Source organism: Myotis myotis, unplaced genomic scaffold (genome assembly GCF_014108235.1).
Source record: "Myotis myotis isolate mMyoMyo1 unplaced genomic scaffold, mMyoMyo1.p scaffold_m19_p_18, whole genome shotgun sequence".
NCBI lineage: Eukaryota > Metazoa > Chordata > Mammalia > Chiroptera > Vespertilionidae > Myotis > Myotis myotis.
This window is the reverse complement of record NW_023416322.1, coordinates 40,612,717-40,684,318: the sequence shown is the minus strand read 5'-3', so window position 1 is coordinate 40,684,318 and position 71,602 is coordinate 40,612,717.

Below are 71,602 nucleotides of genomic sequence, written 5' to 3'. Positions count from 1 at the left end.
GTGACCTGGGGCGACTCCCGTCCCAGTCCGCCCAGGGCTGCCAGCTTAGCACCGAAGAACTCAGGGCTGGGCTCGCTGGGGGCCTGTCGCCCAGCTGAGGCCCTTGCACGCATCTGTAAGCCAGGACATCGATTCTTGTTTGTAGCGTGAGTTTGCTGTGACGGTCAAACAGATGAGGTTGTAAGAGCTGTCAGTTGTCATCTTACCCAATAATAGACAAACATGTAAATTGACCATCCCTCTGCTATGCTCACCAGCTAATCAGAAGAGTATGCAAATTAACCCAACAAAGATGGCGGTTAATTTGCATATGCAGGGGTGAAGTGGCAGAGCCAAGACTGAAGGCTCTGGCTGGAGCGAAGGCCTGGGTCCCGGGTGCCGGAGGAAAACTGGTGCCAGCAGCTGGGGAAGGGAAGGCCTATTGCACGAATCTCTTCATGTAACGGGCCTCTAGTCTAAACATAAAGCACTGTTTGTTTGTTTGTTTGTTTGTTTCTAACACAGAGACCTGTGTGAGACACACCCCACTCAGTGGCTCCCACCATCTCCCGAGAAAGTCCACACTCCATGTGGGACCTGGGCTTCTTGTGACCTGGCACCGGTGCCTGGCCAGCCTCCTCCTCCCTCTCTCTCTCTCTCTCTCTCTCTCTCTCTCTCTCTCTCCCTCCCACCCTTGCTTCCAGGTGCCAGTTTTACTGAATTATAAGTAGTTCCTCAAACAGGCCATGTGCTCACTGCCCAGTTTGCTCCACCCGCCCTGCTGTCCCCTTTCCTTTGCACCTGGACACACACGCACACACACACCCTCTCTCTGCCTGGCCAGTCGCTCCCAGAGCTCCAAGGAACTGTAAAAAGGTGTGGGAGTTCAGGCCGGTCTGGGAAGATTTTGTTTCCACTGCAGGATCGGCCCAGGTGGAGAGGCGCAGGGAGGCCCACGCCGGAGTGTGCAGGGCGGTTAGGACACACCCCAGCAGGCTGGGTGGTAGGACCCGCCAGGAGACAGCCCAGACGGCTGGTGGTGATCGCCCGAGAGTGGGCGAGGGGAACAAGGGAGCGGATTGCACGTCCGGTTTCCAGCAAATCTGTGCAGGTGCTCGCTGCCCTAACCACACATAGAGCCACTGCTTTTTGCCAAGAGGTCGTGCCCCATGGTGAGGCATGGACAGTACCTGCAGGGACACGGCCTGGGGGTAGGGGGCGCTGGCAGGGGCCACCCCTGCAGGGACTCTCCCTGGGACACTGGCAGCAGCCACCCTGCCTGCTGGGAGGAGGGCTTCTCCCTTTTGACTGTCGCGTGCTCGTCATTACGCAAGGCTTCAAAGCAAGGGCGCTGGGCAAGCTGGCGGAGGAGGCCGTTCAAGTTCCCCTGCCTCCACTGCACTGGCCTGGGCAGGGCAGCGAGGGTGGCACAGGCTGAGGAAACCCTTATCAGGCCGCGGGGTGAGGGGGAGGGTTTGCTTCTGCTTTTCCAGGCCGCCTGGGGCACAGGCTCCCCGGCCTCTGAGGGCCTCTGCTAAGCAAACCCCTCCGTGGAAAAGACATTCCCGTCCTCTACTCATGGGCAATAGGGCGCGTGCCCTTCCCCATCCGAGAGCCTGGGCCTACTCACATCTGCAAACTGCCTCCTTCCAGGGGACACTGTTATCCAAGAACTAGCTTCCCTGCAGGTGCCCGGCCTGGTGCGAGTTCTAGAAAGACGCCAATGGGGTTTGCTGGGGTGATGTCTGTGCTCTCTGTCAAGTGAGCTCACTCGTCCCTGCCGCTGGGGGGCCCTTATCCTTGGCTGTCAGCTGCGAACTGAGCTCGGAGGGTCTCTAGCCCGAGGCCTCGCGGCTGGTGGGGGAGCAGCCGGGCTGGCAGGCGGGCTCCCCTGGGCGGGAGGGACATGCGTGGGCCCCTGTGGAGGTAGCCTCCAGCCAGAAGGGAGCTGCTGGAGCCAAGCCCGGGAAGCCAGGCCGCACACACTCATGTGGGTGGTGCCCGCAGTGAGAGCCTGTGAGAAAGCGGGGTTGGCGTTTGCTTGCCAGAGTTCCGTGCCGGCCATGGAACGGTGGGCGAGTGAACGTTGTACGGGGACGCTCGAGCAGTCGGTATGTCAAAGCGTGGCAATGGTTTGTTTAAAATTTATTTTTATTGATTTCAGAGAGGAAGGGAGAGGAGAGAGCTAGAAACATCAATGATGAGAGTCACTGGCTGGCTGCCTCCTGCACGCCCCCTGGTGGGGGCCGAGCCCACGACCCTGGCCTGTGCCCTGACCGGGAATGAAACCCTGACCTCCTGGTTTGCAGGTCGGCGCTCAACCCCTGAGCCAGGGCAGCCGGGAAGCCTTTATTATGCTCGGTGCAGAAACAACCTCAGGTTTTATTCTCCGTAGTTTTTGGTTTTTGGCCTCCCCCACGCCCTCCAATGCAGTTGGTTTCCTGTGCACCAATCCTATGAGTGCTTCTTGAATCCCAACGCTGAGACCCGCCTCCGCACCTGAGCGCCTGGCAAGGGCGCGAGGGCACGCGGGGTCGACTCCAAGGTGCGCAGGTGCGGATGCAGGGTTCCCGGGACGTGACCGAGACCGTGCGGCCCCAGGGCGGTGAGTACCTGCGGCCCCACCACCCGGCTTCCCAGGTGCGCTCGGTCCGGCGCACTCGGCGCCCACAGCCTGGGCCTCACTGTTCGAGGGAACCTGCGCAGGGCCGCGGGCTCGTTAGGGCGCGGCTGTGCGGTTCCCGGCCCGACGCTGCAGTCTCCCCTGCACACCGCGGGGACACGGAAGGATAGCTCACGGCCTGGGTGGCAGGCAAGCACCGACTGAGGAGTGTGTGTGCTGGGAGGGAGAGGAGGGCCTGCACGTCAGCCCGGGCAGTGGCCGGAGGAGGTGACATTTCACCGGAGCCTCCCGGAATGGAAGGATTGCGGGCGCGCGGGCGCACACACACACAGACACACACACACACAGACACAGACACACACACAGACACACACATGCACACTCATACACACACGTGCGCACACGCACACACGGCAGGGCCTGGATGAGAATGCCCCCCGCCCCCCCCCCCCCCCCCCCGCCAGGAATGACATGGGAAAGACAGATGCAGGTGGGAAAGCCCAAGACAGGTGGACCCGTTAGAGGGCCCCTGTGGAGTCCCTGTGTGTTCCAGAAAGACTTTCCAGCAAGGACCCCGATCTCAAAGGCCTTCAGGGGCCGTGCAGACGCGTGGACGCGCCTAGAGTAAGACATTAAGGAGTGGCGGGAGTTTCCAGAATTGGAGAGGGCCTGCTCCACCCAAGGGCGCTTTGGATGGAACCCAAACCACAAAACCGCCGTGTCATGTCCTCGGCAAGCAGGTGGCTACGGGCCAGTCTGCCAGGGGCCGCAGGCTCGAGCTGCTGCTGGACACATGCGCGCGCATTCTTGGCCGTGACCGTCGAGGTCGTGGCTTATGGAGGGAGGACGGACTCCTCGGAATTGGTAGTAACTCTCTGGCCTCGGGCTGTGTGGCAGGCGGGCCAGCCGGGTGCTGTTCAGTCCTTGCTGCTCTTTCTAGGAGCTCTAGGCCCGCTGCTTCAGTGTCGCCAGGACGCGGCTGCCACCTAGTGGTCACCTGGCCACAACGGACACATTACAGGGTGGCTTTCTGTACATGGCGCTTCCATCTCCCAGATGTTTGCGCTGTGACTCATGCTGCCAAGTCCCCCAGGAGGCGCCATGAACCCCTGTATGGTGTGTTGTTCATAGTGTAAAGTTTGCAGCCGGTGAGGGCTGTTGTCACAGGAGCTGAGCCGCCTTGCTCCGGGGTGCCACGGCCTTGTGGGCTGGGCCGCCATCCTTTGTACCTCCTCTGTGCGACTACAGCGTTAGCATCCACCCCTCGGAGAGGCAGTGGGGAGGGGCCTCAAGGATACGTTCCGACATGGTGCCTTCCCTGTGCTCAGTGGCCTGGGAAATTCAACAGGTGGTCGAGAGACCAGGCTGTGTCCCAGCGAGAACAAGTATGACCCACAGGTGTAAGGATCACAGAGGATACGCCGGTTAATTGTCCCTTAGCACCTTCACCCACACGTATTTCTTCAATGCTCGTGTGAGGCTCTGTCCTGGGCCTGGGCAGCTCCGTGTGTCCGGGTTTTCATGCGTCTCAGTGAGACCCTCTACCCCTCTTCCTCCTAGATCCCACATGTCTCCCCCGAAAATGTTCCTCTTCCTGGTTTCCCCACCCAGGTAAGCCCCCCTGAAGTGGCTTAGTCTCCCCCTTCAGCTCTAGCTCTAACTGCTCCCACCGATGACCAGTCCTCTTTCGGGTTTAACCAGAAGCAGGCGCCCGCATCATTCCTCAGGACTCAGCACTAAGCTCTGATAAAGCAAGCACCTGCCCTCTCCGCACCGCCTTGCAGGGAAGATGCTGGTCACGAGGAGCCGGGGTAGACCATGCCTGCAGAGGCTGCGGCGGGCCACCCTCCACCTCACTGCCTGCTGCCGACCGGCCGTGTGTCTGTCCGCACAGGGTGCGGCTTCTTTCAGGGCAGGGACAGTCTCACTCGTCTCTGTGCCAGTATTCCCACTGTGCCTTGTACACCACGGGCGCCTAATAATGGCACCAGTGTGCAACTTGTAACACACAGAGGGGGTGTCTCAGGCCGGGCCTCCCGCAGGTTAAAGCTGTGGTTGGGAAGTCAGATTCAGCCCTTTGTAGCTGCTTCCCAGAGAGAAAACACTCCGTATCTCCCTGAGGAGGCGAGGACTGAGCTCAGGAAACGGAGACGGAGGACGAGATAAACAGCCCTGGGTCCGGATGGGCGGGCCCACGGCGAGGCCTCCGGCGGGACACTCGGCTCCTCTGAGGAACATCCTTTTCCTTCTCCATCGCTATCCCCTTCAAGCACGTTTCACCTCTGTGTCCTGTCTCGCACCTTCCCCGGGACCCTGACTGCTTCTCGAGGGACCCACCCCCGGGTCTCCCCAGACCGGCCCGGAGCACCCCTAGAAGCAGCAGGAGGGACTCACACTGTCCGGGTGGCACTCCGGGCTCGATTCCTACCCAGTCTCCCTCTAAAAGGACAGTGATGTCAGTGACGCACAAGCCTATAACTGGGAGGTAAATTCAAGAAGAGAAGTCAGTACCGGCCGGTGTGGCTCAGTGGTTGAGCGTTGACCTATGAACGAGGAGGTCAGGGTTCGATTCCTGGTCAGGGCACATGCCCAGGTTGAGGGCTGGATCCCCAGTATAGAGGGCGTGAAGGAGGCAGCCGATCAGATTCTCTCTCATCATTGATGTTTCTCTCCCTCTCCCTTCCTCTCTGAAATCAATAAAAATATATTTAAAAAAGAAGAGAAGCCGGGCCCTTGCACACATCCGGACCCTGCCCCTCCCTCGCAGGGGCGGGAATTGCTCCTGCCCTTCAGAGAGCTGCCATTCCTGGTTAGACCGCTGCAACTGTCCATTCCCGAGCTTTGCACGAGTGAGAATATAAAGGGGGCTCATTGAGAGTCATGTCTGGGTGTTTTTTGGACACCGTTGGGAAAATGAGAAGAATGACCAGGCTAGATGGCTGGGGTTGGGAGTGAGTCTGAGCGAGCTGTGAGGGGCCTTCTGTCCTGAATTTCTTCCTATGCCTCGAAGCAGGGGTCATGCATTCATTCAACAAGCAGTTATCAAGCTTCCACTATTTTCCATGAACAGAACAACAGAAATCCCTGCCTTCAGGAGCTCACTTGTGGGTGGGGAGGCCCCTCCACCTTCCTTTCCCCTTGTGAACAAGAGACAGCTAGTCAGGCCCAAGGAAGAGAACAGCAAATGCCTCATGAGTGTTAGCTATGGGCCAGGCACCGCTCTCAGCTCAGCATGGCCTCATTTCATTCCCGCAGCACTACCTTGAGGAGGTGTTGTTATTATGAGACTTGAGGCCTGGTGCACAAAATTCGTGCGGGGTGGGGTCCCTCACTCCAGCCTGCACCCTCTCGCAATCTGGGACCCCTCAGAGAATGTACAACTGCCGGTTTAGGTCCGATCCCACATTGGGCCTAAACTGGCAATCAGACATCCCTCTCACAATCCAGGACCACTGGCTCCTAATTGCTGGCCTGCCTGCCTGCCTGATTGCCCCTAACCATTCGCCTGCCTGATCACCCCTAACCACTCGCCTGCCTGCCTGATCACCCCTAACCACTCACCTGCCTGCTTGATCACCCCTAACCACTTAGCTGCCTGCCTGATCACCCCTAACCATTTGCCTGCCTGATCACCCCTAACCACTTGCCTGCCTGCCTGATCGCCCCTAACCACTCACCTGCCTGCTTGATCACCCCTAACCACTCACCTGCCTGCCTGATTGCCCCTAACCATTTGCCTGCCTGATCACCCCTAACCACTCGCCTGCCTGCCTCATCGTCCCTAACTGCTCACCTGCCTGCCTGATCGCCCCTAACTGCCTCTGCCTTGGCCCTTGCTGCCCCCGCTTCATCCGGAAGGACGTCTGGAATGACGTCCAGAAGGTCTTTCGGCTCTCCAGTCTAATTAGCATATTACACTTTTATTATATAGGATTAGGAACAGAGAGAGTAAGGAACTTGTTCAAAGCCACACAGCTGGTAAGACACCATTGTGAACACAGGGAGTCTCTTCACTTTGCCAGGTGCTGAATTTCACACCATCTCCTCGTGGTCACCGGGGGTGGGGTGGCGGGGGCTGGCTGACAGTACGACTGCCATGGGGTCCTCTGGAGGTCAGACGGTGTCTCCACGAGAAGCTGCCACTGGAGCGCCCCTGGGGGTCGGTGCTCCCAGCGCAGGAGGCGGCAGATCCCCAGCCTCTCTCTCTGAGAGGAGCCCTGAGGATGGAAGGTGACTCGAGGCCGGTGCCCAGCACCCAGCTCTTGGGAACAAGGCAAAGCTCCTTCTAGAAGCACTCCATCGGCCTCTGCTCTGACGTCTGCTAAGGGACAGTGACTCAGGCGCAGTGGGTTTCCCGGAAGTGAGTGTGCAGCTGGGGTTGATGGCACGACATCCTCCCTGGCTCTGATTCCCAGGAAATCCCCGACTCGGTCATCGTTGCTCAGAAAGGGATGCGCCTTTTCTCCGGCTTTCACGTGGGTTCCCAGGACTTCAGAGCGTGGGTCGGATGCGTTTCTCACTCTGGGAGACGCCCCACTGCGTGCTGGTCTCCTGGGAATGGTCCCGGATGTGGCTTCACTCCTACCTACGTGCGGCCCAGACCAACTCACACACAGTGTGCCCGTCACCCCCGTGGAATTCCTGAGACGGCCTCGCTGTCCGCTCAGCGAGTCAGGAATCTCAGCGAAGATTTCCCCTGCGGGAGGCTTTGGGCAGCCGCCCTCTCGTTCCCAGGCCCTTCACAAGAGCCTGGAGGCAAGAACACGCTCACATCCAGCTGCCTGCGAGAGGGAGAGCTAAGAGCTGCTGGCTGCAGGCAGGACACGTCCTGGGTCAGCCCCATGGACCCGATGACCAAGTGATGCCTGGGGTGGCAGGTGGGGGTTTAGGACGACTCTGAGGCTGGCCTTTTGGAGATGCAGTGAAGGGGAGGGTGGCCAGGACATGTGGCAGGCAGGCTGGCACCTGGAATTGGGCTGCGGAGAGAAGGTGCATCACAACGACCTGGCAGCAGCGCATGGCGGGCTACGGAACTCTGTCCCCTACAGCCTGACAGGTGCTGGGGTTGCTTTTCCAGTGAGCAGCCAGAGGGGAGGTGCTGGTCCCGCCCGCAAGGAGTGGGTGGGTGGGCCTGTGAACACGCAATGGCCATGGAGGGCTGAGGTCCCGGGTGCTGTGGGCACACACTGCGCGCCTACCCACCCCGGGGGAGAGGGGCTGTCCAAGGACAGTCCAAGGACATGCAAGCTGGGCTCTCCTGGGTGGAGGTCCTCAGACAAGGGTGCTGGGGGGGAGAGGTGCTCCTCAGCCGGCGAGGAGGGGGCGTCCCGGGCCACAGGCCCCCAGGTGCCAAGGCTCCATGGGGGGAGGAGAAACTGCCATTGTTTGGAGTCTGTGAGGCATCAGGTGAGGAGAAAGGGGAAGTCAGGGCAGTGATGGGGGCCGGCTGCAGAGCCGTCGTCAGGAGCCCCGGATTGGCTGAAGGGCAGCAACCTAGACTGGGCGCCCCGGGCTGCAGGGGGCCGTCACCACGCCCGCCCACGGCGCTCCTGGGCCCCTAACCTCAGAAGCCAGGGGTGCTGGTGGGAGCAGGCAGCAGGCGCGGGTGGGCGAGAGTGTGGTGGGTTTTCCCACTCAGCTGTATTCTGGCTGTGTGCCCCCTCCCCCCATGTCACAGGTCAAGGTCACAGCAGGGTGGCTGGGGTCCCCGCGCTGTCATGGGAAGTGCACTGCCCGGCGTGGGGATGGGGACTCAGGTCTCATTCAGTTGACTCAGCGCCCCTCCTGCGTGAGGAAAAGCCCCCTGGTTCCTAAGGCGCCTGTGTGTGTGTGTGTGTTGGGGGTGGGGGTGGGGGCAGCGGCTCTGGGACCGCACCCTCCCGGCATCCCCTGGGAACTCGCCAGACATGCACATCATCGGCTCTGCTCCAACCCTCCTAGTCAGAAACTCGGGGTGGGACCCAGAAGTCTTGTTCCAGCTGGTGGTGACCTATCGGGTCTGATGAGCGCAGATGGGGGACACGGATAGGAACAGGCTGCACCCGACCTGGGAGAAAGCCCTTCCCTCAGCCCTCCTCCTGCAGCTGCGCGGCTGCACCAGCAGAGGGCGCCGGGCGGGTGCGGGAGTCAGTCAGACCCGGGACCAGGGGCTTCCAAGGGCCAGCACGGAGTGGCAGCTCAGAGGGGCCGCTGGGTCGCAGCTGCAGAGGGCGGCGACCGGCCCCCCAGATTCCCGGCGTCTTGGGCTGAAGATCTTCTTTGCAGTATTTCTTCCTTTGCTACGCGAGAGCCTCTGACTTCCCTTTGTTCTGCCTTTTTTTTTTGTTTGTTTTCACACGCCAGGGTCAGGTCTGCGTGCTGCACCGCCTTCTTGTTCCGCCTCGGTCTGCAGCCCAGTGCAGGGTGCAGGGTGCAGGGGCGGGGGAGGGGGGGAAGGGGCGGCAGTGCCCTCCGCCCCCTCCCACTTCCTCCCTGGGGTCCCCCTTGCACATCCTTCCATCACAGCCCCAATCACATCAGCAAACCTGAGCCTGGGGTGTTGGGCACAGGGCAACTTGGGGCTTTGCCCGCAGTGTGTCTGCCCTCCAGGAGGGTCCTAGAGCGCAGGTACCAGGGGCCTTGCGACAGCGAGCGCCAGGGAGGGTCGGGAACCTTCCTGCACCCCGGTGGGCAGACGCATCGCAGCAGGAATGGGAGGATGGCGCCTTCCAGGACAGCATGATCACGGCAAGGAGGCTTTCTTAGCGCGCTCGTCCAGAGCGAGTTTATGTCCGCAACAAAATGGAGAGGAAGGCAGGAGGTTTCTCCGGGGGCACCTGTGCCCCCACAGGCACAGCCCCCCCCACTGTCAGCATCCCCCACCAGGCTGCCACTTATTTATCCAGGGTGATCCTACGTCATTATCACCCGGAACCCACAGCTCACCGGAGAGTTCACTCGATGGTGCACCTGCTGTGAGCTTGGACAAGTGGATAATACATGACACGAATCCACCACGATAGCATCACCCAGAGTCGCTTCCAGGCCCCAACAACCCTATGCCCCGCCTGCTCACGCCCCCCTCCCGGCCCTGGCGGCCTCGCACCTTTTCATTGTTCCAGGACTCTTGCCTTTTGCAGAATGACACACAGCTGGAGTCCTGCAGCCCGTGGCCTTTCCAGGTTGGCTTCCTTCGCTTCGTAACATGCACTTGAGGTTCTGTTACGGGGACCCCAATGTTTTTCCGAGTCCGCTTGTCTGCGCCCACTGACCCAAAGAAATGCACGAGCCCGAGTCTGCATAGAGAAAGGAAATAGTTTAATACTGAAGCGGCCGATGTGGAGGCCGGAGCTAGTACTGAAAACCCTGCTCCGTGATGGTGTCTAGGTTACAGGTCGTGTGGGGCAAAGTCACAAGACACCGTGTTGGGGTGAGGGGACAGCTCTGAGGTCTGCTCCCCGCCCTCTGCCTGGTCTCACAGGAAAGCAGCCAGGGGTCGTTCCCCTTAGAGCTCAGGAGCTGAGACGGACCTTATTTAGGTCAAGGAGTTCCCGTTAGCCGGCCAGCGGTCAGCCTGTGACCGTCAGGTCTGGGCTACAGTCTTCTGCTGCCTCGGGGTTGCTCATTATCCAGGAGGCAGGCGAGGCCTCTGAGCCAGTGGGGATAGGTAGGTGGTGGATAGATAGGGATGATTCTGCAGTGATGGTGGACCTTCTGAGCTCGGCGTGTCAGCATTTTGAAAAACCCTAACTTAACTCTGGTGCCGTGTCACATATAGAAATTTTTTGATCTTTGCAACCATAGTAAAACAAAGACTTATATTTTTGATATTTATTTTATATACTTAAATGCCATTTAACAAAGAAAAATCAACCAAAAAAATGAGTTCGCGTGTCACCTCTGACACGCGTGTCATAGGTTCGGCATCACTGGTCTAGAGCTAGGATTTAAAATGAAATTTAACCAGAGTCATGGGGACCCTGGGCTTCAGTTCCCCCGTGTCCTTGTTTCATGAGTTTTCAAATGTTCAAGGTGTCTCCTGCTTTTGGGGGATCAGGGAAGGGGCAGGGGCTGGGGCCTGTGCTGGGAGACAAATGCCTGTAGATGTAGAGACGTGTTTTATAACTTTAACCACATCCCTGGGCACCACTGCTCAGTGGACGCCGAGCTACGCGTGTATCTATTCCAAACAGCACATTCAAGTGGAAAATTCCCCACTGCTCCCAGGAGGGAGGAGGGGAGGGGAGGAAAAGGAAGGGCGGGATCACTTCCAGCGCCTTTTCCGCACACTCAGTGCGAGGCACCCAGAGGGGGTTTGCTCCGGGGGTGGGGGGGTGGGGGGGGGAGCAGGCCCTCAGCTGAGAGGGGCAGTGGACAGCTCCAAGGCGCCTGGGTCCCTGACTGCACACCTGCCCCGCTGCCCGGCTCCCACCTCGGGCCTCTGCCAGGGCGCTGCTTGGCTTTCCGTTTCATGTGGCGACCCCTGGTCCAGCTCTTCTGCTGGGTCATCGGTTCTGGTCCCGCAGGAGCAGGTGGAACGCTTCTGGGTGAACATGGGCCACGTCCCGGGGACTCTGTCTGCTCTGGGAGCCTGGATGTTGCCAGCCTGTGGCTGTCCCCCATCCTTGCTGGTGGGGACCCTCCGGCCTCCTGCCCCCGCTCAGGCTGCCTCGTGACCTTTCCCCAGCTCTCCGGAGCCTTCTGGCCATTGCTGGGACCTGACCCCTGGCCCGGTGACAGGTGACAGACCCACCGCCCAGCTGTTTCGCCACCAAGCCCTGCGCTCCGCCCTGCCCTGCTCCTCTGTCTCCGCCTCCTCAGATCCCCGTCAGTACGCACAGCAGCATCCGGGAGGAGAGAGGCTTCTAGAAGCTCTGCTCCCAGGAGCCCCCAGGCCTGTGTTGTCACATGAGGAGCTAAATACCCATCCAGTGGCGTGCCCCTGTCAGGTGGATGCCTCTGGGCTGGGCAGGCCTGGGCGGGGCCTCCTGGAGGCTGGGCCACTGATGCACGCTGATTCACCAGGGAGGCCGTCTCCACGAGGCTGTGGAGTGGAAGCACGCCGCCTGGCCTTGCTCACGGTCGGTCGTCGCGATCCCTGGCAGCGCGGTCTCACCCTTGGGCCTTGCCTTTCCTGGTGCCAACCGTAATGCCAGCGTAACGGGAGTCCCCAAGATGATTGCATTTTTGTCGGATGCCACTGGAGCCCCTCAGGCTGGGGCAGGGTTGCAGTGGCCTGCTCGGCCCTCCCGCGGGTGGGCTTGGGTTGAGTGGCGTCTTTCTCAGTGTCCCCACACCCAGGCTGTACTTCAGTGGCCCTTCTGTCTGAGGCAGAGGAGCGACAGCACACTCGAGGGGGCCGGTGGCTTGTCTGCTAGCCATTCAGGGGCTCCACCGAGAAGCAAGAATCAGGAAGCCTCCTATCCGCTCCCAGCAGGGGGCACACAGCGCTATTGTTTCTATGACAACCGATGGCTTTTCCTTTTCTTTTTTTAATGTTATCTCTGAAAAGCTGGCGGTGTGGATGGCAGCATGTGGGGCAAATGGGCAAGGCAGTGACCAGCCTGGCGGGTTGCCCACGCCAGGGGCCACCCCACCTGATGTCTTTCCCGGGCTGGCCCTTTGTCCCCGAGTCTGCTCAGCGTTTGCCATGCGGGTCACGTCCACGCAGCCGGAATCTCTGCTCGGCCGGACGGAGAGGGACCGGCCACTTGCATGCATCTCGTTGAAACTGCCGTGTTTCCAAAGGCTTTCTGCCTCCTTATTTTATGATTTTCTTCTAACACTGCTGTTCAGCTTCGTGCACTTAATGAGGCCGTTCAGAAGGAGAAACCAGCAAACAACCAACAAGAGTCCTGCCCTTTACATTTATGTGTATTGGTTTCAGAGCGGAAGGGGGAGAGAGAGAGAGAGAGAGAGAGAGAGACCAATGATGAGAGAGAATCATGGACGGGCTGCCTCCTGCACGCCCCCTACTGGGGATGGAGTCCACCACCCGGGCCTGTGCCCTTGACTGGAATCGAACCCGGAGCAGCAGACTGGAAAGACGGCCTTCGGGGGTCCGTGCGTCCAAAGCAGGTTCTCTGTGCCTTCTCCAGGCCACGATTTTCTTTTGAAAAAAGGTCAAGATGTAAGACCTACGTGTTGTATGTTTTGCAGTGTGCACGCCCGAGTTGGCTAGTCCTTGGTGCAGGAGTGACTTGTCGATACTAAGGACGCCTTCCACTCGCCCTCACCCTCTCCTCGCCAACGCTCCTCTCTGCGTCTCTCTCCCTCCCTCCCTCCCACTCCCTGTAAAAGTCGATGGGCAAAATGTCCTCGGGTGAGGATTCACAACAGCAGCACACAGACACGGCCTGTAGTTGGAGAGTCATGAGGAACGGCCGCGTGGGCCTGTCTCATGGAGTCAAGCCGGGAAGTCGGCGTTGGGAGGCATGTTGAGTTCGTAGTGAGGGCCCGGCAGCAGGTGCGAGGTCTCAGTTGGCTTGCTCTTGCCTCGCGTGGCTCCTCTGTGAAGGCGGAGGGAGCCGTCGCAGGTGGAGAACGCGGTTTGACAGCTCGGTAAGTGGGGCGACGCAGCCCTTGCTGCCCGGCCGCCGGCCGCCGCGGTGCCGTTAATCATGCCACACACCCCCTCGCGCGTGTCCAGTGCAAAACACGCCGGAGCCGTGGGCGGGGAAGGGTGGGAATCACCGAGGGAGACGCGTGCTAGGTGTCCTTGCGCTCCTCTGGGACCTGCAGGCAGTGGGCAGGGAAACGGCTCCCGGTGGCACTGCCCGGCCGGAAGGGAACCCGGCGTGGGCTCTCGGCATCCCCGGAGCCGGCAGGAGTAAGCTGTCCCTCAAACCACGCCCACGTGGCTCCTTCCTGAGTGGGGAGAGCACCCCTGGGGACTGAGTCTCAGAAGAGGGGGGGCAGGCACTGACAGGGTTCGGAGGGCCGCCCGAGAGCGGGGATGTGATCGGAAGGGGCAGATTCGGGTTCTCATACGCTCAGGTCGGTGGGCCAACGTCTTCCGGTCTTTATGCTTTTATCTTCCTTGGCAAGAACTTTCTGGGGCGAGTGGTGGAGGCGTTTGGCTGTGAGAGCCCAAGTTCCCAGTCCTGGTTACTCAGCTGTGGGAGTGCGGGCCCCTGGGTCTCTGAGCCGGTTAGCTCGGCCCCCACCCCGGGAGGGACGCAGGTGTGTTCCCCGTCAGTGGCACACACCTGGGTGGTTCCATCCCCAGCCCCAGTCAGGCCTGTGTGGGCGACCGCCAGCCCATGTGTCCCTCTCACATCGATGTTCCTCTCTCTCTCTCTCTCCCCCCCCCCCTCCATTTCCCTCTCCCTCCCCTGTTTCTTTCCCCCTCACTCCCTCCCTTCCATTCTCTCTGAAAAGCAGTGGAAATAATATCCTCAGGTGAGGATTAACAAAACAAAAAATAAAAAAAATGCGGTATTTGTACTCAGACCTCAGTTCCCAGGTTAGAATAAGCAGCCGCGCTGACGGCCCGGGAACCAATTAGACATGCAGCCTTGCGGACAGCAGCTGCGGTGTGGGGAAGGGGCCGAGGAGGTAGAAAATTGTGTTGTTTCAAACATAGAAGACCTTAATCCTTTGTGTTGGCTGAGCCTCTGGCTGCTGAGGTAGGAAACCTGCTTTGAATGCTAACTACCCTGGTGTCCAGGCCTGCCAGGTGCCCGGCCCGCGAGAGCGAGATTTGCAATTTGCTTGCTGTGCCATTGATCCGCGCCACGCGGGGCGAGCCATTCTGTTTCCAAGACAACAGGGTTGGTCTTTCCAGTGGTCTAGCCCTCGCTTTGACCGCCCTCGGGCGAAGCTAGACTCGGGGAGTGTGATCTGACCACCGGGGGCGGCTCCGCGCGGTCCCTGTCTCCCCACGTCGGGGAGGTGCTCAGGACCCTAACCCCAGGGAAGGCGAGCCTTCCTGCTGCGCATCTTCCTGGGGAAGGCGTCTTCATCCCCGTGTCTCCTCTCTTCCACGTCAGCATCTGAGCAACAGGCTGCCACCTGCCACCGAGGACTCGGGGAGGAGAGCCCCCCCCCCCCCCCAGCTGCTCTTCGTCTTCATTTCCCACGCCCACAGTTTCCTTTAAAACAAACAATCTCTCAAGGAGAGACCCAATTCCATCCCCTTCTACTCTTGATCGGCCGTGCGACACGGTTCCGGAGAGTTCATCAGTTGCTTTCTTTCTTCTTTAAAAAAATTTTTTTATTGATTTCAGAGAGGAAGGGTGAGGGAGAGGAAGATAGAAACACCAGTGATGAGAATCATGGATCAGCTGCCTCCTGCACGCCCCCTACTGGGGATCGAGCCTGCAACCCGGGCCTGTGCCTTTGACCAGAATCAAACCCGGACCCTTCAGTCCGCAGGCTGATGCTCTACCCACTGAGCCAAACTGGCCAGGGCTCTTTCTTCTTTTTAAAAAATATATTTTTATTGATTTTTTAGAGAGAGGAAGGGAGAGGGAAAGAGAGAATCACCAAGTCACCCCCAGGCACAACTTCTAGCTTCTGAAATGAAAATCTCTAAGGAAAACCCGGGAGTTCCACGAAGCCTGGTCTAAGATTTCCACTGTCTAGGTGGGAAGGAGAGACCCTTTGGGGGCGGAGGGGGGAGGGTGAGGAAGAAGTAATAGGCGGAGAGTGGAGGGCGGGGGTGGGCTTGGAGGCGAGGGGTGGTGGGGGAGTGCGCAGGGAGGGCGGGGGGGGGGGCATCCCTCTCCACTGGGTCCCTCCTGTGCCCTTGGGAAGGTCTTCTGTCTCCTGAGAATTCAGATCCCCTCTCTTCTGATCCCAAAGGACGCTGCTTGCTTTAAGGGAGGTGGTGAGACGGAGCCCAGCAGCCAGCCGGTGTCACCAGTGCCCAGATTTGTATCCATCAGGCCGTCCCACTGGGCTGCTGTTTGTCCGCTGGCTAGATCTGGGGGTGTCCCCGAGGCAAGTAATGAATAAGAAGGTCTTAATGCACCGAGGACCCCTGCTGTCCTGTAGACTGTGGTTACAGTCCCCCCATCATTTCTTGTGCATTAACCCCCTTCCCTCGGCAAGGCTGTCTTGAAGAAAGTGCTGAGTTGGCAGCTGGAAGTATCCTCTTGGCAAGTCCTCGGAAAGTGCAATTGTGTTAAAGTGCCTTTTTGTTATCTTTGCCTTTAAATAACTCTCTTTTTTTGTTCTCTGTTGGAGAAAGAAGAATAAAATGGTGTGTCGTTATTCTCCACACATCATTATTTTTGAGCCTTTGGGGACCCGAGGGTGAACTTCTCCGTGGTGGGCGATTTCAGCCACAGATCAGCAGCCTGCAGGGAGATTGGCGAGGCCTGGGGGCGTGGGCAGGGGGGGGCTGATGTCCCCCACGTGGCTCCCCAGGTCCCGGAGCTGTCGGCAGGCGCGCTCCAGACACGAGATTTTTGATAAAAATTATCATTAAATTGATTAGGGTAACAGTGGCTAATAACATTATATAAAGTTCAGGTGTACAACTCCAGAATACAGTACCGCACCTGGGTTCGCTGTTGTGTGTTATCCGCAAAATGTGAAAATGCTTTTTCGTAAAGATGCACGTACTCCTGTGGCCATGGAAACAAGTGCTTTCGATCCCCCACCCCGTCCCCGTCCCTACACGTGTGTGTGTGTGTGGGGGGGGGGGACAGAGCACAGTCTGTCGCTTACGGTGATACTTGCTGCCCACAGCTGCTCAGGAAATACAAACCTGCCGTTTCCTGGCGCCACTCTTTCAAAATCGACTCTCAGGCCGTGGCTGCGGCAATTCCTTTGGCTCCATTGAGAGTCGGGGCGGGGCAGGGCAGTGCTTCTATCTTGCTGTGTCCCCGGGGCGAAGGAAAAGAGAACTGGGGGCCAGTGTCCGGTGGGCCTCGAGGGCTTGCCCAGGCGGGTGTGTCTGTATCTGTGGTGACACAGAGTCAGGACCAGCGGGTACCACCCGAGTCTGCGGCTTCAACGTGAGAGAGAAGGGAAGACCAGTTGCACGTCCGTAGCACGGGACTCTTTTGCAACAAGACTCCACGCAGAGGCTGAGCCGCCTGCCAGCTTGCTCAGCAGTCAAGGTCACTCGGCAGCCAAGGTCGCAGGGCTGGGCCTCATGCAGAACCATCTGCGACAGCTCTGTCTGGTGGTCGCCTCCGCCTCCCTCTTTGTGCCTCTCGTGCTCTCCGTGCTGGGGAAGATGACTCGGGGCTCACTCTGGCTGTTCTCTCCCCTGCTAGGCTCTGTGTGTGAGGCCACGGTCACTTATTCCTGCCTCAGGCTACTGACGAAGGGCTGGTGCCAGGAAGATGGAAAGAAGGCTGGTGTGCCCTGGCTGGTGTGCTCAGTGGCTAGTGTCAGCTTGCACACGGAAGGGTCGCGGGGGTCACGGGCAGGGACCTGGATTGCAGGTTCCATCCCCGGCCCTGGTCAGGGTGCATGTGGGAGGCGACCAATCTCTCACATTGATGTTTCTCTCTCTCCCCCTCTCCCTTCCACTCTCTCTAAAAATCCACTGGAAAAATACCCTCAGATGAGGATTAACAACAGAAGGCTGGGGTGACCCAGAAAAAGAAGCTGCATTCCAGGTAGACTGACCACGGGTGGCCTCAGAGAAATTAGCGCCAGGAATAGGGACACTCTCAGGATTAAGAGAACAGTTCTTTGGATCAGTTGTGAATATACCTCATTTGTAACAGAAGCAGGGCTCCTGACTCGACTGCCATTAATTTGCAAACTGTCTCAAGATATTTCTCCTCTTTGCTTGAGTTTTTATATTATATGACAAGGAAAAGAAATATGTTAATATATCCCTTTAGAACAGAATCCATGTTCAAAATGAGGAATTTGCAAAACTGTGGGCCCATTTCATTCCTTGGTTTCCTAAAGCCCTTTCTCCCCAGAATTATTTTACATAGACGGGGTCTCAGAGACTCGGGGTTTCATTTATGGCTAATGAAGAAACGGGAGGTGGCGGTACAGGAGAGAGGGCAGAGAGAGAAAATGTTTTAGGAAATCATAGTGATGAAAGAGCCATAAAAAAAGAAATGAAAAAAAAAAGCCACTTAGAAAATGGTTAGGCCGACAGGAAAACATCGCCTTCATAGTGAGCGTGGGAGGGACGCGATACCCAGTGGAACTGTGGGTGGCTGTCAATGGAAAGCCTTCCCGGTAATGGGGTGATGAACGCTGCCTCCTTACTCCGCTCCCAGGAGGGGTGAATGGGGCTGAGAAGGCGCCCGCTGTGCAGGGCAAGGGCAGTATTTCAGTCCGAGCCCCTGGGTGCAGCTGCCCTGTTGCGGGATGGGGGTGCCCTGGCTCCAGCATTACTGCAGTGCTTAGAGATGGTCTCGGCGTTTGCACGCGGCATGGCACGCAGTCTTAGTGCGTTCTGTGAGCTTGTAAGAGCGCGTTTAGCCCTCGCCTTCCTTTTGGCCGCGGGAGCAAATGAAGCCATCCGTCCACCAGGCCTGAGGCAGCAGGAGCCTCCCTACCCCCTGGGCAGCCCGCACTGGCCGGGCTCTGGGAGGGACCGTTTCCTGCTGGTTCATTGAGATGGCTGCAGGTGCAGGGGCGCGGGGATCCAGGCTGTGACAGCGGGGACACGGAGTTAGAAATCTGGGGTGTCCAGCTTTGGGGTTTTTGTGGAGCCTGGGAATGGGGCGTGGCCTCCGATGGGGATGGAGAGAGATGGACCCAGACTGCGCTTCCATATAGGTGAGGGAACCTGCCTCCTTCCCTCCTTCCCTGCCTAAAGGGCAGCAGCCTTCCGGTTTTCTCCTCCACGTGTGGAAAGGATGCATGCGCTTTGGGGAAACATAATGACACACCAAGTAGAACGAGAAAGTCTTTCCAGTGCCATCACCTCCCAGGCTCACCCATTGTTTACATCCTGTTATGAATCGTTAAGAAATCGTTCCAAGTATTTTCTATAACGATGAACACCATTTTATTTTTTCTGAAACAAGCAAACAAAAAAATAGAGTGCTTTTCATTTTACAATGTGATCTTTACCGTAATACTACATATTGGGTCTCTTTCTGGGTCATTAGCTACAAACCTACAGCTCGTCCTTCAGCCAGCAGTATCATTCTTTTTTATTCACGAGATCCTTCAGCAGTCAGTGGGCATTGCCCCAGTTATTATTATATTTTTTATTTGCCCAGACGGTGGGGCTCAGTGGTTGAGCGTCCACCCATGAACCAGGTCATGGTTTGATTCCTGGTCAGGGCACATGCCCAGGTTGCAGGCTCGATCCCCAGTAGGGGGCGTGCAGGAGGCAGCTAATCCATGATTCTCATCATTGATGTTTCTCTCTTTCCCTCTCTCTTCCTCTCTGAAATCAATAAAAACGTATTTAATTAACACAAAAAAAACCCCAAAACCCCAAAACAATCACATACACCACACTGTACACTTACACCCAATCTCTCACACACGCGCACGTGTGCACACACACACACACACACACACCCCGCTCCGTATGTTTGCTAGAGAGTCATCGTCAGTCAGTGAGGATGAAACGAGTGTCCACGATGGCTCAGAGGACGTGACGGCACTCCTGGCCACGTCAAAGCCCCCGAGGACTGGCCTTTCCGGGGTGCCAGCCCCCTCAGGTCCGACCTCCGGCACCTGCCTGGCTCCGGGGCTGCTCCCCAGGCTGAGAGCGATTTCCTCCGGGGCGTGGGGGGCAGGTGGGCTCTGCCACGGCACAAAGGCTGCTGGTCCAACGGGGCACAGACTCACATTCACAAGGAACGGGCTCAGCCTCTTCTCTCACTGTAACCCGCACACCACACCCCCTGCATTTGGTCAGGTGGGTTTTCTCTCACTGTAACCCGCACACCACACCCCCTGCATTTGGTCAGGTGGGTTTTCTCTCACTGTAACCCGCACACCACACCCCCTGCATTTGGTCAGGTGGGTCTTCTCTCACTGTAACCCGCACACCACACCCCCTGCATTTGGTCAGGTGGGTCTTCTCTCCCTCTAACTCGCACACCACACCCCGGCATTTGGTCAGGTGGGTCTTCTCTCACTGTAACCCGCACACCACACCCCCTGCATTTGGTCAGGTGGGTCTTCTCTCCCTCTAACTTGCACACCACACCCCGGCATTTGGTCAGGTGGGTCTTCTCTCACTGTAACCCGCACACCACACCCCCTGCATTTGGTCAGGTGGGTCTTCTCTCCCTCTAACCCGCACACCACACCCCCTGCATTTGGTCAGGTGGGTTTTCTCTCACTGTAACCCGCACACCACACCCCCTGCATTTGGTCAGGTGGGTCTTCTCTCACTGTAACCCGCACACCACACCCCCTGCATTTGGTCAGGTGGGTCTTCTCTCCCTCTAACTCGCACACCACACCCCCTGCATTTGGTCAGGTGGGTCTTCTCTCCCTCTAACTCGAACACCACACCCCGGCATTTGGTCAGGTGGGTCTTCTCTCACTGTAACCCGCACACCACACCCCCTGCATTTGGTCAGGTGGGTCTTCTCTCCCTCTAACCCGCACACCACACCCCCTGCATTTGGTCAGGTGGGTTTTCTCTCACTGTAACCCGCACACCACACCCCCTGCATTTGGTCAGGTGGGTCTTCTCTCACTGTAACCCGCACACCACACCCCCTGCATTTGGTCAGGTGGGTCTTCTCTCCCTCTAACTCGCACACCACACCCCGGCATTTGGTCAGGTGGGTCTTCTCTCACTGTAACCCGCACACCACACCCCCTGCATTTGGTCAGGTGGGTCTTCTCTCCCTCTAACTCGCACACCACACCCCGGCATTTGGTCAGGTGGGTCTTCTCTCACTGTAACCCGCACACCACACCCCCTGCATTTGGTCAGGTGGGTCTTCTCTCCCTCTAACTCGCACACCACACCCCGGCATTTGGTCAGGTGGGTCTTCTCTCCCTCTAACCCGCACACCACACCCCCGGCATTTGGTCAGATGGGTTTTCTCTCCCTCTAACCCGCACACCACACCCCCAGCATTTGGTCAGATGGGTTTTCTCTCCCTCTAACCCGCACACCACACCCCGGCATTTGGTCAGATGGGTTTTCTCTCCCTCTAACCCACACAGCACACCCCCGGCATTTGGTCAGATGGGTTTTCTCTCCCTCTAACCCGCACACCACACCCCTGGCATTTGGTCAGATGGGTTTTCTCTCCCTCTAACCCGCACACCACACCCCGGCATTTGGTCAGGTGGGTCTTCTCTCACTGTAACCCGCACACCACACCCCCTGCATTTGGTCAGGTGGGTCTTCTCTCCCTCTAACTCGCACACCACACCCCGGCATTTGGTCAGGTGGGTCTTCTCTCCCTCTAACCCGCACACCACACCCCCTGCATTTGGTCAGGTGGGTTTTCTCTCACTGTAACCCGCACACCACACCCCCGGCATTTGGTCAGGTGGGTCTTCTCTCACTGTAACCCGCACACCACACCCCCTGCATTTGGTCAGGTGGGTCTTCTCTCCCTCTAACTCGCACACCACACCCCGGCATTTGGTCAGGTGGGTCTTCTCTCACTGTAACCCGCACACCACACCCCCTGCATTTGGTCAGGTGGGTCTTCTCTCCCTCTAACTCGCACACCACACCCCGGCATTTGGTCAGGTGGGTCTTCTCTCACTGTAACCCGCACACCACACCCCCTGCATTTAGTCAGGTGGGTCTTCTCTCCCTCTAACTCGCACACCACACCCCGGCATTTGGTCAGATGGGTTTTCTCTCCCTCTAACCCGCACAGCACACCCCCGGCATTTGGTCAGATGGGTTTTCTCTCCCTCTAACCCACACAGCACACCCCCGGCATTTGGTCAGATGGGTTTTCTCTCCCTCTAACCCGCACAGCACACCCCCGGCATTTGGTCAGATGGGTTTTCTCTCCCTCTAACCCACACAGCACACCCCCGGCATTTGGTCAGATGGGTTTTCTCTCCCTCTAACCCGCACAGCACACCCCCGGCATTTGGTCAGATGGGTTTTCTCTCCCTCTAACCCGCACACCACACCCCCGGCATTTGGTCAGATGGGTTTTCTCTCCCTCTAACCCGCACACCACACCCCGGCATTTGGTCAGATGGGTCTTCTCTCCCTCTAACCTGCACAGCACACCCCCGGCATTTGGTCAGATGGGTTTTCTCTCCCTCTAACCCGCACACCACACCCCGGCATTTGGTCAGATGGGTTTTCTCTCCCTCTAACCCGCACACCACACCCCCTGCATTTGGTCAGGTGGGTCTTCTCTCCCTCTAACCCGCACACCACACCCCCTGCATTTGGTCAGATGGGTCTTCTCTCCCTCTAACCCGCACACCACACCCCGGCATTTGGTCAGATGGGTTTTCTCTCACTGTAACCCGCACACCACACCCCGGCATTTGGTCAGATGGGTCTTCTCTCCCTCTAACCCGCACACCACACCCCTGGCATTTGGTCAGGTGGGATTTGAAGAATGACAGGGCGGAAAGGCATACAGTGGATCCGGTTTTGTCTGGTTTCTGCTGAAGACATTGAGTCCCCATTAGCCTGACTCCCGCCTAATGCACCGCTTTCCGTATTGATTTCCCCCTTGGTCACCAGCGTGGCTCAGAACAGAGCGGCTGACGTGTGCTGACCCCTCTGCTCTGCTCTCAGCTCCTCAGCAGTAAGATGTACACCGCCGTGTCCATCACAGCTACGTTTAATAAAACACATTAGATTGGGACGGAAAGGACAGGCCCCCCGGGAACCTGTAGATGACGCTGCTCCTCCCTGTCATTCTCGCTGCAGGAGCCTGGGCCTGCTGCTCACAGAGGGGTTTGCGTCACGTGGTTCAGAGCCAGCCAGGCCCGGGTTTGCATCCCGTGTCTGCGAACATAGGACAGGTTCCCTTTCTGAGCCTTGGTGTGTGTGTGTGCGCGTGTGTGTGTGCGTGTGTATGTGTGTGCGTGTGTGTGTGTGTGTGTGTGTGTGTAGGAAATGGTGTTATTGAAAGCACCGTTAGCCATGAGGATTAAAAGAGTACTTTGACCCGGCTGGCGTGGCTCAGCAGTTGAGCATCCACCTATGAACCAGGAGGTCACAGTTCGACTCCCGGTCAGGACACATGCTTGGGTTGAGGGCTTGATCTCCAGTGTGGGGCGTGCCGGAGGCAGCCGATCCGTGATCCTCTCTCATCATTGATATTTCCATCTCTTTCTCCCTTCCTCTCTGAAATCAATAAAAAAAAATTAAAAAATACCGCTTTGTAAAATATAAGACTTCACGGAATGACAGTAACACGATTCTTTCTGTTCATTCAGAAATATTTATTGATGTCTCCTATGTACCAATATCGTCTAAGAAGTTAGGGGGAAGTAGTGATTAAACGCAGCAATAAAGCCCATGGTCGCTGCTCTCAGGCAGCGCTCTCTTGGGATGAGAAAGAATCAGACAAGCGTTTTCAGCCGATGGTGACCAGGGCGTGTGCATGTGCAGGTGGGACAGGGCACACGGAGATGACCTCCCGCAGGGGGTGGCCCCGGGCTTTCCTGAGGTTGCAGGAGCCCAGGGAGATGTGTTCAGATCCACAATTTAGTTGTCATCACTATAACGAATCAATCAACCTTCATGGATGTCCGCGAGGTTCAAAGGTAACCCGATGTGTTCCCTGAGCGCCTGTGTGGACAGGTGGTGATGTTTGCTGCCAACATGCATCGTCTCTGTCCCCTGCGGTCATTACTGTGCCAGTGACTCGGCCGGACGAGCTCACTGGCTCCTTCCAGTCAGATGTCTGAGGAACAGCCACCGTGATCCCACTCTGTGGGTTTAGCCAGGCGTGCGCCGGGAGGGAGAGGCATGAAGGGTGGCCGCCCACACCACTGCAGAGCAGGTGGGCAGGTCGGCGGCAGCCAGTCCTGCAAGGCCCCCTCTGCCCCCAGCGTTAACTTGCCTCTTTCTTACTAGTAAGTGATTTTCTCAGAGTCATCTCCATCCTCTGGCTTTTAAGGGGTTTTCCGCTTGTCGACATGTAAATACCACTGGGCGGGCTTACCTGTGGGAGTCAGGGCTCCCTGTGAGAAGTCCACCAGCTCTCCGAGGTGGGGTGGGGAGGGCACCTGAGACCCTGGAGGAGAGGGAGGGGCGCAGGGCTGGGGTGGGGAGGGGCGGCTGGGCCTCCAGGCTGGCCTCTCTCAGGGTCTGAGGCCTGCTCTCTTCCCGTCCTCACCCTCCACTTGCCCCGCCTGCTCTTACATTTCTCATTTGTGCCGCAGGAGTCCAGGGAGATGTGTTCGGACACACATTTTCGCTTCCTTCTAGGTAGAAGCCGACCTCTGCCTTAGTGTACCCCCTCTATCCTGCCCCTTTCCCCCTCCTCTTAGGTATTGGCACAAAGGGCAAAGGGAGGCGTATGTCAGCCTCCCTTACTGGCCGTGAGCCGCGTCTGTGATCGGGAATCATGCCTTGCCACAGCCACACCGAGAGTGAAGAAGTATTTAGGCTGAGAACACTTGGGTCAGAGAAAACCTGGGATGATCTGCAGGGGGAAGGGGTTGGAAGGATTGCATTTTATCCCATAAGATTCTGAAATGCACATGAAGACTCCCTCCAATCCCTCGCCAGACCCCGTGGCGAATGCATCTTTAACCCCCAGAGTGCCGGGGAGCGCGATCGCGCTCCTCCTGTCTTTCGCCAAAAGTGCCAGGAGCGCTATCAAAGCTTCCAAATGGCGTCCAGTTCTAAGTCTGCTTTCATTAGTGATGATGATATGGCTAAATATGCCAATATGTAAAGGTTTCCTTAAGTTTTTGAATATGTAACTTCATTTACTTGCGATTCATGATTTTTTTCGTAAACTGCTGTAAAATCAGCAAAAATGCCTTGGCAATTTTAGCATAGTTCCTAGGATATTGGGTGGCACTCAAAAGGTTAATCCCACGTGCTAACCTCCGGCGCTGGTCTCTCAAACTCTCCTGGCCCGTGGGCCTGGGTCCCAGGCTCCTTCCTGGCTTAGACGGAGGGTTCAGTCCACGAGCTCCACACGATTCTCCCCGGAGGCTAAGCTCTTGTAAAGGAGAAGAATTGTTTAACCTCATCTGTTACTATTGATTGGTGTCAATGCCAGGTTCAGGGGTGAGCCTCTGGGCAAACCTGCCCACCACCGTTCTCATAAAGAAGGTTCTGTGGGCACGCAGCCAGCCGCACATTTAGCTTCATGCTGTCTGTGAAGCATTAGGTCACCAGAGACCGCCTGACCCCAATACCAAAGATACTCACTGCCTGACCCTCTATAGCAGTGGTTCTCAACCTTGGCTGCACATTAGAATCATCTGGGAATCTTCTTAAAATCCTGATTTCTGGGCATCATCCTCCGGAAATTCTGTTTCTTTGTGACTAATGTTGTGGCCCCACCCCATAACAAAGAAACAGAATTTCCAGAGGATGAGGCCCAGAAATCAGGATTTTAAAAAGATTCCCAGGTGATTCTAATGTGCAGCCAAGGTTGAGAACCACTGCTCTACAGAAACCGTTGGCTATATATTGCTAGTTGATTAGAACATGTTGAAACCAAAGTCCTAGATGTTAATTCACATCCCATGCATCCAGCTCCAGAAAGCTTCCTTATAAGTGGCTGTGGCCGGTCAAATGATGGTCCCCATCACCTTTCTGCTAGTGGGGACAGCCCCCCAGTCACGTTCTGTAGACTTGACTCAGGGTCAGTGGCATGGCCTGGTGAGGACAGGGTTTTGACTTTCCATATGGAACAGGCATGAATTTGCTGTTGCTGCTATAACAAACGGCCACAAACCCAATGCCTTTAAACAACTGAGGGACTGTGTTCTGGAGTCTGAAGGCTCTGATGGTTTGCTGGGCGGTGTTCCTTTAGGGGAGACATTATCCGGTATCTCCAGCTCCTGGAGGCTGCCAGCAGTCGTTGGCTTGTGGCCCCATCTGCTGTCACTTTGATCTCAGCCTCTGAGGTCACGTCTTCTCTGACTCTGACACTCCTGGCTTTCTCTTATAAGAAGCCTGGCGATTCCCTCGGCCCCACCTGGAGCGCCTGGGTAACCTCTCCATCTGGAGAGCCTAGATTTAATCACAGCTGCAAAGTCGTTTTCGCCAATAAGGTAACAACCTATTTAAAGGTTTGAGGGATTCAGACCTGGGCATTTCTGGCAGGGGGCCATGGTTCTGCCTACCACCGATGGTAGAGGTTTACTTTCACCCCTGCCCACATATTCATGACAGTTTTACTGATCGCCAAGCAAGAGGGGAGGGGATGCTCAGACAATTAAAACAACCAAGCAGTGGATTGAAAGTTCTTCTAGGTTTTTAATTGACATTCATAATGGAGAGCGGGAAATACATTTGGTACTCCAAAGAAGACAGTAAGATATCTGGGAGATGAGTGCACCTTGATTGCACTGGAAAAATAAATGAATTGTTTACTACGTAAGTACAGCGCACATTTGCATCAACAGAGTGCTTTCCAAATGAGCATAATGATTTCCGCTGCATTTTCTGAACAAAAGAGACTGATTTCACATTTTCCAAATACAAGCCCACTCCCGGCCGACGCTGGCGGTAAGGCACCTTTGATGGTTACCACGTCTGCATGCAGCACATCCTGGGGATCCAGCACAGAATACACACTCGTGGATAAACACTTTCCCAGGCGAGGTGGGTGATTGCTTGTGCCGCTTGTACTAGGGTCACCATTCTCCAGTCCCCTAGAGCGACCTGCCTTTTGGCTGAAGTAGGGCCAGGAGGGTGAGTACAGTAAGAAAGGTTTGTCTTTAGCCCACGCACACCTTCAACGAACTGTCCTCTAACTCACTGGGGACCCGCTTGCAATTTCACATCCTGGAGAAGTCCCTGGGGCCTGAGTGGTTTCAGCGTTTGTGGGCGAACTTGTCAGGATCCTGTGCTTTAGCTGAGTGTCTTTGTAGCACTTTACCCCCATCTCAACTTGCTCCTTAACCTTCACCTTCACCACCACGCCTTCCGTATGCCCACCGCTCTCTCCTTGCGCGGTTACCCTTCTTGGTTGACCATAGCCCTTTTCTTCTTGATGCTTGGCCTCTGCGCCTTTGAGTACTTGGTCCTCTGCGCCCCAAAGCACTTCTTTTTTGTGCAGCTCTCACTTGGCATTTCCTGCCTCCCCAGTTAACTGATGGTCTCTGAGGACAGAGGCTGTCGCTTGTGTGCCTTGAAGACGTAGCGTGGAGCGTAACGTCCCCCGAGAGCAAGCTCTCAGACCAGGGCGGCCGGCGAGGGCACCGTGGTGCTCAAGAGTCTTCTGTCCTGCCCAGTCTGGTGGTTTTATTCCTGCCCCGCTTGTCTCTGGATCAAGTGGAAGCCACTGATGAAATGGCTTAGGCTAGGCTGTGGCCGTGTTGCTTTGGTCTGTTTTCCCTCCTCCTTTCGACTGCCTGCTGACTGTCAATAGGCATGAACCGTTTTCTCTTCTGCTGGACACCAAGCCCTGCCGCATCTTGCTTTGTCATCTGATTGTCCACCCTTCCTCCAGGAAGCCTTCATGGATGTCCTCCAATCATTTTCACCTGGCCAGCACCATCAGGGCCAAATTCATCTCCACCTCAGTCAGGCCTGTAATTATAGCAGCAGCTCCTCCTCCTCCTCCTCCTCCTCCTCCTCCTCCTCCTCCTCCTCCTCCTCCTCCTCCATCTCCTTCTTTCTTCTTGCTTCTTTCTTCTTTTCCCTCCTTCTGGAAAACAGTGTTCATGTCTGTGGCTGCAGTGAACGTTGAACAAACAATTCCTGAAATTGTCCTCGGTCATCTTGCTACTTCCTCTGGTTCCCGAATGGTCCTCCCGTGTAGCCTTGTTTGGAGACTTCTCTGTTCTGCACTGTTATAGCTGGTGTCTCTCCACCCACGACTAGAGTCTCAGAATTTAGAAGAAAGCAGCTGGACACATCTCCGTGGCAAGCCAGTCCAGGCTGGGGGCTCTCTAATAACAGGGCGGGCCAAAAGTAGGTTTCCAGTTGTTCGTATGGAAAAGAACGCAATAATTTATAAATAATAACAAAAGGATAAGCTCTGTGTTTCACATACTCACAACTGTAAACCTACTTTTTCCCCCACCCAGTAAATAGGTACTAAAAACATTGGAAACGGGAATAAAACAGTCTTTCCCAGCGGCAGCCCCGTGTGCCTGTGATGAAGGACTCTTTCTGAGAGCACAGAGCCGCTGTGCGCAGGCGGCACGAAGCTGTGCGCTGGATTCACCGCAGCCCACGCCTTCCTCAGCACCAACGTCCGTGCCTTCCTCCTGAAAGCAGACGCTCCCACGGATATGAGTGGTCATTGCTTAGTGATGTGAAATGATAAGAGTCTTTATGATTTGGCTGCATAAATCGGGCAGGTTAACCTCTCTGCGCCTCGGTGTTCTGTGCTGTGAAATGGGGATAAGCGTGGTGGACGAGCCCCTAGGCCCTTTTTCTTTTCAGTAATTCCTGGTGGTTCCGCCTCTACCACAGTTTCCTGGGCCCCCCAGCCACGGTTAACGTTCCTGCCCTCACGGCAGCCTCTGAAGGTTCCCCCTGACCATCGGTGGCCGCTTCAGCAGAAATGGCAATTGATGCGCAGCGAGACCACCCGCTGGCCGTACCCACGGCCCCTGGTGCTTTCCTTGCATCAGGGTGAAATCTGGCAATTCACAGTGAGGCAACCCGTCCAGGAAGGGGGAGCAACGTTGTCGATGGTGGCAACTGAAGTCATTCTTAAAAAACTAAAGATGTGAAGGGAGGCCAAGCTGTAGATGAGCCGTCTCTCCTGGCTGATCGTAGGTGGTGCAGGGGGTTCACCTGGCTCAGGATACCTGCGGGGCCTGACACGGGACCGCCCAGGGCCGGCGGCGCTCCAGCGGCTCCTCCTGGGGAGGGGCATCCATCGGCCGCTCCTGGACGCCAGCCAGGCCGGCACCCTTCTTGACTGAAGCCCACAGGTGCCAAGATGTGGGTTTCAGTTCCAGTTCCAGTTCTACCCTCAGACATCAGTGCGCGCCCGTAGGGTGCCATCTGCGGCCCCGGGAGAGGCGTCAGGCTGCGCACACGTGGGAAAGGAGAAGCTCGGTGCGCAGTTCCTCTCCAGACCCTGTCTGCTCGCCAAGAGCTCCCCTCTGTGCCGCACCCTCCTCCCACCGGCTGCAGGGCAACTCGCCTTTGCTTCTCCCCACACTGCCGGCTCCGGGTTCCTGGCTGAGGGATGCAGACGGGCGCGGGGAAGTTCATGGCTCCGAGTCTTGCCCAACTCAGTGATACAGGAGCACAAAGCTATGACTGATGTTAAAAAATATCTATGTTTTTATTGATTTCAGAGAGAGGAAGGGAGAGGGAGGGATAGAAACATCAGTGACGAGAGAGCATCATTGACTGGCTGCCTCCTGCACGCCCTTCACGGTTCGATGCCCGGGTGACAGGTCCCGAGAGGAACTTCACATTGAGCTTCCCCTTTCCCACGGTGCTAGGCCTGACATCGCTCCCCTTTCTCTTTTCTGAATGGGATGCATGGTTTTTAAAAGATGATAAGAATTAGGCCCTGCGTTAAGAAGGTGCTTATTTAATATTTTTGTTTTTTGTCCTGGCCTTTTCTTTTTTCCCGAAAAATGATGGCTCATTGGTTAGAGTGTCAGCCCATGGACTGAAGGGTTGTGGGTTTGATTCTGGTCAAGGGTATGGACCCCAGTTGCAGGCTTGATCCCCGCCCTGATCAGGGCTCATGAGGGAGGCAACCAATTCATGTGTCTCTCTCACATCGATATTTCTCTCTCTCTCTGTCTTTCCCCCTCTCTTCCACTCTGTCTAAAAATTAATGGGGAAGAAAAAATCCTTGGGTGAGGATTAACAAACAACCAAAAACGTTGTGTTTGCATTTAGTGATAATCCTAATAATTAACTAATTACATTTAGGATCATCTAGGTGTATAGAGTCTATCAAAGGGCAATCATATGATTTCAGGAATAAAATTTGTGATCGGGTTATGACTACTGGGGCCCGTGGAGTGTCTAGAAATATTATCATTTGAATTTTAGTGTTTTTATGAAACTTGAGTTCAAAGACTTCTATGTAGGATTGCCAGATAAAATGCAGGAGGCCCAGTTACACTTGCATTTCAGATAAGCAAGAAATAATTTTTCTATATAGGTATGTCCCAACTATTGCATGGGACATACTTAACTAATTATTTTTTTGTTGTTTATCTGAAGTTAAAATTTAATTGGGCTTCCCATATTTTTTTAAAATATATTTTATTGATTTTTTACAGAGAGGAAGGGAGAGAGATAGAGAGTTAGAAACATCGATGAGAGAGAAACATCAATCAGCTGCCTCCTGCACACCCCCACCGGGGATGTGCCCGCAACCCAGGTACATGCCCTTGAGTGAAATCGAACCCGGGACCCTTCAGTCCGCAGGCCAACGCTCTATCCATTGAGCCAAACCGGTCAGGGATAACTCCCATATTTTTATTTGCTAAGTCTGGCAATTCTAATTTTGGGGGTATATTTCCTGAGATCCAAGGCTTCTCAGACTTGAAGGCGTTGTTTGCATGTGTGTGTGTGTGTGACTGTGTGTGTTTGAGGCAGGTGGAGGGTGCTTCTAGCTTACTGCATTTTGTCATAGTTCCTTCTGTAGTCTTCACCCTCTCTTTCATCCACCTCTGAGAAATTTATTGACGCTGACCAAACTCTCAGGAGCCCTCTTTGTAATTCTGAAAGTTAATATTGATTTACAACAGCAGGTCTGTGGGGCGCATTGTAATTGAGGTTTCTCTGTGGCCCGATGCACTTAGGAAACCAAAGGATGTGAAAAAATAGAGCTTGAGGAATTCAGACTTAGAGCCAGGGGAATTGCTGTTCTTTAGGAATAACTGATCGATGCAGATTAGCTTGATAAGGTCCCCCTTCCCCCCAGAATTTTTAAATTTCATCATTGGGATTTAAGAAACAGCCACAGGTTCTCTCTTCGGTGGGCCCGGCCGAAGGCCCAGGTCACCACTCCCTTCCAGCTCCTTTCTGTCGTCCCTGCTCCGGCCCGAAGCTCAACTCCCGGTTCAGTTTTCAACCTCCCTGCTTGCCTGCCGAACATCAACCTCTAATGTTACAGAATCGACCGCCTCAGTCGCTGCTGGGATGTCCCCCGGATGCCCCAGGAGTGTCTTCATTCTGTGTGGCTTGCTTTTAGTCTCAGAGACGGCGTCCTTTCTCTGCCCCTGCCCTTTCCTCCTGTCCTCTAATTTTTAATGTCCAGAGTGAATAAAGCAGCAGGAGGGCAGCTCAGGCTTGGACCTTAAGCTGTCACTCTCTAGTCCCCGGTGACGCGTGGTGCGCATCCTCCTCTAGCGGGCACCAGAGCTCGGCTCCTTCTGCACAGCCGCTGTGACGTCTCCGAACCCATGGACCAGCGCGTCGGCCGAATTGACCCTGCGGCCGCAGGAAGAAGTCTGTGTCTGCAGCATACACAGGAGAAACACAGGGCGTTCCCGTCTGGCGCTTGTGAGTGCTCCCATCTACCCAAACATCTCATTTAAGGGGAGATTGAGAAGAATGGAAACTGTGACAGTAAAACCAACAAAAATTGCTGATCTCACAGAGAAGGGTGAGAATCCCGAATGGTTTCTCGTCGCGAACGCTCACAGACTAGCGCCCGACACAGCGTAGGAAGCATGAGCGTCGTTCTCCCCAAGCACCTGGATTTAATACGCAGATGTTGTCTTTCATTGCAGAAGATGGATTTCCCCCCAGAGTTCAGGTCTAACACCGAGGGAGCTCCTTCCTGAATTCATCAACCAATTGGGAACCGTGTGCGGGGGTGAAGGGTCAGTGAAGGTGATGCCACCTAAAGTCTTGTTTGACCCAACTTTTCTCATATTGTCACACACACACACACACACACACACACACACACACACTCATTATAAAACAATCTGAAAACGGATTGCTTTAAAACTCTTACTAGATAGGACAATTTATTTGTGAAATTGAACAACTTGAAGGGACTTTTCCAACCGTTATTTTTTTAGACCTTGTTCAACATTTTAACTTTTTAGTTCGTGCTGTGAAGAAACACGCGTTGTTTGAAAAGGCCGATGGTTGGAGTGGCGTCCTTGGCTTTGATCCCCCCTCTCTGCCCGGGGACCAGCATGTCCGAGCCCCCGGTCACTGTGGGGTTTGATTGTGCCTGCGGAGCTGGCGGAGGGGACAAATGACCGAGGAGGCGGCCGTCTCTGAGGACACCGAAGGCTGGAAGGAAGAGTCGAGATGCTTCTCGCCTTCAAGATTATGCTCTGGATGTTGAGGATCTGTTTGCATTTTTAGCTCCATGTTGAAGGGACAGCCTTGAGCGGAGAGAAGAGCTGTAAGGACGCTGAGCCGCGTTTGAAGCGATGCCTGGGAGTCCGCTGCCCCTCGAGCAAAGCAGTCAGGGCACCAGCAGGGGCAGCGAGTCACTGCGTGGCTCTTGTCCGTAAGACCAGCCACCCCCTCTCGTGATAGAAATTGTAGGAATCAGCGTGTCTCGCCTCGCTGGCCCCGAGAGCAGCCGGAGGATCTATCCGCCAATACCAACTACGGCCGACACCCTTCACATCCCCCCCCCCCCCCCCCTGCCAGCCTCAGGAACAGAAGCCTGGGCACGTGGCCCCACCACGGGCTCGCTGATCAGCCTATGGACTGTGGCAACAGTCAATTCATCTTTATTTATTATTTTCAAAAATGTATTAGTTTATTTTTGTTAATCTTCACCCCAGGGTATTTTTCCATTGATTTTTTTTTCCTTTAGAGAGAGTGGAAGGGAGGGAGGGAGGGAGGGAGAGGAAGAGAGAAAAAGAGAGAGAGAGGGAAACATCGCTGTGAGACACATCGATTGGTTGCCTCCTGCACATGCCCTGACCCGGGCTGGGGATCGAACCTGCAACCCAGGGGCATGCCCTTCACAGGGCATTGAACCCAAGACCCTTCTCTCTGGCTTTACCTTTGAGTTTTTGTTTTGAAAATATTTTGATAGGATTCTATTCCCACAAGATTTTGGGAAAAGGGTTTATAGTGAGGCTTTTTTCTAAAACAGTGGTTCTTAAAACTTTCCCAGCTGCCTGGCGGCTGCTCCCCCCGCCCCCCGAGGCTATGATTCTGGGGTCGGTGGGGAGAGCTGAGAATTCACATCTGACAAATCCCCCGCGGTTTCAGGCTGCTCATTGGAGCCCACACTTCGAAACCACTTCTCTAAATCAACAGCTTGGTATTTTTTTTGTAAGCGGACATCCTGCTCGCCTAGCCCTGCGATTTTATTCTCATGTATGGAGACCAAAGTGAGAAACACGGTTTCAAATGAGAAAAGGGCTTCGAGAGAGACACTCGGACAGCTCGCCCCGGCCAGCACCTGTCAGCCCCTCAGGCTCTGCTCTTTACTCTTAACCTGAGGGCAATGAGGGCGCTCTCCCCGAGCAGGAGCCGGTCCCAGGCCGCCTGGGGTGCCCGGCCAGAGGCTTGCGCGTTTCTAGGGGAAGACTTGTTCCCCGGCAGAGGCCTCCCGGGCGCTGCCCACCCGCAGGGAGAACCTTAGTTTTCCGGAAGGAGCGCATGCCCAGCGTGGCCCGGGTTCCAAGCAGTGCCCGCCCCGCGGTGGCCGGGAAGGTCACCCCGCGCCCTCAGATGGTCCCGCAGCTCCGTGGCAGGTCACCTGTGTGACTTCGAAAGCCAGTGCCCGTGCCTGGCGCTCCCATTCTGAGATGAGTCCTGTGTGCAGACGCGGGGAGCACCGTCCCTGGTCGGCAGGGACGTGGCCTGGCTACGGCTGCCAGCTCCCAGGTGACAGGCAGGCTGGGGTGGGGGGGGTGTGACCGCGGGGAGGGGGACATTCCCTTCCCGGGCAGGGGTGCTCCGTGGCGCACAGACGCGGGTTCCAGCTCCAGGCGCTGCAGCTGGGAGACGGGGGCTGAGAACCAAATAGGACAGTGTCGCTGGCGGGTGCAGGGGACACCAGGTCAGACCTGCCTGGGCTGTGGGAGGCTGAGAGCAGCCCCCGTCAGACGGAGACCCCTTCCCCACGTGCAGGGCGTGGGAAAGCGCGGCCTGGGCTCCCGAGCCGGCAGGGCCCGAGGCTCCCGGGCAGAGGCTGCGGTGACACACCTCGCACATGAGCCGGACGGAACTGACCCCGAGACCGTCCGCTGGTTGGAGTGGCCCCTCTGTCCTCACGTCGGAGGGGTCTGAGCTGTCTGAGGAGAGGCAGGGAGGGCGGCAGGGATGCTCTGAAACGCACTTGCCCCTTTAGGTCAGGTCTGGAGACACGTCACCCGTCCGAGGTGGCCTGGGGGCCTTTTCCATTAGACCCAGAACTCTGGGTCACAGCCTGGGCGTGACCTCGGGCCACGCGGACTCTGATCGTCTGCCGGAGTCTCAGTATTTGGCCCAAAGCGTCTTGCCCGGAGTTCACCTGTGTCCAAAGAAAGCGCCTGTGGAAGGAGAACACGGCGCTGTTCTCGCCATCATGCCTTTCCCCAGGTTCCACCCTCACTGCCCAGGGCACCTCCTGCCGGCTCAGGCAGCAGCAGGAAGGGCACCTCGCTGCCCTTAACCCCAGCTGCCTCCGAGGCGGCTTCATCCCAACGAGGGGCCATGTGCGTGTGCCTGTGGTGGGGTCCTGGGCTAGCGACTGCTGGCCATTGACCCAGTGACTGGACAGTTGCTGCTGCTTGTGCCCGTCGTTGTACACCTGTCACCTTCGTTTTGGAAGAGCTACTGAGGATGTTCAAGTTCTTAGGAGCCCTGCCCCGGCCCCAGCCAGGGCAGGCACTGTCTTGACAACATCGCCCCCTAGTGGTCCTCTCGACCATCTAGAACAGCGGTTCTCAACCTGTGGGTCGTGACCCCTTTGGGGGTCGAAGGACCCTTTCACAGGGGTCGCCTAAGACCATCGGAAAACACATATATAATTACATACTGTTTTTGTGATTAATCACGATGCTTTAATTATGTCCAATGTGTAACAATGAAAATACATCCTGCATATCAGATATTTACATTATGATTCAAAACAGTAGCAACATTACAGTGATGAAGTAGCAACGAAAATAATTTTATGTTTGGGTCACAACATGAGGAACTGTATTAAAGGGTCGCGGCATTAGGAAGGTTGAGAACCACTGCTCTAGAACCGTCTAAGGACAGCGAGGGAAAACCAGACTCGGCACCCAGCAGACAGTCACACTTGGGGGTCACCCCTCCATGCAGGTGTTATAACTACAGTGAAACAGACCAATCACATAAAGTGTGGTGACTGCTGTGACGGAGGCAGGAATATGTTGTTCAGAAACAACTAACCTCATGGCAGAATCTGGGGAAAGTACTCAGAGGGGACATTTGAGTTTGTCTTGGAGGAGGAGCAGACACGTGTGTGTGCGTGTGTGTGCGTGTGTGCGTGTGTGTGTGTGTGTGTGTGTGTTTTGGGGAAGAGAATTCCCACAGAAAGGATGCCAGGTACAGAGCTATGGCATCTGGAAGAGGCGGGGTGGAGAGCTGCTGAGAAGCGTAGAAGTTGGGGGGGGGGTGGAGTGTAAGAGGCTGCATGGTCAAAGAGGAGGCTTTGGCCGGGCTGTCGGGGGCCCTGCATGCCCCACGGGAAGTGTAGATTGTACCCCACTGGGAAGAGCAGGCCACCGGTGGAAATCCTGGGGTGACTTGGTCAGATCTCCTGTGGGAAGGTAACCACAGGGAGCATTTGGGAACCCCTTGGATGGAGGCCAGACGGACGCTGGGTCCAGGTCGGATGCCCAGCACCTGCCTCGCTGGCCGCCCCTGTGGGCCGGACAGGCCATGGCTGAGGCCAGTGCTTTGCCGTGTTGTAGGGCACGTTGTGTCCTGGATCCTCAAATAACTGAGAAGCCGGGGTCCTCGTCCCCATTTTTCTGGGAACGGGAGAAACAGCTCCGAGAGATTGTGTAAGTTTCTTGCTTTCTCAGGAGCAGGATGTGGTGTGGCTGGGCCCGGAGCCCACGTCATCCTGGCGGCAACTCCCATGTCCTTCCCACAACCCTTCCCTGGCTCCCCGCCGGCCGGCCCCAGGGGACCCTCTCCCTTAAGCCCCCGGTCCTCGAGGACCCGCCGGGTCCTCTGCAGTTTGCTTCTCGAGTTTCCCGTGGCTCCATGGCTGGAGACTGTTTATCCCAGCCACACAGCAGCGGATTCCAATGTAGTTCATGTCTACTAAGAAGTGACGTGCACCGGGTTTATATTTGCAGATCATGCCGCAATTTTAGAATCATGTTTATGAAACAGTCCTTTCTTAGGGTTCTGTAGAACGCAGTCTGGTAACCACCAGCCTGACAAAGTCCAGTAAATACTTTAACCACTTGGACGTGTGTGCCTCCCTTGTCATCTCTTCTTACCTTGAACTCTTGACCTTCTTGCATTCACTCAAGGTCATTCCTGAGCTGGGGGACGTTTTGCGCGCTCGGCTTAAACCAGGACGAAGCTCTTGGCTTGTGGGTTGTAAGAATCTGGCCTTGGGGCGTCGGAAGCCCCAGCCCCAGCGTCAGTGGGCAGAGTCCATGCCCTAAGCAAGACTTAGAAGCCTCGGTGTGGTTGGAGGCTGCTGTTCTGATATTCACATGGATGCAGATTCTGTGGGACGAGAGGAAGGAGGCAAATCGAAAGAGGGGCCCAGGGGCCTTGCTGGTGGGTCCCCTGCGAAGGGCCCACCCCTCCTTCCAGACTCTTGGGACTGAATAGTTTTAAAATGTGCGGTTGACATTCAGTATGATTTTGCATTAGTTTCTGGGGTGCAGCATAGTGGTTAGAGAGTCACATGCTTTACAGAGTGTCCCCCTGATCTCTTCAGCCCCCACCTGGCACCCGGCCTAGTTACTACAATATCATCGACCAAGTTCCCATGCTCGGCTGTACATCCTCTGCTCTCATTTCCCGAGTTGTATCAGAAAATCAGATCATTTCTGATTAACTTCATTTCTCTTTGGAGTATCTGGATAAAGCCTGTCGAACTGGGGTCATCAAACAGTTTGCCAAGTTCTGTTGCTGCCGATGGAGCCAACAGGGTCCCAGCAGGTGCTGCGCCTTCTCGATGCGCGTGAGGAAGCCTGGGTGCCAAGTGAGTGACATTCGCAGCACATCTCCCAGAAGAAAGGGCGTTGGCCCCATGAAGACTGGCTTCCCAGAGCCTCCTGTCAGCGCACCTTCTGCAGCCGCACGGGTCGGACGGTCGTGTCCCCACTCGGCCTTCTCAGCTGCCGCTGAAGCACAGGCCCGCGTCTCCATGCAGTGACATCATCGCAGCCTCCAGCGCGGGTGGTAGATGTGGCCAATTTCTGCAAGTGACACGGCCGTCCGGAGCTTTCTCGGAGACAGAGAGGAGGCACTTAGGTTCGCATTAAGCATGCGGTTCCAGTCTTCTGAGCCCATTACTGCCAGCAGGGTTTATTGTAAATTGAAAAGTGACGAAACATAATCCAATCAATCGTTATCTATTTAGGATTCGCATGGAAATTACGGCAGAAGCGCTGTGGCTGGAGTGTGGACGGTTCCGTGCGCTGCCGTGGGGCTGTCACCTGTTCAGCATGCATTCCGTGGGCCTGACCTGGCATTTTCACCTCCCACCGCCGCGGAAGGGCAGCAGCTGTGGCCTCCTGCCCATCACAGCCCAGGGCGCGGCGGGCAGCTTGTGGCCAGAGCGTTGTCCAGGCATCTTCTGGCTCTGGCAGGGCACTTGCATCACCAGGAAGCCCCGTGCTCTCCCTGAAGGGCAAACGTGATTCCCATTGTGTCGGAGAAGGAATTGGAGGAAGAAGAAGAGGGTGAATGCTGGTCGTCTCCCTTCTGGCACCTGCCTCCCGCCACACACAGCTGGATGTACAGGAAGGACGCCCACTACCCACCACGGGCTACAGGAGTTTATGAGACACTTTATGAAAACAGGAACTTCCATTCCATTCGTTGTCCAGATTTCTCTCTTTTCCCCCCAAGATGGGCCAAGGGAAACAGCGGATGTGTGACCAGTCATGATCAGGAGTCCCATGGAGGCTGCCGTCACAGACGCTGCAGGTCAGAAGCGACGACCAGAGGGCACTGGCTGCCCGTTAGGACACAAATCTGAAAATGTGGGTGAAATGGAGACGCTCCTAGGAAACCATCATGGACTGAAATGGATAGAAAAAGAAGTAGAAAATAGGATTGGTTGTTTAACTCTTAACCAAGTTGAAACACGAATTTAAAATCGTTTCCTAGAGAAAATCTCCTGCGGAGATGGCTCAGTGATTGAGTTCCTGGAAACTGGGACACAGGCGACTCCGGCCTCCCGCTGACACCTGCAGAGGATCGAGACACTGTCCCCATTCCTCTCGTGAGGCCGTTATGACCTAATACTGAATCTGAAGGCCACGATGGGAGCATAAAAGCTGGGCAAACCTCTCTTGTGAATATAGATGAAAACGCCATAACCAAAATATGAGTAAATCTAAGGCAGCAGTAGATAATGAGATAGTATATTAATGACCAAGTTGAATTTATTCCGGGAGCAGGCAGTTTACTAGAAAATTAATGCATTGTATTATATTTGCAGAGTAACAATGAGGAAATATTCTATAGTAATTTTAGTAAATAACTAGAGATATTTGACGAAACTCAGTACCTTTATTAAGTCTTAAAAAAACTCGGCAAAGCAGGAATGGAATGGAATGAATCTTGATTTGATATAAAGTATTTGACAAGCACCTACAACATCTATATAATATGTTTCATATTTAACCGTGTTTAATGCTGAAGATGAGTACGATTTTCCTGGGGGTTTGGGAGCGAGGTAGCTTGGCTCGCTGTCACTACCTCTGTGCGACATTTTTCCCTCTGGAGGTTTCATCTGGCACAATAAATGAAAAAACCCAAAACAAACCCATAAAGACAAACAAACAAAACCCACCAAAACAAAACCAAATAAGCTTTCTATGCATTGAAAGGAAAATAATCGTATTATTCTTGGATTATATGATAGCATTATAGTTAGAAGATTTAACATAATATACCGATAAACAATTATAATTAATCTGATAATTTAGCAAAGTAGTTTTAGAAAATCATATGCAAAATTAATTGTATATACTAGAAACTGAAGTTTACATAAGACACTATATAGGATTAAAATATAAAGTACATAGAATTAAATCTATAGAGAAAACTATAAAACTTCATTAAAATAAACTAAAAAAGCTGAAATAAATCGAGAGACTTTGGCCATGATTGGAAGATTTAAATTTGCCATAATGTCACTTTTGCCTAAATGGATCTATAGATTTACTTCAAATCCAATAAAAATTCCAGTAGGGTTTTTGTTTTGTTTTGTGTGGAATGTGAAAGTTGATTTTAAAATTTTAATAGAACTACAAAGATTAAAGAGTAGCCAAGTTAATAGAAATCAAAATTAATTTATACCATGTGGTATTAGTGTAAGGATAGGAGGGAATAAGCAGAATAGTATGTCTAGAACAGAACCAGGCCCCTATAGACAGACACTCGATTTATGATAAGTGACACTCAGAGCAGTGGGGGAAAGGCTGTATTGTCAATAAATAGTGCTGAGACAGTTGGGCATCTTTATTGTAGAAAATGAAATTGGATTCCCTGTCACACCTGACACAAAAATCAATTCCAGGTGGATTAGAGTCTTACATATAAAAAAACAACAATAAAACTTGTACCAGATAATGAGAAGATCTTCAGGACTTCTGGTAGAAAATGACTTCTTCAACATGACCCCAAAGGCACTATTTTAAAAGAAGATTTATAATCGTATTAACTGAGATTTATTGATCTCATTAAAATTAAGAAATTCTGTTCATTGACATGCACCATTAAGTTAGTGAAAGGCAACCGCCGGGTGGGAGAACGTATTTGCAACAATTTTAACCAAAATATTCCGAATATGTGGGGAATTGTTCCGAAGAAGAAGGGCGGGGGTGAGGAGGGGGAGGAGGAGGAGGACGAGGAGAAAGACCGCCAATTCAGAAGAAAAATGGGCAAGAGACTTCCAAGATGGGGAAATCTAGATGCCCAACGCTCGGCCCACACAGTGCCCAACCTCCCTGGGAACCAGGAAAAGCCTGTCGAACCCTCAGCGAGACACCATTGCACACCTGCTAGACTGGAGAACACTGAAAAGTCGGATAGTCCCCACGCGAGGACATGTTGCAGTAACAGCTTGCAAACAGTGGTGGCAGTGAGCATTGGTCCCAGCACCGTGGGCACATCACATGCAGATGTGCACGACCCCACGTTCCTGTCTCAGAAACATGTGTTAGCATAGAACTGCATACCTACATGCACTACGCTACCCTGGACACGTGTGTGCAATGCTGCCCATAGAAGCCCCATGTGGGATCCCGCCTGCGCATCCATTGGCAGTAAGACCAACTGTGTATTCGTGTTCTGGAGAAACATTCCGCAGAGGAAATGTAAACACTACAGCCGTGTGCAACATACATAAATTCTAAAAACATACCGTCAACGAAGAAACAAGACAAGAACAGAGGACAGCAGACCACATTGATGAGGGATTCCTGCTTCTGTGGCAAAACTCTAGAGCAGCGGTTCTCAACCTGTGGGTCACGACCCCTTTGGCGGTCGAACGACCCTTTCACAGGGGTCACCTAAGACCATCCTGCATATCAGATCTTTACATGACGATTCATAACAGTAGCAACATGACAGGAAGTAGCAACGAAAATAATTTTATGGTTGGGTCACAACATGAGGAACTGTATTTAAAGGGCCAGAAGGTTGAGAACCACTGCTTGAGAGCAAAGCGAGGACGGCTGATCACAACCGTCAGGGTAGCGGTTACCCCAGGGAGCGAGGAGTGACATGCGATATAATAAGAAAAATACCGTGACAAGAAAGGTCTGATTTCAATTATTATCCATAAGCAAAGGTGAGGTCTTATGACAGCCTGAACGCTGTTTCAACAGCTGCTGATATCTGGTAGCTGGTGATTTGTTCAATATTTGCCCAGAGATGAGCGAGCGGGGATTTTGTAGATGATGGCAGACATCCAATCAGTCTTGCCTCTGGACGACACCATCATTTGATAATGTCACCGGTTCGGTTAGGCTTGATGGAGGCAGAGTGAAAAGTTAAGCGAGTCTTCAGAACATTCTATCCGTTAAAAAAGAGGACATGAAGAAAAGATACAGGTGTACAGAAAGAGGGGAAGTACACGAGAGAATGCAGAACAGAGCTCCCCTGACACGTTCTGATTTTCCCCCGACTGGAGAGCCATTAACAAGAATTCACGGTGGGTCCTGGCCGGGTGGTTCATTTGGAGCCTCGTCCCCATGCACCAACAGGTTGTGGGATCAATTCCTGGTCAGGGCACATACCTAGGTTGAGAGTTCCATCCCCAGTCGGGTAGCCTTTGAGAGGCAACTGATCAATATTTCAATCCCATGTTTCTCTGTCTCTCTCTGTCTCTCTCTTCCTTGCTCTCTAAAATCAGTAAAAACATATACTTGGGTGAGGATTTAAAAACATCATGGTGGTAGGTCAGATTGCGAGACCTGAAGACATCTGTGTTCCAAGCACGTGTCCTAATATATGTCCCATTATATATATAACAGAGAAAATGGCAGCATTATGTGTGAAGCCCAGAGACCACGGATCTCCGCAGAAGCCCCATGTCGTCCAGCTCATCCGGTCAAACCTGGAGGGGCCAAATGTGTGACGTCTTAGTTTGACGAACCCTTGACATTACTCTCAGATAAGATCACAAGCTAGAAGTCTGCACAAAATCAGGTTGTAATTAAGCTGTTTTAATGGAATACTTCATCTTTTTTAATAGTTAGTCCTGCCTCCAGTTTATTAGCAAACATGCTAATAAAGTTCTCTATTATATAGGAAAGTTTGAGCAAAAGGGAAATTGTTTGGGGAAATGAGTCAGCAATGAATAGAATCTGAAATAAAATGCCGTCTCCTCGCAGCCAGGCAATTACGTTCCTCTGCAGAATAAGTGCTGAGTGTGAATTCTGTGCGTGTGGAAGGCAGCTCCAGTGATTCTGAGGGGCAGTTTGCTATGACACGCCGCGCGGGGAAGGTTAATAAACACAGCTAGCTGCTTAAAAAACGAAACGATTTTGTTTCCTCTTCTGGTCGTAATGTGATGAATGGATGGGTCGGGACTTGGGTCACTGTGGTTTCCGGCCTTGGGGAGCCTGCCCTCAGCTTGGTTTTGCTGTATTCTGTTTGGGTAGCCTTTGTGGCCCAGGGTTTACGCAGCTGAAAAAGCAGTAGCTGCTATGGGAGTGGTCTCTCTTCCCACACGAGGGGTCAGACGACCTCCTCACACAACCAAAAATCGGGATCCGTGTTTTGAAAAGTAAGGATGTTGCGGCTCACAACAACAAACACGTATCGCCTCACAGTGGGTCAGGAGTGTGCGGGGCTCAGCCGGGTGTCCCCGACTCGGGGTCTCTCACAGGCTGACGTGCAGGTGGCCGGGGTTGCAGTTGTCCCAAGGCTGCCCCAGGGCAGGTCTGCCAGGCTCACTCGAGTGGTTGTGGCCAGACTCAGCTCCTAGTGGCTGTTGGACTGAAGGCCTGAGTTCCTTGCCACGTGAGACTGTCCACCGGTTGACTCACGGCGTGGCCACTGGCCGCCTTCAGAGGGAATGAGGGAGGTGGGGCCGGAGGACAGCCGGAGAGAAGCCCCCATCTCTGTAACCTAATCCCAGAAGTGACATCCTCTCCTCCTGCTGTGACCTAGTTGTTAGAAACCAGTTTTCAGTCCCGCCCTCCCCTGGGGGAGGGGCCCTGCCAGGCCATGAACACTGGGAGGAGGTCCCCAGGCCATCAGAGAGGCTGCCCCCTGCAGGTGAAAACCTGGCAGGGTGACCTTTTTGAAGGCCCCTCTCCAGTCACTTCTTGCAACTACGATCCTCGAGCAACTATGATCCTCGATATCCTCTCCGTTGGGACTCTGGCCTAACCCTCCCAACGTCTTCACTTTTCAGGGAAGTTGGTTTTTGAAACTATTACTGAGGATTTGTTCCCCAAAGCCATTCCCAGTGGCCTTGCATGAGACTGGTGGCCTGGTCTCACAGATGCTGTGCTAGCTGGAGCCCGTGTCCACCTGACCTCCCAATGTCAAGGCCTTAGAGGAGCCCGAGAGCCCCCGGGACAGCTCACACGTTCATCCTCAGTTTTAAATGTGGGGGATGTGGATGCGGTTGAGAACAGCCCAGGGAATTGGGACGATGTCACCTCTGGCTTTTTAAAATTTTTTTAAAAATTTTTATTTATTTCAGAGAGGAAGGGAGAGGGAGAGAGAGAGAAACATCAATGATGACAGAGAATCATTGATCAACTGACTCCTGTACACCCCACACGGGGGATGGAGCCCGCAACTTTGGCATGTGCCCTGTTTGAGAATCGAACCCGGGACCCTTCATCGCGTAGTTCAATGCTCTATCCACTTAGCTAAACCGGCTAGGACACCTCTGGCTCTGCTTGGTTTCAGACTTCAGACGAAGCTCATCGTCCTTCAGATCACATCACCCTCCTTCTTGAAACGCGGCTGGCGGGGGGACAGCACATGACGAGGAAAACTGTCTTGAACTTGCGTCTCGCAGGCTGCTCTGTCTTTCTGATAAATCGCGGCCTGCGGTCACCCGAGAACATTCCCCTCATTAGGTCTGGGTAACTGATGGCTGAGGTTTGCTGCTTTCTTTTGAGAAAGGGGCCGTGTAGAGACCACATTTTGTAAATAAAAGCAGGTCGCTGCATCCGTGTTGAGAATTAATGCTCAGTTTCAGAACTGCAGCGGGGCGATGGGTTTTCAATTTGTCTACCGGGTTATGAATAGAGCAAGGTCAGCGGTTTAATTAGTTCCGTGTTTATCAAACACGGAGCTCCGCCAAGCAGATGCCAGGCCAGGGAGTCCGAGAATGAGTTATCCCCGGCCCTGCCCTTGCAGAGTTCTCCGTCTATGGGGAGGAACAGGCAGGAAAACCAATAGCGACAACACGATGTGATGAAATGGAGCTGCACGCAGAGCACAGGGAGGGCGCTGGCGGGCGTGCCTGCCTCCGCCTGGGGACGGGGATGCCTGGGGACGGGGGTGCCTGGAGACTGGGGTGCCTGGGGACTGGGATATCTGGGGATGGGGATGCCTGGGGACTGGGATGTCTGGAGATGGGGATGCCTGGGGACGGGGATGCCTGGGGACTGGGGTGCCTGGGGACTGGGATGCCTGGGGACAGGGATGCCTGGGGACTGGGATGCCTGGGGACTGGGGTTCCTGGGGACTGGGGTTCCTGGGGACGGGGATGCCTGGGGACGGGGATGCCTGGGGACTGGGATGTCTGGAGATGGGGATGCCTGGGGACGGGGATGCCTGGGGACTGGGGTGCCTGGGGACTGGGATGCCTGGGGACGGGGATGCCTGGGGACTGGGATGCCTGGGGACTGGGGTGCCTGGGACTCGTGCCCCGTAGCATTAGAGAACCTTCTACCCCAGAATGTGCGACGTTTCAGAGGGCGCAGCAGGCAGCTTGTCGGCTCTGCAACGTCATTGTGTTTCCAGCTGCTCTCTCCTCAGAGGGAGAGAGTTATGTCTTCACTGACTTTTCAAGTTTGTAAATAATTTCTAAAGTAACATCTCTAGAAGGTGGAAAAGAGTTTAATTGTACCTGATAGTTCTGTCCTTGAAACCAACTTCTAAATGACGCAAGTCAAGTTCACTCCCTTCTACACCTTGAGCGGGAAGCCCTTTCTCGGCAGGTGCCTCACTCACGTGCCCGAAGGTGGTCCCGCCACGAGCAGCGGCCCGACGGGCTCCGGGCGCTCAGCAGCCGCGCGGGGGCGTGATGTCCTCACAGTTAGTGCCTTCGCTTCCGCCTGCGACCTCTGTGTGGACGTCCATGGAGAACACCAGCCGCCCTGGGTTGGGAGCTGGGCTCTGATCGGAAGGGTGCCGTCCAGACGCTGGAGGGAGGGCTGCCTTCCTGGTCCCAGGGTGCCCATCGCTCTTGTCACTTGTGTTCCTTCAGCGGCTTCACAGGTCCACTCCATGGATGGCTTCCCCCAGCTCCCCCAGAGGGCAAATTTCTAGAAACTTCTGCTGGCACAGTCTCAGAAGCTGCTCTGCCGGCCATTGAGCCGCAGGTGTACCATCTGCACACGGTCCAGCTCAGCCCTGAGGGCAGGGCCACTCCTCCCATCGGCCCTTTCTGTGTTCCCAGCGTCTCCATGGCCAGGCCCCGGCTGACGTCCATAAACAGTTCCATGAAGCATCCCCGGCTCAAACTCCTACCTCATTTCTGTCTCCCGACTGGGTCCGGGCTGATACAAGTGGCACCTAATTTTGTTGGACGTCCACAATTAAAGAACATCTTCCCCGTCTGTCTTCATTTGAAGACAGAAGAGGCCGCGTGCTGTGGTCTAATAAGGTTGTGTTATTCGCCCTATTTTTCTCGCTGCCGGGAGCGGCAGGAGGGACCACACACCCCCTCTGCAGGCTGCCAGCATGGCGAGTTTCCCGAGGGAGTCCTTAGGAGGCGGCAACGAAGTGATATCGCTTCCCACGTCTTTCCTGTGGCTGATCACAGGGTGATGGGAGTTTCATTGATTAATTCTTCTAGTCATTCACCCATGTCTTTGTTATCAAGTGACACTTTTTTTAATGTTACTGCTGAAATCCATCTGGGATCATGCCCTCAGGATTCACCATTAAAACATATGTTTACACCCGCCCGCTTTAGGAATTTTATCCGCGAAGCATCAGGCACCATATTTTCATATGTTTGATGACATCCCTGTAGGCCATAAGGTCTGGGAAGGCCAAGAGGCTTTTGAGGTTCACTCCTTTTGTTCGCAGACTTGTGCTGAAATACACACTTTTGTTTGAAAAGTGTTGCCTAGCTGAGGTTTGGCTAGATTGACAAATACTACATATGAATATGCATTGGAAATATCAGTAAGTTGTGTGTGTGTGTGAGAGAGAGCTGGCAGGAAGAAAATGTGTTTCTCTGTCTTGTTTCTTTAATAACTAAAAACAGCCCGGCTTACAAGTTAGTGAATTTAGCAACATCATGTGCTTATTAATGAACACGATGATACCAATGCTCTAATCAGGGTGAAAGCATTTATGTATTACACCTTTATCGTTCACTGGTGTTTATTCTTTACCAAGACACCTTTCTGTGCCAGGCCTGATGGAATTGGGAAGCAGTTATTTTTCCTCCTGCCTTTTAAAGAGCTGCACACGGAGTTCAGGACCCTAGAGAGTCTAAGGCAGCCGTGCTCAACCTGTGGGTCGCGACCCCTTTGGCGGCGGAATGACCCTTTCACAGGGGTCGCCTAAGACCATCCTGCATATCAGATATTTACATGACGATTCATAACAGTAGCAACATTACAGTTACGAAGGAGCAACGAAAATAATTTTATGGTTGGGTCACAACATGAGGAACTGTATTTAAAGGGCCAGAAGGTTGAGAACCACTGGAGTGCCTACATGGGGTTCCAAGGTTAGCAATGAAGGTAGAGGTCAAAGCTCCCCCTTGCTTTGTTACAGCTGCTGCAGGGACTGTGGGTGGTGTTACCCAGCGTGCTTGCTAGGTGGCGCTGGAGTTCACGAGTCTTATCTCCACACACACCTCTGTGTATTTGGAGAGCAGACCCTTCTTTCTTAGTCATTATTGTCGGATTTAAAAACACACTACCTTAAAAAATACTACTTCTTGAATACCTGCTTTGTCTAACGTCACTTCCCTCTCTCTTCTCCATGACAAGATTTGACAGGACAACATAAAAATGTTTTCTCTGAATATTCATGTTCAGAGAGGAGAAGACTGAACAAGTCCAGGAGGACTTCCCAGGAAACAAGGTTCCTGGTGAAAACTGAGCTTTCGCTCTGCCTCTGGCCCTGGCAGTGGAGCGGGAGTTGGGCAGCGCATGCTTTTAAGCTTGAAAACCATCTTTGCCTCAGTTACTTCCGTGTTTCGCTGAAGGGCCCCTGTGACCTGCACGTGCATATACACTCGACCTCTGTTGGCGAGGAGAGGGGTTTGAAATGACTTACGGGAAAGGGTTCGATGGAAGTTTTGCGATGCCCTGGGAATGTTCTCCCCTTCAGATATTTGTGGGCAAGGGCGTATGATTTGCGTTACTTGTAATTATTTTCTTGGACTCCAGATTCTTTAAAAATGTGATTAGACCAGAGGGCAGCTGGGGATATAAAGTAGCAATGGCATTTCTAGACAGAGTAGGAGACCATAGATAAAGACAAAAAGAGAGAATCTACAAATATGAAAACATATATTTATGTTTTATATTTAGAAAAATGTATTGAACAAATAGATATCAAACCATGATCAGTGGTTACCTCTGTAAAGTCAGACAGATTGAGGGAGAAAGAGAAATATGGCAGGAGGCTTTTTATATACATATGCAGGCATCCTTGTGATGTTTTGGTAACTGGAACAATGGAAGAAAATAATAAGTGTAAGACAGCACCTTTTCCAAAATGTGGCTGCTTGTATTTATGACTGTGAAGTAAAACCATCTTTAGTAGGTAACTTGTTTTTGCTACATAACAGATTGTTATTTAAAAAAAATATTTTTTTATTGATTTCAGAGAGAAAGGGAGAGGGAGAGAGAGATAGAAGCATCAATGATGAGAGGGAATCATTGATCAGCTGCTTCCGGCACGCCCCACACCAGGGATCGAGCCGCAACCTGGACATGTGTCCTGACCTGGAATCGAACCATGACCTCCTGGTTCCTAGGTCAACTCTCAACCACTGAGCCACGCCGGCCGGGCAGATTGTCTGTCATCTTGAAAACACATCAAATCAAACACTGGGGGTAAAACACTGAAAAAATAGAGAGAAACAGAAGCAGCTGCTCCAGACTGCCTGTCATCACCGCCTGCCATCGCCTGCTGGCCTGGACGTGCACGGGCCTTACTATTTCCCTTCGCTCTAACGCACTCGACTCTGAGCCTGCACTTACCGTGGGGAGTGAAAAGGAGAGGTGCCTCAGCTCCCAGAGTGCCTCACATCCGTCAGCGTGAGAGGGGGAGCCACGCGTTGCTTCAGTGGTGTGTGTGTATGCACCCACACACGCCCACTTTTACTAAACATATGCTCCTAGACACATTCCACTTGGCAAGATCGCAAGTGCATAATAGCTGCAAGCTGTAAAGAAAATAATAAAAAGGGAAATTAACCAGTTTTTAAGGAAAGATAAATAAGACCTCCTACGCCCCACTCCGCATTCACTGCACGTTCCCGAGTGTGTGCACACCCGCTTCCCTCGCGTCCCTGCGAGCCTACTTATGCCTCCCGCACTGAGATCAGCATTGCGACTGTACGTGATGCCAGCAGTGGAAGTCTGTGTTTACATTTGTGTTTGCAACCGAATATGCTAATAGTGTTTAATCAGCAGCGATGCTGCTTTATATCAATGTTTTGTGCCGTTTACAGCCTCAGAGATAATGTTGTGATAATCAGATTTTTCCCCACAACCAGACTTGGAGACGATCCCAGTTTTTTTGAACAGCCACTTGGTTCCAAAAAATGCTGAAATCCTTGAATCTTCCTCCGGATTATTTCTGTGTTTTCAGGAAGCATGAAGTCCGCCCTTGGTTTCATTAGGGGGTGAGGAGGGAGCCTGGAACAGCTTTACCTTTGCGTGGGTGCCGGGGTTTCGGTTTCCCAGACTCACCTGCTGGCCAGGACCACCTGCAGGGGAGGCCCCCAGGTCTGGGATGCTGTGGGAGAGGTGGCTGCCAGCTGCTTCCAGTGCGATTTGGGAAATCTAGGAGCATGCCGGCCAGAAAAATAAAAATACAGCAGCAGTTGAATGCAATGGAGTTGGGAAGTGACAGGCTTGTAATCATGAATTTACAAACAAATTTGCTAACCCTCTAATCATCTAGCTAAAGGAAGTATGCAGCCTGTACTGGACTATCTCACCTTCCACCTTCGGCAAAATAAGTGCTCCATAGACAAAGAATTACAGTTTGAAGTTGGGAAATTTTTTCTTTAGTATCTGAGAACCCTGCTGGGGTTGTTTGTTTGTTTGTTTGTTTACAGACACATGACATACCTGTTAGGGAATACTGACATCTGGACAGTAATCCACATTTTGCATTTTAACCTGAATTAAACTGTATCCAGAGTCTCTCTCATGCTGCTGCTGCCATGGGTCACCTTGTTTGGGACCCTGTGGTTTCTGGACCGGGATGTCTCTTTCCTTTCTCAGGTCAGGAAAGTTTTCAGCCATTATTTCTTCAAATAAAGTTTGTGTTTCTTTCTCTCTTTCTTCTTCCTTAGGGATCCCTCTAATGTGAGTGTTGGAGTCCTTGATGTTATCCCAGAGGCCTCTTAAATTATTCTCGTTTTTTAAAAGTTATTTTTTCCTTCTGATGTTCTGATTGGTAGATTTCACTAGTCTGTCTTCCAGGTCGATGATCCGTTCTTCTGTGTTAGTTGATCTGTTGTTGATTCCTTCTCAGGTGTCTTACATTTCAGTTCTTGTATTCTTCATGTTAAGTTGGTTCTTTCTTATACTTTCTAACTCTGTTGAAGTTTGCCCTAAGTTCCTCTCTCTAGTCCACTCTAAAGGTTGGTGAGCATCCTTCTGACCATGTCTTTTAATTCTTTACCAGGTAAATGACTTATCTCCATTTCTGTAGCATTTGTTTTTGTTTTTCTGGAGATTTTTCTTTTTCCTTCTTTTGAGAGATATTCTTCTGTCTTTTCTCTTTGCTTGACTTCCTGTGTTTGTTTACATGGATGACACAACTGGCTGTCTCTCCTGGCTTGAGAAAGTGGCGTGATATAGAAGTGGCCTCTGTGTAGACTGTGGGAGCCGTGTGGCTTTGACAGGCTGGTAGGAGCCAAGTGGGTGCTTAAGGCATCCAGGCCCCGGGCTGCTGAGCTGGAGTGGCTGTCGGTGGGAGGGCCATGGGCCTGTAATACTGCCCTGTGGACCCTGCTTGCTCCCCTTCGTCAGGGCTGAATTGGCCTTGGGCGATGTGTCCAGGGCATGCTGCAGTGACCTCGCAGGTGAGCCGGAGCACCCGGAGTGATCCCCCGCCCACCCTGTGGGGTGAAGGTGATACAAACAGTGATTCACTGGCTCCCCAGCACAGAGAGTTCCCGCAGTCCCTCGGCTCCCAGCCGTCTCACTCCGTCTCTTCCTCCGTTTGTTGTTCAGAAGCTGTTCATCTGGCCCCCAGTTGTCTCGCAGGAGTGACAGCTCTGTGTGCACGTGTGTATTTCAGTGTGCTCGCGGAAGGGAGCACTTCGGCATCCTCCTACGCTACTGTCTCGGACCTCTCAGCACAGAAGACGATTTGGTTCTTAAACACCTGGGAGAGGTGCAGGCTTGAGACGCACAGAGGGCTCTCATTAGTGCTGACGGGAGTTGCACCGCTCCCCAGGAGAGAAGAGAGCCGAAGGCCTTCAGTTATGCTGGATGCATCTTCCCGATGGACTAAGTTACGAGGGCTGCTTAGGGGAAAAGGCCTAAAGCCCTGTTTAATAGCAAAGCACTGCTTCTGAGAAACAGAGTGGAGGCAGGAGTAATGGCTTTTCACTATCACCGTGCTAAGTAGCTGATATTGACTCTCGAAAATTCTTATTGGATTAGTCCTGCACTTGGATTCCATTATTTTCCAAAGGACCTGAAAGAGTTATCTATCCTGAACCGTCCACTAAAATGGATTCCATTTAGTTCGGCTTTCAAGGCCATTTTAAAAAATTATATTTCGTTTTTATTGTTGACATTATTACAGATGTCTCTCATCCCACCCCCCCCTTTACTCCTCTCCACCCAGACCCCGCCCGCCCTATGGGTAGAAAGGGGTGAGGGCATAGAGAGGAAGCAAGATGTCCCCAAGAGAAGAAGGGTGGCAACCAAAAGACCTAACCGGTGAATGTCCTGTGGGTCAGACCGCCTCCCAGTCCGCCAGGCCCCAGTGTTCACTGGACTCGCATAGGCAGGGTCCATCACACTTAACGGAGGCTGCAGCGGACAGTGCAGACGGACAAGCTGGGCATGTGCAGGGGGAGGTGTTGTTTCCTAGCGGGGATGGTGCTGCTTGCTACTCAGGGTGCTTTTTTCACTTCCGGAATCAGTATCCCCGAAGCCAAATGAGTAACCAGGAGGCTGGCCAGTGAGCGTGTACTCTGTGCCCGGGAAGGCGGGTAATGTAAGGCCTAGTTCATCCGCGCCCAGCGATGCCCGGGAGTCCCAGCTGCTCTACAGCAGGTTCGCCTGTGTGTGTGTGTGTGGGGGGGGGGGCGGGGGGGAGTGGAGGGGGGCGGTTCCTATGCCCAGAGCAGTTGGAAACCACTGCCTATGGCTGGGCTATTGGTAACTCTCTCTCTCTTTTTATTTTTTTTAAATCTGACCATCCTTCCTCAGTTCGTTTGGCCCCTTTTTAGACCTGGTATATAATTCAATTGAAATGGCTTTTGCTTACCAAATTACAGTCACTTTGATGTCTGCTTTGAGCTCTTTTGCAAAAGCGATTCTCTTGATCTGTGAGTCAAAATCCACAGATGGCTGGTACAGCCGCCACGCACGTGTTTTCCAGCACAGAGGACACATTCATCTCCTTCGGGTCTCGTTCCCGGGAGAGGAGGCCTCGTGGAGCCAGCACCACAGGGCTGCCATGTGATGCTGGGGTAATTTTATTTACGTGCTTATGCTGTGCTGGCAACTGAAACCCCTAAAGCAGCCCCTTTTCCTGGGTGAGGACGCTGAGGGTCAGAAAGGCGATGGAACTCGCCCCGAGCCTCCTGGGTACAGAGGAGGGGGGGGGGCGCCCAGCCGGGCACTAGGACCCTCTCACGTGCCCCCGGCGTCCCATGTCTGGTTTCCCATGTTCTGTTCGGAGTCACCGAAACAGAGAATGGCATGACATGCAGAGGAAGTCACTGCTTCGCTGCGTTTTCTCCAGGAATGTGTGTCGTCTCTTCCCTGGACCCTGTGCTCCCTGGACCTGTGCCCTTGGCCTTGGTTGGTACCCACAGCTGCGGGCGATGAAAATGCAGCAAAAGCCAGGCTTTTGGAGAAACGTCAGTGAATATAGGGAAGTGGAAGAGGCTGATCTGCAAAGGCTGCAAACCACGTGATCCCCACCCCAGGACGCTCTGGAAAAAGCCACAAATGCTCGGTGGTCGCCGGGGGTGGGGGAGGAGGATGTGGACAGGCAGGGCCCAGAGGACGGGAGGCCCCGCGCTGCTGGGCACCACAACACAGTGGTGGACGCACGACATTCGCATTTGTCCGAACCTCAGAAGCACTGCCAGGAGCGACCCCGACCCGACTCGGGGCTTTGGGCGACGATGCGGCAGAGCGGGCTTACGGGTGGTGGCAGCTGGGGCGGGGGTGTAGGTGGCGGGGGAGGTCCCGCCTCTGTGGGGACAGGAGGTCCATGGGCACAGTCTGTGCCTTCTGCTCGATTTTGCTGTGAACCTAGAACTGCTAGACAAATAGGATCTATTTTTAAGAACCGCCGTGGGCAGCCGCTCAGCAAGTGGGTCTCTCCGGAGGCCGCGCGGCTCCGTGCAGCCGAGAGCCCGGCGGGGATGCAGTGGCTCTCCGCCCGCCCGCCCCTAAGGATGCGATTCTGGCAGCACCTGTGTGCGGCTCCGTGCAGCCGAGAGCCCGGCGGGGATGCAGTGGCTCTCCGCCCGCCCGCCCCTAAGGATGCGATTCTGGCAGCACCTGCGCGGCTCCGGCCTCCTCACCTGGTATTTTTCTATGTCACGGCACCTGCTATTTTTCCGTAAGCATTCATCATCAAGATATATAACTGCTGGAAGGTGCTTTTTTTAAAACCTCAAACAACTCGGTGCTGGGATTTAAAGGCGCTGTACAACATTTTACATGTCAGAGATCCCAGCTCCGGAAATCCATCACACAGACAGCTCCCACCGTCCCTGGAAGGGACATGCGCATTCGTGAGGCGGCCTCAGGGCCCCTCGTGCCTTTTAAGACTACGTGGACAGTTTCTCGCATGCACACTGCCAACATGGCATTAGCAGCACGGATGGTGGAGGGCAAAATACTGACATGAAATTCCCGGGGCGCCTGCCCCCTGCACAGTGGGGGGGATGCTCCATGGGAGGTAGAAGTAGAGAACTGTGCTGAGCCGCCTGGCTGGTGTCCTGTGCCGGGTGTGGGAGAGGCTGGTGGCGCCTGGACAGCTGGGAGCCATACTGATGAGGATGGAGAGGGGGAGGAGCAGGCAGGTTTGACTTCATGCTGCTTCCTTTGCAGATGGTCCTCCAGCCGGCTCCCTGCTCTGGCCTCTCTCCCCTCCGGCCTAGAGGAGTCTCTGTTTTGGATGTCGTCTGTCAGCCACAGCCACTGGGCATGGAGGAGCTGATGTGCTCAGACAGAATTTACTCCACAAATAGCAGCTTCCCCCTAAAAAAATAATAGAGGGGAGGGCCGAGTACTCTGGAGGTTTTCCTTAATTGCGATATGATATTTCAGCCCGGCCAGTGTTGCTCAGGGGTTGAGCATTGACCCATGAACCAGGAGGTCAGGGTTCAATTCCCAGTCAGGCCACATGCCGGGGTTGTGGCTCGATCCCCAGTGGGGGGCGTATGGGAAGCAACTGATTGATGGTTTCCTCTCATCATTGATGCTTCTCTCCCTCCCTTCCTCTGAAGTCAATCAATATACATTTTAAAATATATAGAATAAAAGAGAGGGGATGACATTTCAGTCTTGCTGCGATGACACCGGCCTCACGTCAAGGCAGGTGAAGGACATTCCGGGGTAGACACGATGGATTTGAGGAGAGACCTGGGATTTAAGTTTGTGCCACAATTTACACAACCGACCCCTTCGAACCCCATCGCTTGCTGGCACTTGGTGAAAGGCGCTTCTGAGAGCGACTGCCGAGCCAGGTCCCTGGAAAGGCTCCGCCCCCGTCAGACGGTGCTGCTCGCGGTGCCAGCCTGGCCTCTTACAGGTGTGATGGACACAGTCCGAAGGGATTGTTCCAACAGGTTGGATGGAACAGCTACCACCATCGCATTCCATGAGAGGTGCTTAGAAAATCCTGTGTGTGTGTGTGTGTATGTGTATGTGTATGTATATGTGTATGTGTGCATGTGTGCACGTATATGTGTATATGCGTGTATGTGTGTGCATATGTGTATGCACGTGTGCATGTGTGTGTGTGTGTGTGTGTGTGTGTGTGTGTGTGTTGGTGGGATGATTAGAGAGGGAACATGACAGGTAGTTACGATGCCACGATGGTGGACTGTTTGTTGAAGGGGTGACGGTGCTTGCACATGAGTAGTGGCGAGCTGTCAGCATTCTCCTGGTGGGAATAAGACCACAGATTCATGCAGTTCTGATCGTGGCTTTTTTACCATTTACCTGGTACTTGGGACCTGCGTGCAGGAAGCCAGAGGGTCACCCACCAGTCAGAACCCAGCTGACTCATGGCAGCTGTGAAGGTATCGGTTTTGCAAATTCTCCTTTAGGCAGGAATGCAACCCAAGGCCACGCCTCCCCCTGCCAGGAGGTGCTTTGGGGCCATAGAAGAGGGGGTCCTGTCCTCACAAGCAAATTCACAGTCGACTTTGAGAAGCGAGTCAAACTTTCATTTTGAAAAGGGGGGGTAGGCAGAGGAAAGAGTAAGCACAGGTAACTGATACGTGCAGCGGAGAAATTTGAAAATGAGAGCAGTCACCTAAACGGGGCCCCCATTTCTGATTTAGAAACGCATTTGGCGAGAAAGCGGTCACAGTGTTTGTTTAGAAGTACAAGGGAGGATGGCATGGAGGCGGTAAATCTCTGGGGATAATTTTTATTCGCTGAGCTTTTAACTTTCAGAATATACCGCACAACCGTGTGGGGGGAGGGGTGCGTGCGTGACTTCCTTTAAAATCCGCACGGACTGCTTTGATGCTGGCGAAATTTAACTCTATGGTTGAAAAGAGCGTGGTTTATTTTCTCCCCACGTGAGACCAGTAGAGCCACATGGCTGCACCCAGAGCTCCGGTGGCCTGTGCCAGGCCACACTGTCAGCTGGTCCCGAAACAGCGTAGGACCAAGTCTCTCCAAAGGGACGCTCTCCGGTGAAGCTCCGCTCTGTTGCCTCGATCTTAGCTAAGCCCAGCTGCGACCTCATGGCTTACTACCCGCCGAGCTGAGCGCCCATCACTTGAATCCGCTAAAGCCACCAGCATGGGAGCATGACGGTGTCGCATTGAAAGCCTTCCCTCAATGTCCTTAGACAAGAACCCACCAGACAACTTTCAGACGCCAAGAGCTCTGTTTACAAAGGGCTAGGCGTCCAGCAGGTGGCAGTAGTGAGCAATGGTTAAGAGTAAGGGCACATGCCCTAGCTCCTTGGTCGGCAAACCGGGGCTCTTGAGCCACATGCGGCTCTTTGGCCCCTTGAGTGTGGCTCTTCCACAAAATACCACGTGCGGGCGCACATGTACAGTGCGACTGAAACTTCGTGGCCCATGCGCAGAAGTCGGTATTTTGTGGAAGAGCCGGTATTTTGTGGAAGAGCCACACTCAAGGGGCCAAAGAACCAGATGTGGCTCGCGAGCTGCGGTTTGCAGAGCCGCAGTTTGCCATTTGGCTCAGTGGATAGAGGGCTGGCCTGGGAACTGAAGGGTCCCAGCTTCCATTCCCGGTCAGGGCACATGCCCGGGTTGTGGGCTTGATCCCCAGTGGGGGGGCGTGCAGGTGGCAGCTGATCAATGATTCTCTCATCACTGATGTTTCTATCTCTCTCTCCCTCTCCCTTCCTCTCTGAAATCAATTTTTTTTAAAAAAGAGTAGGGCCACATCCCTGGCTAGAAAGATTGATTACCTTTTCCAAACACGAGGCAACTAAGTGGCTCCGGTGCCGCAGATGCATAAAGCCATTGAAACAAACGAGAGGCATCCTTCACAGGTTGATGCCTCCGCAGTCAGCGGGAGGAGCTGCCTCTCCCCAAACCCTGCACTGTCTCCCTGATTCATGGACCAACAGGACTATTTTAAAACATGACCTCATGGAGATATTTTCTGACATCTAGAGACAGGGGAAGGCATGACAAGAGGATCAGTCAAGCCGGATTTTTCTCACATTCACCTTCCTGGGGTGACATTGCAATTGAATCCAAACGGTCACTTGAATACACTTGATCGTGTGTGCGTGTGTGTATTTTTGAAGGGAGATGGTGGTCAGTGTATTTTACTATGAGAATTAGCCAGTAAGTGAAAGCTATGAAGATAAGGTGATGATTGTGTGTGTGCCTTTTCTTTTATTTTTATTTGCGTGTGTGTGTGTGTGTGTGTGTGTGTGTGTGTATTTTAAAGGAGTATTTGAAGGGAGATGGTGGTCAGTGTAGTTCCCTTTGGGGATCAGGCTTTGGGTAAAGGCCATAAAGGAGAGGATTAGGATTGTGGGTGCATTAGTTACCCATTGCTGTTTATCACATTGCCCCCACATGTAAAGGCCTACACTCAGCCTAGACGTTTATAATACACCCCATGTCTGTGGGCGAGGAGTTTGGGGACAGTGGCTGGGTTTTTCTGGCCTGAAGGCTCTCGTGAGACAGCAGTCAGATGTCAGCTGGGCCTGCAGCGACCTGAGGCTTGACTGATGGTGTAGGGCCCTCCACCAGGGTAACTAACTCACGCTGGCAAGTGGGAGCTGACTGGGTGGGAGGGCTCGCTTCTCCTCCCTGCAGGCCCCTCCATAGGGCTGGCTGACTGCCTTTATGATGTGGCGGCTGGTTTCCATCAAAGTGAGCCGTCCAGGAAACACCCACCGTAGCGTCAATGCCATTGGCAGCTTATCCTTGGAAGTCACACAGGGTCATGTCTGGTGTTCAGTTGTCACACCGGCTGCCTCTGATTCAGGATGGAAGGAAGCTAACAAGACGTGTGAACAGCGTTGATGAGGTCATTGGGGCTGTCTGGGAGGCTGGCGACCACAGTCTGCTAAGATTTCCTTTCCTCCTGGCCGGCGGGGCTCAGTGGTTGAGCATAGACCCATGAACCAGGAGGTCACGGTTAGATTCTTGGTCAGGGCAAATGCCTGGGTTGCAGGCTCTATCCCCAGTGTGGGACGTGCAGGAGGCAGCCAATCAATGATTCTCTCATCATTGATGTATTGATGTTTTTCTCTCTCTCTCCCTCTCCTTATCTCTCAGAAATCAGTAAAAAGATACACACACACACACACACACACACACACACACATATGCACACACACTGAGTGGCTAGATTATTATGACCACCTGACGTTTGTAGGCAAATTAGCTATAATTTTGCGCTGAAGTTGCTAGAGGGCCAGACCAGTATAAATAGGGAAGCAGGTTGTTTACTATGACAGTAGAAGTGATTTTTTTCTGAAGATATGGGTAAAAAAATGAGATTTAACAGCCTTTGAACGTGGGAGATATATATATATGTGTGTGTGTGTGTATATATATATATATATATATATATAGAGAGAGAGAGAGAGAGAGAGAGAGAGAGAGAGAGAGAGAGTTCCCTTTCCTTTGCAAATAATTGGGGTCAAACATGTTTTCACTAGAAAATCCTCGTGAACACTTGTCATGAGATTATGTTGACTCTCAATATTGCATGCAGAGGCACTGACCGAAGGCAGGTGTGCACTGTGAGTACCTGTGAGGTCATTATGCTAGAGTTACCATTCAATAATGGTAGGGAAGAACCCTCCCTCTCCATTACATCATCACATTAAAAAAACAAAGCCAAATGCAAGCAAACAAAACAAAACAGAGGTCCCTGGAAGAGCTAAAAGATCTTTGTCAACTGTTTTTGTAGTGGAGACCAACGTGGAAAACCTGTCCTCGTTGGAAAAACACGTATCTCCTACCTTAAGAGAGAGTGGAAGAAGCCGGAAGGCTGTGGATGACACGAGAAATTGCCAAGAGGGTTTCTTCTGCTTCCGGCCAAGCACACCAGGGACTGAGCTGTGCCTCATTTGACTTTACTGGATTATTGAAACTGTCATGTTCAGCTAAATGGAGCCATTTGTTTCTCCGCACTGCTCGATTAGTGTTGTAGGTTGGCCTTGTGCTTGGCTGACTTATATTCAAGTGCACGCTGACTGATTGGCCTGAAGTAGGATGAGGGAGAGTTGGGCGGAGAGTAGTGAGTGGGTAGCAAGGCGTCAATCCACTGTGGCCAGCCCCTACCTCAACATTTCTTTTTTTAGTGTTTTATTGATTTTTTACAGAGAGGAAGGGAGAGGGATAGAGAGTCAGAAACATCGGTGAGAGAGAAACATCGATCAGCTGCCTCCTGCACACCCACTGTTAGGGATGTGCCCACAACCAAGGTACATGCCCTTGACCGGAATCAAACCTGGGACCCTTCAGTCCACCGGCCGACGCTCTATCCACTGAGCCACACCGGTTAGGGCTCAACGTTTCTTTTTTCAGGTCTCCTGTTCCCACCCATCTCAACTTTGCTGCTCCCTTGGCACCTGCTTGCCATCTAAATCAGTTTGGTGACTGAAGGCATTCTGATAGGTAAACAATTGACGAAGTAGAAGAACATTGGACCAAAATAGGTCCCACGAGGAATTCTGATCTCACAAAAAAGATTGAACAGCATGAGGGTCCATCTGTGTTGTTGAAGCGACTGTGGAGTCCAAGACAAATGTAGTAGAATTTTTGCTCATCTTACCAACTTAGTGATCTTGTCTGACTCATTCTTCATCCCTGGTGGGGTTGAACTCTTACCTCTTTTATGTCACTATCCCGAGGGCACCGATGGCAAAGGCACTTGGGGCCATATTAGAAGTGCTTATAGCTGAAACACTAGATGAGTAATTTAAAAACAAAAGCAGATTTTCTCTTGTCAGAGAAAACTACAGCATCTCCTTTCTGCCCACACAGACAAGCGATTTCTGTCATAAGAAATGATGACATAATTTGAAGACATCGCATTTCGGCAGATGTGCTGGTGTGGCGCTGTCTCCCGCAGGCAGACACGTTTCCACTGCGTCTTTGCTGGTGTTAAAGGAGGTCCTGACCTCAGACCGTGTCCCCAGTGAGGACTGCGTCCTGCTTCTTGTTCTGTTTTGCTTTTCAAACATTTCCTGTTTAAATTTTGCTTCGGGTGAGCCGGGATTTCCAGTGTGTCTGCAGCAAGCCAGTTGGCTAGGGCCTGGAGACTTATTAGAAAAAAAAAATTAGCGTTTTATGTTTCACTGTGATTTTCAACTACATGTGATTGGACCATATTTCTGCTAAGTGACTCCCTGATTAGGGACAGTCACAGATGTTGCTGCTGCATTCTTGGAATCGCTAGATGAACAAAAATGACGCTAATGTGCTCTTTTTTTAGTCATAATAAGTTTTCAGGTAGCACACAAATCATGGAAATAGTCAACAACGACAGATGTTGCCAATTACTTTGTGGTTAAGTATTTGGGGGAAAAATGTTGGGGGTTGAGTGTGCATATCAAATAGAATTTCTTCCTTTCTCTTATATTTAAATCTGTGAGGAAATGATTGCTGAAGGAAGAGGAATAACACAGCATTATGGCACCCTATGTGGAGTTATTGTGCCAAATACCTTGATAATTCTACCGTTACGGGAAGAGTTGATGCGGCTGTATTACCTTGGGTGATTATGACTGATGATTATGTTTTGAGGGATATGATTTGCCTGTGAGAGCCAGACGAATGTCACAAAACTTCCCCCGAAGGAAAGAACATTCGGAGAGCCCTCTCCAGGCTGTGACTTCCTTGTGTTGAACAGTGGAGCTGCCAGGCGTTCGTTTTGTGTAGTCTCATTCCTTCTCTAAGTGGGCATCAGGGTCTCTTTCTCTCGTCCTGGAGTCAGCCAGCCTGACAATTCTAAAAAAGTTTTCAGTTCGGTGCCATATCTCATGTAATCAGTGAAAGTGTTTTCCGACGGTCTCCTGTGATGCAGAGTGAAACTAGTTAGTAGAGAATACTGTCTCATGGCCCCTTACTATGGAAGTAACTCAGGCTTGCTTCTTTCTAATCCTTGTCTATCTTTCCCCACATAGAATGATAGGCAGAAAGAATAATAATTACTCTCATTTTACTTACTTTAATTCTCAAGAATTTAAAAACATATAACCCGCCCCGGCAGGTTTGGCTCAGTGGATAGAGAGTCGGCCTGTGGACTCAAGGGAACTGGGTTTGATTCCAGTCAAGGACACATGCCTGGGTTGCCGGCTCGATCCCCAGGAGGGGGTGTGTAGGAGGCAGCCGATCAATGATTCTCTCTCATCATTGATGTTTCTATTTCTCTCTGTCCTCCCTCCCTACCTCTGTGAAATCAATAAAAATATATTTTAAAAACTAAAATCTAAAAACATATTACCCAACCTTTGAGGGTGGGAATGAGGAGAATGATTAAGTGAAGCATTCCAAGGACTGAGAAAAGCTAACCTGAAAGTTGGCAACTACTTTTTGAATGAGTGACTGGGACATTCACCGGGTAGGATGGCCCAGGGGTCCCCGCCTCCTGGTAGCCATGCCTTCCTTTGTATAGTCCCTTCTAAGCTGTACCAGGGTGGGTGAGTGCAGCCAGTAGAATGCCGTGGAAGTGATGGTGGGCCACATCCAAGGCTAGCTTGTAAAAGACTTCTTCCCCCCAACCCTCCCCTCTCTAATCATGAACCTGATGCAGGCCAGTGGCTATGCTGGGGGGCGGGGCCCATGTGGTGAGGAGCTGAGGCCTCCGGCCAGTAGCCAGTGAGGGACCCAGGTCTCCCAGCAATGAACCATCTGGGAGCGGATCCTCCGGCCCCAGGCAAGCCTTCAGATGACATGACTCCAGCGGAGATCTCTCTCACCATTGATGTTTCTCTCTCCCTCCTTCTCCCTTCCTCTCTCTGAAATCAATAAAGACATATTAAAAACAACAACAACCAACAAAAACCTACGATGAAGGCAAAACCCACATTATGGAAAAAACATCCAGTTAGATATCTGTTTAAACTAAGATCCCACTTCACACCCCCCCCCCCCCCCCCCGACCCCACACAGTTTACAAGGACATTCTGGATACCTGCTGAGCCAGCAGTCAGACCTCTGATTACGCTCAAACCATCTCCAAGTTCAAACTCTCATGTTCTCTTTAAACCGAATGTGTTCTTTCCAATTGCAGGTCATTTGCCCAATGTTTTCATTTTATTTCTCAGTTCCTTATGCTAACACTCTGAAATGGGTCATGCTTATCACATTTGCGACAGGCACGTGGCAAAAATGACCTTAATAATATCCCCCATCCTGGTGCTCACAGCCCAGGTCCCTCGGGCCCCCGCCCATCACGAGGTGTTTATTTCTCTGCCCCTCGCGTGGTGAGAGCTTCATTTCTTGCCCAAGCGCTCAACGCCACGGAGAGGACGCCGGTCACTTCTGAGCCCGCTCTGCTCTTGCCCCCTGCAGCTCTCAGCTCCCTCCTCGAGGGCCGACATGCTCTAGGATAGCCGTGCAGTGAACATGAGAAGTTCTAGCGCGTGGGGCAGGATCAGAAGTAAATGCAGGCGATCCATCAATATTAGGCTTAGTTGCTAGGGGACCATGTGAGTAAAAGAGAAAGACTGGCCATTCTGAAGGAAGTGATGTGGTTTGATTAATAGCTTTCATGTTCCTTCTTCTCTCCTAAGAATAATAGGTCATGTACAATTGATGGGTTTCCCCATATAATTCTTTTAATGTTAATTAAGTCCATCAATCCATCAACCCATTTAATTTATTTATATAATTTAAGTTATATGATAGTTAGATGTATTATGTATATAATTACTGTCAACTTTCAACATTACCCAAATTCACCCATGAGTGGTTGCCAATTAGGTGACCGGAATAACAGGGTTTCAGGTGACAAGAAGGACAACCTTTTTATTGCATAATTCTGTTGGTCATTTTCACTCCTTCTTGTCTTTTTCAAGACACTAGTCACATCTGGGCCGATTGGGAGCCCTGGTGGTGCTGATGGGAGCTTCCTACTGAAGCGGAGATGCGTCGCGTGTAGGAGTCTTGATGCCTCATCACATTAGGGACCTCAATTTGTTAAATTAAATTTATCAGGGTGACATTGGTGGATAGGATCATATAGGTTTCCAGTGTACAATCCTCTGATACGTGATCTGTATATTGCATGGTGTGCCCACCACCCAAAGTCAAATCATCTTCCATCACCATGTATTAGGCCCCCTTTATCCTTTACTACCCCCCCCCCCCATAACCACCATACTATTGTCTGTGAGTTTCAGGTGTCTATCCCATAATGGCCTCCATTCTTTACCCCCTTTTATCCATGGCCTTTGCTTTGGACTCTGTCGTCCCTCTCATCACAGAGGCGCCGTTTCTGTCCCTGGATCCCGGGTTTGGCCCAGTGACCTGCAGGTCTGCTGTACGTAGATGTTTGGAAAAGTGCTCATACACGCTGCTGCGCCTTGTGTTAGAAGTTACCTTATTTCTACACGCGCTGTGCAGTTACAGCTGACATGCAACCTTCTGTTAGTTTCCGGCGTGCACCACGGCACCTCCCCCGGGCGACTCGCCGGCCGGCCTGCGGCGGAGGGAGGACCACGTGGAGCCGCCAGCAGGTCACGCAGCGACAGCAGCCGACCCGGACGCACGGGTGGGTCCAGCTGGGGCCACCAGGTCCCCGCGTCTAAATCACTACGTGCAGGCCTGTGGCCTAAACCAGGGCTGCTGGGGGGGCAGGTAGTTGGTTGACGGTCTGATTGTGGCCACGGGAGGCGGACACAGTGCTCATGCAGGATTCGATTTCTCCTGGGGCAGCGAGGGTTCCGACTGATGCTGTGACAGTGGGGAAGGGTTTGTCCTCCGGGGACACTTGCTTTTTCTGAGCTTTGAGGGTCCAAGGACTGGATTCCGGAGGCGTGTGCGTCGCTAATATTGACAGGATCGTAGTCGCCAGCTTCCAGGGGAGGGTCAGTGGGCGCGTGTTGGGGGCCGGGGCTTCGTGGAGGAGTGTTAGGCCAAGTGCAGAGGGTTGGTTTCCAGAGAGCACGTGCTTGGGCGGGTAGTTTTGCTAATGGAACGCAGTCAAACTGGTGACAGCAGGTCCCACTTAGGGAAAGAGGCTGCACGTGACCTTGACAGATGTTCTCGCGACATCAGTCGTTTCAGCCTGGTCTCCCCTCACTGGAGAATCCGATTGTTTGCCTTCTCTGGAAAATGGTAGGAGGTCAATTTTATTTTTTTCTTTCTATTTAGTTCTTCAGTCCTACCACTATGACTTTGGTGTTTCCGTCCCTTTAAAAAAAAATACCGAAGTGCGATGGTGAGCAGTGTTTTAAAATTTAAATTTTATTTCTCAATTGCAGTTTCCATTCGATATCATTTTGTATTCGTTTTAGGCATTACACCCTGCAATGCTACCCCCCGCTTTCAAAATGAAAAAAAAAAATCATTTAAAACTCATCATAGGCACAGTATAGTATGGAATGGTGGTCTGATACTCAGTTGCACGAATACCATGACTTAACCGTTTCCTCGTCTCCACACGTGCACTGTTCGCGATGCCACGGCCACATGGCTCTGTGCCTTTCTGACTGTTTCCTCAAGGTGACTTCCTGGCAGTGGGATGGCCAGGTCAGACGTTGTGAACCTTGTAGAGGTGTCAAGTCCTGAGTACGTTTAGCCAGACTTTTAAAGAAAGGTTGTGTGGTGCCCGGTTACGGTGGCTCAGGGGTTGAGCGTCAGCCTATGAACCAGGAGGTCTTGGTTTGACTCCGGGTCAGGGCACTTGCCTGGGTTGTGGACTCGCTCCCCAGTGTGGGGGCGTGCAGGAGGCCATGATTCTCTCTCATCATTGACGTTTCTATCTCTCTCTTCCTCTCCCTTCTTCCCTGAAATTAATAAAAATGTACTTTTATAGTGGAAAGCCTCATGGTTAACAATGATGTAAGAATGGCTAGAGGTAAGGTGTAATGAGGCACATGGTGTGAGTCCCTAATGCCAATAGGCCTGGTCTAGACCCATCATTTTATGCTCACAAGACATGTGGAACGTGGGTTGACATGGAATGCCACTTTGGATTACTTGTCACAATTATTAGGATTGCCACAAATTCCTGCAGTAAAATTGATTGTGGGGAGGTCGATGGTTGAGACAGGAACATTGATGTGTCAGCTATTCTGCAGGCGAATCATTTCAGCTCAATATAGAAAGGCAGCCTGTGAGATCATGCAAAATGCTCCCGATAAAACCTCCTCTTACCACTAACCCTCCTTCAGCGGCCCATCGTGATTAGGAAAGGGACTTGGGTTTCCCCACGAGGAGTCTTCTACTAATGAGGATTACTTTGAGAATTAGAGAGATTACTTGGAATCAGAAACCGCTGAGAGGAAAAGGTTTTAAAGATTTGAAGTGGGTCGAATGACTGTGGCTAAAAAATTGGAGTTGTTTCTCTCTCGGTGAGAAATGTCATTAACCCAAGCGGAAGGATTAGCAGAAGATGAGAAAAAAGCAAGTGAGGCCGTTCTCGTTAAGCTACGGTTTCTTTGAACGAGTCCGAATGAACACAGTGTTCTTGTATCGCTCATTGGCAAAATGTTAGTTGGACAGAAGGAGCCCCATGGACACACTATGTTTTGTTTTTCTTTTTTCCTCTTTGATGATCTGCGTAGTCTTCATCCCACAAGGGGACATTTCCTGACGATGACACGGGAGTAACAGAGCCGTCCCCTCTAGAGCTAGGCGGGCTTTTCATTTGACCTTGTGCTCTAGACCAGGCCCCCAATAGAAGCTGGTAGAATAAATACAGTCGGGGGGAGTTGGGGAGCTCTCGCATCAGCCCATTTCCTTTGCTGCCAGCACGAACTATTAGGAAGCTCTTCGTTAGGGAACTAGGAAGATTATAGCTGCTCCTGCCCGGTCCGCTCTGGCTACAGGAGAATGGCTTCCGTTTCCGGTCTGCTTTCGGCTTCCAGGACAATGGTGATGAGGAGGAGCACAGGGACCACACAGCCCCCTTCCAGGAATTCGATGGGAGATTTGTGGAGTCCTCAATACAACTCAGAATTTAGGTTTTCAGATGGTCCTCGAATGGCTGAGATGGAAGTCTGGCTAGGAAGCTCTGTTCTTTAGGAGAACACATTTGAACAATTGTGAAAACAAGACCCAGGAAATGCTGTAGAAGGGGAGGAAGTGAGTAAAAGGGTATCGCACTCAAAGGAATCGGAATTTGGCTTTGATCTGGCGATGAAGTGAGCTGCTGTTTGAGGTTCTGGGACTCAGAGACCGATGAGTCCATAAACATGGTGACGGGCAGATCAACTCTAAGAATGTTGGGCTGCTGATGTTTAAAGGCAGGCTTTTGATTTTTGCTTCATGGTTTTGTGCTGTAGGGTACTCGGCAAACCCACGGTTCATCGGCAGCCGGTTACACGATAGGGTGGAATCGCGGTGTTCTGTGAACCGAGAGGGAGCAGGGTTGGCCTGAAACCATCGAGGACACTTGTGGGAAGAGGGTGAGGCGGCCAGAGCAGCAGCCCCAGGCGAGCAGGGAAAGCACGTGTAGAATGTAGCGGCTGCCTGTTCCCCCCCGCCCCCCCGCCGGGAAATCATGAGCCTGGGTAGAGGGGGGAGAGGAGTGTCATATTGTTTGGATGCTAAAGGAAATGGTGAACGCAGAAAACTAGGGGACTTGGGGTCATGTGGGCCACAGTATCCGAAACAATTCCAGTCCTGATTGATTTTAGCTTTCAGAAGCCACCTAGGAGGAGTTCAGTCCCGTGTCCCCGGGACATCGCTCCATCCTTTGCAAGCAGCTCCGTGTCTCTCCAGACGCAGCTCTAACAAGCTCAGGCCCTCCCGCCACCTCGGACTGGTCCCCGGCACATGCATCCGTTTCTCAGTGTCTCTTAAATGTCGTGCCTACGGCAGAGCTCGGTATCCTGCCCCCCCCTTCCCCCCCCCCCCCCCCCCCCCCCCCCGGCTTCCGCAACGAGAGAGAGGCAGACGCGGCCTCTCTCTCGGAGCTTCGTTCTTCAGCTTTGCAAGCTGAACCAGCATCGCTGTCTTTGGACTCATCAGCCTGCTGACTTCCACTCAGCAGGGTTTCACCAAGCACCTCCCTGGCTGGTGCAGGACATGTGCCCTTCACAGCTCCCTTATCCTATAGCTGTGGAGTTCATCCCTTTTTTTAAAAACTAAATTTTGTTCTGCACACATGGTCCATCTTTACTGTTTCCTGAATTCACTAAGGGCACTGATTTATGTCCCATAAAAATTTAATAAGGTTGCAAGATGTATGTCCTTCATTCTTTTTAAATCATTTTTGGCTTTACTGAGGTATAATTAACAAATAAAATTGTCAGATAGTTGAAGTGTACATCACGGTGATGTGATACCTGTACATGTCGTGAAAGGATTCCCATCACCTGGTTAATGAACACATTCATCACCTCATATAATTCTATGCATAAATATATAGAATATTTTGGTGATAACATTTATTCATCCAGAGTCTCTGAAGACGAATGCAGCCTCCATAATGAACAGAACTTCATGTCGCACATTCTAACAAGGAAATGCGGGTTTTATTCAAATGGAAACCACTGTAACCTGTTTACGACCCCCCACGTTTTACAAGTACCGCGTCCTCTCCCCCAGTGGCGACATTAGCTTTCTTTTTAAGCAGCTTTATATCTTTGTCATTTTCTAGCTCAGCCGTGAAGGCTCCTTTGCTTCTCTCCTCTGAGTAAGGAGGTCCCACCTGCCCTCCCTGAGTGTCACGCCATGTGACACCCCGTCCTCAGCACAGTTCTCAGAAGGTGCCTGAGACTGTGCTTTCCAATAAAAGAAAGGCTGTAATTTTGTGGAGAACTCAGATTTGGCCTTTGCCCAGCTTCTTCATTTCATCTTGCATGTGAGCCTTTAGTAAATGACAGAGTCGTATTTAAAAATGTACATATTTTCAATTTGAAGCTCTTCCCCCCATCATTATAGGCCAAGAGAGCATTCTGGCTTGTTTGATGTCCATTTACTCTAAGCTTAATTTGCATTTATATCATAGTATATATTATCGTAATAATTGTGATACGTTATATATGACTGTATAGATAAACACGGTCTTGAAGCAGGTTAATAAAAATGCTCTATCAGAGTTTTGGTCTATCAGAGTGTCAGCTGTATTTACATGACTATCTTTTAAAAAAATTATTTTAGAGAGTGGGGAAGGGAGAGGGAGGGAGGGAGGGAGGGAGAGAGAGAGAGAGAGAGAGAGAGGGAAACATGGATGTGAGTGAGAAACATTAGTCTGTTGCCTCCCATACACACCCCGACTGGGGATTGGACCTGCAACCTGGGTCTTGGCCTTGACCAGGAATCGAATTGGTGACCCTTAGGTGTACGGGACGTCGCTCAACCAACTGAGCCACACTGGCCAGGGCACTGTCTCCATGTATTAGTCAGTGTTCTCTGCTATAGTCAGATTCACTCCGGCCGGTTTGTTTTTTATCACTGACACGGTTACAGATGCCCCCGTTGTCCCCCCTGGCTGGTTGAAATGAGAGGGCATGAGCCCAAGAGCAGGCGTTGGCTCAGAGCATGTCTGGGTGAGCGCGGAACCCAGGCGGTGACGCAGACGCGCAGGAGGAAGGCCCGCACGCCGTGGCGCTGGTCCAGGAGACCTGACCGCAGCCTGCGTGGCTCCACCCCTCCTCACCCGAACCTCCGAGGCTGCCATGGAAGCCCCACCCCAGAACCTCATTTCTCCTTAATTTCCTCTTTAAAGGCTCTGTCTCCGGTAACAGTCACATTCTGAGGTGTGGGCTTAGGGCTTCTACATTTGCATTTGGGAGGGACACAGGTCAACCCAGAGCCACATGGCCCAGGCCCCCCGCGGCCTGGTGTGGGGCCGGGGACGTGGGATGGCAGCAGTGTTCCCTAAACAATGCTGAGGCCAGCGCGGCTGGGAGACCGTGGGTGTAGAGCACGCATGTCAAACTCAAAGGCTAACACGAGCCAAATTAACAAGGCATGTGGCCCGCGGGCCGCGAGTTTGACATGCTTGGTGTAGATGGTCTTTGACATTTCTGAGGCTGTGAGCGGCCACAGGTTCTATTCCTCCGAGGCTGTGAGAGCCAGCATCACTGTTCTTCGTTATCTTGAGCTTTAGGTGAAGGCAGAATAGCCACATGAAAACGTTACCTATTTATTTATTCTGCAATAAAAAGAAAATAATGTAATCTGTAGTAATTGTGATTACTTTTGGCAGCGTTTTGCTGGAAGAACAAGACTGAGCATATTGGGGAATTATTCTGTCAGATATGCCAGGGGTCTTGTTTTTTAGGGGAAACTAATTTGCAAAATCAAAGCCTTTTTTCTAGTTACAGATCTTATAACTCCCAGATGGGCTTTTTAAAATTGAATTTATTGGGGGTGACACTGGTTGCTAAAATTATACAGGTTTCAGGGCTACAATTTGATAACACATCGTCTGTATATTGTATTGTGTGTTCACCACCCCAAGTCAGGTCTCCTTCCATCTGCATGCATCTCCCTTTCCCCTCTCCCGCCTGCCCCACCCCTTTCCCTCTGGCCATCACCTTGCTGTGTCTGAGTCTGTGAGTTTTTTTCTTCTCTTACACCTTCACCTTTCCACGCAGCCCCCAGCCTCCCCGCTGCCAGCTGCCAGTCTGTTCTCTGTGTCTCCGCCTTTCGTGCCTTTGGGCTCATCACTTATTTGCTGTGGCGTTTCCGAGTGGTGTCTGGGCTGGGCAGTTCCCGCCTCCACGCACACGTCAAGCCGGCGATTCCAGGACAGGGGACCCTGTCCTTCACCGGGACGGCTGGGTGCCATCGCCCCACGCACTGTATCGGAGAGTTTTCCATTCATGGAGTCCAGTGGACGTTCGCCTCCCCCATGGCTTCTTCAGAGTCACTGACATTGTGGTTTCCCCCATGAATCAGTGCTCTGCCCACCCGCGGGGGGTGCGCGGACGCGGGGAGTAATGGGCCGTGCTGTTTACCCTGGTGCTTCTGGGGCACGTCCATCTGAGGAGGCAATGAGCTGAGGCCGAAAGCATTTCTCCAGGGGAGCGCCCATTATGCATTCCGCTGGCTTTGCCTGTTCGCTGTCTCCTCCCTCAGGAGAGAGGGTACCCTCCCCCCCGCCCCCCATCATTGAGTGCGGTTGGCAGGATGGTCACCACAAGCCTGATGGATGCTGTAAACACCCCTTCTGCCGGGCAGGGGATGGAGTGGGAAGGGAGTCCCTGGGGCTCCCGCTGGAACTGTGATGAGGGGGACCCGGCAGTGCTGACTCAGTCCCCGCAGACCCGGCCCGGTGCCTGCCGCAGCCTCGCTTTTCCTCGGAAGCAGGCAGTGCCATCTAAATCGAGCTCAGAGAACTGTGAGAGAAGGAAACATTGTTGGCGAAAGGGATGCAAGCTCAGTGTCCAGTGTGGCTTTCCAGCAGTTTCTTTCTGTGGCTGCACAGGAGAGAGCCTTGGGTGGACCGTGGGGGAGCAGTCCCGCGCCCTGTCTGTGCTGGGAGGCTCATCCCTGTCATCGCCGTTGGCATTTAGGACCCGCAACTGCACTCTTCACATTGTCAGGGCCCACGGTGAGGACACACTACCGGACAGAGGGCAGTGAGGGGTGCGGGAGCTCTTCAAATAGCAGCGGCCTCCACAGCGCAGCCCCGGGGAGAGGGAGGGACATACGCTGTTTTCTCTTTTTGTGAATAAAGATCATCAATTATTGCTGGGCTCAGACACCCTTACTTGGGCCCTAGGCCACCCAGCATAATACTCTAAAACTGTCAGTTCTAATTCCCTTACTGGGTTATGGATAATTGCTTTTAAAGGACATTTTCTATAACTGAATGCCATAAATAACAAAAGTGGTTTTTGCATTGATGTTAGTCATACTTTTCCTAAGAGGGTTAAGAGTTCCTCTTTATGGAGCCGCTCTTTGCTGGGCATTTTACATGTGATAATGAACCCAGCCCTCACACGGTAAAGTCGGAGGAGTGTGAGGAATTTGCTAACTGAACGGTGGCCAGCAAGTGGCAGGGCCCGAGCTTGCACTCCGCCGGCCTGTGCAAAGCTGCCTGCTCCGTGGCACTTCCAGGGGTTTCGTTACAGGGAATGCTCTGGTCTCATGGGAAACAAAGAAATGCCCCGGATCCGGAAGAGCTGGGCTGTCGACGCCAACCCTGCGTGTGAACATCCAGCACATTGGAAAGGCAAGGGTTCCTGCTGCTCGCGGCCTCTGCCACGCAGACAGGATATTTAATAAGAAAACAGTTTATGGTAAATGAACCAAGATGGGTAGAATCTCTGTAGTCAGTTCATATAGGATGTTGTACATAGTCATATGTTTAAGCCATTATGAAAAATAGAAAAAAATAATTCAAAAGAAAAAAAATAACAGAAATAATAGCCGACATTGAGCACTGAACTTTGTGCCGGGTACTGTTCTAAGTACTTAGCATGTTTTAATTCCCTTTCCTCCCGGGGACTGTGAGGTATGTGGAAGTAGCCACGCTGAAATCACCAGTGGTTTCAGCAGGGAGCTTCCATAACTTGCTGAGTGGTCGGGGCCCACGGAAACGGGCTCTGCGATTTCAGCGGGAGTGATGGGCCCTAGAGTGGCAGAGGTGGTCAGTGTCTGTGACAGGCAGCAGCGGCAGAGTCATAATCAGAATCATAATATCTGCAAGCGTATTTGGGGGTGCCGCATTGGTTACGGGGTCCCTGGGTTTGAAATAGACAGGTAGCTTTTGACTGAAGAAGGCAAGGGTTACAAATAGATTCATTAATGCAGCGCTGGCACCGGCTGGAAGGGGACTGGGCAGGGCTCTGAAGACCCGGAGGTGGGACATCCTCCCAGTGGGGAGCTGGTTGAACAGCCTGCCTCGTGTCCACTCTGCTTAGAAGGACAGGTGCTTGAGGGACGCACTTACCATGGTTCATGGGCGATGCTGGTACTTTAGCTCAACCGTCCAAGGAGCTTGGCATGAACAGACAAGACGGTTCATGAGAAGATGGTCTGAGAGGGAAGAACAGGGTATTCTCCCAGATTAGGTGGTGTGAGAATATCTGAATATCCGGCAGATACCCTGCATTGCAGAAGAGCCTCATGATAGGCAGGTATCCGTGACGACCATTTGCCTGCAGCCTTCTCCCAGCCTCGCCAGGGCGTTCTCAACGAGGCACTAAATAAAGCGGTCCTGGAGGCAGACCCGGCGCATCCCCTCGGGCCTACTTGGCTAGAACACTCCGTTTTCTTGCAGCAGAAAAAAAATCTTTGCTCCTAGGAGCTGATTGTTAAATATTTAGGAATTTTGTATTAACTAATTTCCTTTATTTCCCTCTAGGGTTCCCTTGCTATTTACCTATTTAACTTCATGGTGCTCCGTGGGGATGGTTGCCTGCTCGGTTTCATCCTCTAGATGTAGATGCTGGGTGAGGTCGGCTGGCTCGGGACTTAGGGCTGATGGGTAACCAGTGGCTTGTTAGGCAGTCCCCCTTTCGGGGAGAGAGTGGGTGCATTTTGTAAAAAGAATCGCTGTGTTCTGTCAGGTAGAAACATTTGTTGTGGTGGGTGTTAATGTCGGGGGTGCAGGCTGGGAAAGGAGCCTGATGCTGGGCAGAGACCACAGTGAGCATTTGTCTTGTTTGTGGCCTTCCTTGCAGCCTCAGAACAGCCCTCTCACCTTCAGACACATCACCCTGAGGTAGAAGACTGAAGTGCTTTCCTACTTCCCAGCAGAGCTCAATGCAGGCTGCAGAGAACCCAGTGGGGCTCAGTGCAGAAGAGAGTGGCACACACTCATACACACACACACTCATACACACATACATACACAATACACACAGACGCGCACACACACTCATACACACACACGCACACACACATACATGCACACACACCCACACATACAATCATACACACATACATGCACACACGCACACCCACACACACTCACACACACATACATGCGCACACTCATACACACACTCATACACACATACATGCACACACACCCACACATACA